Consider the following 62,184-nt stretch of genomic DNA (forward strand, 5'->3'; position numbering starts at 1 on the left):
AACCAAAAACAAGCAAAAAGAGTCATAAGGCCGGGCGTGGTGGGGCACGCCTTTAGTCCCAGCACTCAGGAGGCAGAGGCAGGTGGATCGCTGTGAGTTCAAGGCCACCCAGGTCTATAAAGCGAGACCAGGACAGCCAAGGTGAACACAGAGAGACCCTGTCTCAAAAAAGTAACAAAAAGAGTCCAAAAATTAGAATGTTTATGTTAGTTTTGCAGCACTCATAGTGAACTGAGCATGGCTTGTGATGGGGACCTATTTATAAAGAGGAAATCCGCTGTGAGTTCGAGGCCAGCCTGGTCTACAAAGTGAGTCCAGGACAGCCAGGGCTACACAGAGAAACCCTGTCTCAAAAAAAAAATATATATATATATATCTATATATATATAAAGAGGAAATCTGCTTACCGAGTAAAGTCACCCTCTGAACTGCAGGCACAACTAATCGGCAGGCCTTCGGTGCTTTCGCTGGCCCCACTGTCTCTCTCATCTGTAGGGTCTGCAGAGGGCCCTGTGCATCACCTCTCTCCTCTCTTAACCCTTCAAGTTCCTACAAAAAACACCTCTTCCTCCCTAAATGTAATAGCATTTGGTAAATGCATTAGTGACTCTGTCACAGCACCAGCCGGGGCCCATTAGAGTTAGTACTGAGGAAAGACAGGGAAGAGAAAAGTCATTCCTTAAAAAACAGGTTTAGCAGGTAAAAGTGCTTGACCCACATTCCTGATGATCTCACCATGATCCCTCGAATCCATGTAAGGTAAGTGGCGAGAACTGACTCCACAGAGTTGCCCTCTGACCTCCACAAGCACGCCACAGCATGTGCATGTCCCTGCCGCTATCAAAGTACACGTACACACACAGTAATAATTAAATATAAGTTTAAAAATGCCTGCTGGTAAAGCCAGGCATGGTGGTGGTGGTGCACACTTTTAATTCTAGCACTCGGGAGGCAGAGGCAGGCAGAACGCTATGAGATCCTGTCTCAAAAAACCAAATAAATAAATAAATAAATAAATAAATAAATAAATAAAAAGAAAGAAAGAAAAGAAAGCCTGCTGGTGCATACTTTTAATCTCAGCACTGGAGGAAAGGCCTCTGTAAATCCAAGGCCAGCATGAATAGCTAGTTTCAGGCCAGCACACTGAGATCCTGTCAAAAAAACAAAGAAACAAAGACACTGTAGGCCCAAAGCAACGAGCAGGATGAGCAAGTATCGTGGCCTTCAAACTCCTAAAAATCTCTGGGCTCATCAACAGGACCAGAAGCAGCATGATAAGCAATAATACAAGAAAGTCAATTGTGAAGCCGGGCCTGTTGACGCACACCAGGACTCCAGGAAGCAAAGGCAGGCAGATTTCTGTAAGTTCGAGGTCAGCCTGATCTACAAAGCCAGTCTAGGACAGCCAAGACTACACAGACACACACACACACACACACACACACACACACACACACACACACTCACACACACACTCGCCCCCCCCCACTGGTGCTTTGCATTGTTAATTATTTTGCTCCCTGAGGTCCGTTTACTATCTTTTACAGGCAGATTATCACGTACCCCAAGCAGTGCTGTGTAACCTTGCCTCCAAAATTATCCCTGATCGGCTAAATAAAAGCCCTCCACACCTGGCCAGGGCAGAGGTGAGAGGTGGAGCTAAGGCTCCAGGGCCTGGAGGGCAGAAAGGTCACAGGAGGGGGACCAGGAAGGAGGAGCAGGAGAGGAGAAGGAGAGAGCAGAGTCTCCGTGCGTTAGCATAAAGAAGAGCCACGTGGCCTGAGCACGGTGCTCTGAGGGTCAGGGATGGAGAGAAGCAGCCGATGAGAAGCTTTTATGGAATTATGGATGGGAAGCAGCCCCGACAGGAACGACTAAAGCAAATGGCCTGGGATGTGGGGCTGGGAGGTAACAAGCTGGCTTGGGAGGTTTACATCTGCCCAGCCCCAGGTGAAGTAAGGCTAATTAAAAATTCTAGCTTCAGGTGAAGAATTTAAAATTCTATCAGATATGTCTTTTATTGATATGTTTTTCAAGACAGAGTTTCTGTGTGTAGTCCTGGCCGGCCAGGTACTTGCTCTGTAGAGCAGCAGGCTGGCTTCATACTCAGAGATCCCCCTGCCTCTGCCTCCTGATGGCTGAGATTAAATGAGTGTGCCTCCACAGTCTGTCGTCACTCTCTCTTGTTCTTATTAACTGTAGCAAATTAGCAATTGTAAGATGACTTGCGTTTACAAAACGGAAGTAGGAATCTAACATCGCAGTAAGAGAGAAGCAAGTATATAATACAGAAATGATTAATGAGGGCCAATGGTCTAGTGTTGAGCTTTTACTGTAACATCCCCCAATGGCCATGAGCAGATAGTGCTCAGAGCCTCAGTGTTGAGATGATTATTTCCTGAGTGCAGAAGGCACAGAGGTCATTTTATCACAGTTAAGAGCCTGGACAACCTGGAATGTTTTTCCTTCTGGGGGAAGGAATGCAGCATCTGTTACCTGCCCAGAGGGGCTGGAGTGGGTGTGCTTCCTAGCCTGTTGACCTCTGCTCTATTTGTGTGGTCAGAGGTGTGCAGCATGGAACCCTCCCCAAAGCCCTTACTTTACCCTCAAGGAGTTGCTTTGAGTTTTTTTGTTTGTTTATGTTTTTCGAGACAGGGTTTCTCTGTGTAGCCTTGGCTGTCGTAGACTCACAATGTAGACCAGGCTGGCTTTTGCTTTTCTTTTTTCTTTTTCTTGTCTTTTTTTTTAATTTTTATTTTTCATTTATTTATTATTCGAACTCACAGCGATCCGCCTGCCACTGCCTCCAGAGTGCTGGGATTAAAGGCGTGCGCCACCAGCCTGGTCTACAAAGTGAGTCCAGGACAGCCAAGGCTACACAGAGAAACCCTGTCTCGAAAAACCAAAAACAAACAAACAAACAAAAAAAACCAAACTCACTCTGCAGACCCAGCTGGTCTGTGACTCACAGAGATAAGATCGCCTCTGCCTCCCAAGTGCTGGGATTAAAGGCGTGTGCCACCACAATAGATTTCTTCCTCAAGGACACAAGATTAAGTTAATTATCATGAGAATAGTTTTCACCAAATTGTGCTTTGCCTAAAACAAACAATTTGGAGTCAGACTCCAGGAAGTCTGAACACATGCAGGGTACTGAGTTGTGTTGAGGCTTCTCGCCTTTTCCCTCCTGTGGCTCACCACTTTGTTGGCCCGGTCTCAAAGACCCCGAACTTGAGGGCAGTGTCCTCGTGAGTGGATGGATGCCATTATTGCTGGAGTAGGTTTATGTTTGTGACTGTGGGTTTGCTAGAAAACCAAATTCAATACTTTATTGTCCTAACGGGCTTTTTAGTTTGGGTTTAGTTTTAGTGAGGCTTTTATTTTTGTTTTAACCATGTGATGCCTTCTGTCAAGGCGTGAGGCAGTTATTGTGTAAAAGTTTCCTGTAAAATTGAAACATTCCATCCTGCCATGAAGATCCTTAAACAGGGAGGTAAAAAGCTCAAACAGCAGGCGGGGTGGAGTGGGGGTAGGGGGGGGTGGTGCTCACCTGTATTGCCAACACTCAAGGAGGCAGAGACAGAGGCAGGCAGATCTCTGCGAGTTCCAGGCCAGCCTGCTCTGCAAAGAAAGTCCAGGATAGCGAAGACCAGCAAGAGAAACCCTGTCTCAAAAAAGCCAGGGGCGGTAGGTGGGGGTGGGGGAAAGGCAGGCGACAAGTGGGGACAGGACTCAAATCGCTTCAGGAAGTCTTCTTAAACGGACCAGATTCCTCCCTGCCAAAGTAAGCAATAAAAGCTGAGACGCTCTCAGGGGAGGTTAAGCTGAGCTGCCATGTAGACTCGGACTAGAGCTGCGTGGGAAAGGGTTAGCCCATCTGAGGCACCAGGAAAGGTCACGCTCCAAACTGTTGTGCAGTGTCCAGCTTTTCAGCTTCCTAACCTGTCACTCCTACTGGAGTGGGCTTTGATGATTACCTGTCTTTGAATAATTTCTGCTCCTGTAAATTGCCTCATATTCCTGTAAATAACTCCAATACAACTCATTGGTTCACCACGTTGGACTGTTGGGTTCAAGGTGGAAGCTGAGAAAACTCACTTCAGATACAGAAGGTTAAAATGAAAGCTTTATTTTCTGAGCTCAGGGAGGCCGCCAGTTGGGGATCTGAAAGGCATCCCTGAGGGAAAGTTGTATACTTAAACCTCAGCCATGTGGTGGTGGCTGATGTACAAAGTTAGTCCAGGACAGCCAAGGCTACACAGAGAAACCCTGTCTTGAAAAAACCAAAATAATAACAACAACAACAACAACAATAATAATAGTGGTGAAAACATCAATTAGTTCATACAGGGGCAGTTGGTGGAACAGGGTGGGCAGTCTGACTCAAGTTGTTTTGCTAACAAGAAGTTCTTAAAAAAAAAAAGTTCTAGCTAACTGTGAAAGTGTGCCTGGCAGTTGGGGGCAGCTGGGCTTGTGTTGGGGGAATTTTTGCTGATTAATAAGGCCGTAGGGTATGCTGATCATAAACATAGTTTATGGTCAGCCTGACCTCTATAGAGATTCCTTTACGTCAGCAATGAACTAAGATGAGGGGCTGGGGGCCTGAATTAGAAATATCTATAGCTATGCTACCCAAAAGGAGCAGGCCAGCCAGGCGTGGTGGCGCACGCCTTTAATCCCAGCACTTAGGCAGAGGCAGGTGGATCTCTGTGAGTTCTAAGCCAGCCTGGTCTACAAAGAGAGTCCAGGACAGCCAGGCTACACAGAGAAACCCTGTCTAAAAGAGAGAGCGAGTCTAGGACAGCCAAGGCTATTACACAGAGAAACCCTGTCTCAAAAACAAACAAACAGAGTAATAAAAAGAGGGCCTGGTAGTGTAGACTTTTATCTCCAGTACTCAGGAAGCTGAGGCAAGCAGATTTCTGTGAGTTCCAGGCTAACCTGATCAGCAGAGCAAGTTCAAAGCCAGGCAGAACAACAGGGTGACAGCATGTCAAACAAAACAAAGCAAAATCAAAAAAACAGCAACAAAAAGCAAAGTTTAGAAGCAATTATGACAAGAATACATTTTTCTTTTCTTTTTTTGAGACAGGGTTTCTCTGTGTAGCCTTGGCTGCTCTGGAATCACTTTGTAGACCAAGATAGCCTCAAACTGAGAGGCATCCACCTGCCTCTACCTCTTGAGTGCTGAGATTATAGGTGTGTGCCACCACACCTGCCACCTAATTTTTTTCTAGGCAGGGTATACATGAGACATACAGATGCTCCTTTGCTTACAGTATGGCTAGATCCCTGCCAGTCCACTGTAAATTGAAAATAAAAATGCATTCATTCTGCTGGCTGTGGTAGTATACACCTTTAACCCTAGCACTTGGGAGGCAGAGGCAGGCAGACATCTGTGAGTTTGAGTCCAGCCTGACCTACAAAGAAAGTCCAGGGCAGCTAGGACTACAAGAAAAACCCTGTCTCCAAAAACAAAAGCAGTATTTTGAGCATAGAACATGTGACAACACAGCTGCCAGAGCCATGAGAGACTGTCACTTGGGTAACACCAGCTTATGAATAAAATAAAATTGAGGTGCTAAAATTTCAGAGGTAAAGAGCACTGTCTGAGGAGCCAGGCGTGGTGGCGCACACCTTTCATCCCAGCACTCGGGAGGCAAAGGCAGGCGGATCGCTGTGAGTTCAAGGCCAGCCTAGTCTACAAAGCGAGTCCAGGACAGCCAAGGCTACACAGAGAGACCCTGTCTCGAAAAACCAAAAAAAAAAAAAAAAAAAAAAAAGAAGAAGAACACTGTCTGTTCTTCCAAAGGTCCTGAGTTCAATTCCCAGCAACCACATGGTGGCTCATAACCATCTATATATAAGGATATCTGGTGCCTTCTTCTGGCATGCAGGCACACATGTGGACAGGCTACTGTATAAATAATAAATAATTCTTTACAAAAAATTGAGCTGGGCATGGTGTCGCACGCCTGTAATCCCAGCACTGCAAGGTGACAGTATCAGGATTGAAACCCAGTTCTTTCCCCTAGCATTTTATGTTCATGTTCTCACGCAATAACCCTGTCCCTTTAAATTGCGTCCTCGCCGGGTGTTGTGGCGTGCACCTTCAATCCCAGCATGCCGGAGGCAGGTGGATCGCTGTGAGTCTGAGGCCAGCCTGGTCTACAGAGCAAGTCCAGAACAGCCAAGGTTAACACAGAGAGACCCTGTCTCAAGAAACCAAAAACAAAACAAAACAGAATTGAAGGCTAGGGAGGCAGCGTGATTGTTGGTGGAGTGTTTGCATGGCACCCACAAAGCTCAGGTTCCATTTCCAGCTTCAGAGAAACCAGGTAAGGCGGCTTAAGCCCACACGGCCAGCACTCGGCGGCAGGTAGTGCTGGGGAAAGCAAGAGTGAACACAAGAGAATCAGAAGCTAAGTTTCTAACTCAGCTGTCGTTTGAGTTCAAGACCAGCCTGGGATACATGAGATCTGCTCAAAAGCAACCGAACCCAGCAAAAACAACAACAAAAGAGACCAAACAACGCTAGGCGTGGTGGCACACACTTTTAATCCCAGCATTCGGGAGGCAGAGGCAGGTGGATCTCTGTGAGTTCAAGGCCAGCCTGGTCTACAAAGTGAGTCCAGCACAGCCAAGGTTACACAGAGAAACCCTGTCTTGAAAAATAAAACCCATTACACGCAAGTACACAACACCCAGAAACAACAAATAAGCAAACCGGCACAAACCCCAATAGGCTAGAGAGTCGGGCCCAGCCAGTGGTCAAGAGCATTTGCTTCTCTGCCAAAACCTGGGTCCTAAAGAAACCCTGAACAAGCCTCATCCATTACCCACGGCTCCTCGTAGAACTTCTCACTCAGGCTCCCGTCCCTAAACCTGGGGGCTTGGCTTTAATTCCCTTGGCTCCTGGCTTGCTCCTGTTCCCAGCACCTCTTGGCCTCATGGCTCCTGGCTGGCTCACTCTTGGCCTCCCTGCCCTCTCTCTTCTTTAGCCACCCCCCTCTTCTCTCATGGTCTGGTCTATTATTCTGCCAGCCATATCCAGTCTGAACTCTGCTCTTCCTCAGGAGTGGTCCTGTCCGCATTTTCATTCATAGAGGACATAAGTTCAAGGCCTAAGCACTGAGATCAGTTGGTTGCCTAAAGTTCTAGCTCCAGCAGATCTGATACCCTCTTCTGGATGCTGCACTTACACACACACACACACACACACACACACACACACACACACTTTGTTGTTGTTTTTTGAGACAGGGTCTCTCGATGTTAGCCTTGGCTCTCCTAGACTTACTTTGTAGACCAGGCTGACCTCAAACTCACGAGACTCACCTGCCTCTGCTTCCTGAGTGCTGGGATTAAAGGCGTGTGCTGCCATGCCTGGATTTTTTTTTTTTTCTCTCTCTAAAGGCCAAAATGGAAACTTCCAAGTCAGGCTTTCATATTACAATAGAGTTGAAAAATTATAAGTTCAACCACAAATCAGGGATCAGGATTGGGGAAGTAGGTCACTTGTGGAGCCCTTGCCTGGGTACATGGGAGGCACAGCACTGCAAGATAAGAACATAAACCATGGCCTCCCTCACTCTACCCCATAATTGTATCTCTGAGAAGATAGAAGAATTTTAAGCTCCAAGGCAGAGTGTGCACACAAAGTTCAAGGCCAGCTTTAGCTAAATAATAAGACCTTATCTCACAAAATGGAAAGCAAGGGCTAGGGATGCATTCCAATTGGTAGTGCCTCCCTAGCATGCAGGAGGCCCTGAGACTGATCCCAGCACCACATAAAGGGGGGATGTCTCAAAAGCCGGACGTGGAGCTGGCACGGTTGCGCATGCCTTTAGTCTCCAGCACTTGGGAGGCAGAGGAGAGTGGATCTCTGGGAGTCAAGGCCAGCCTGGTCCACAGAGCGAGTCCAGGACAGCCAGGACTCTTGTTACACAGAGAAACCCTGTGGGGGAAACATAGGGGTGTTAGTACACAGGGCTCTAATCCTGTCAAGAAGCAGGGGGCATCAGGAATTCAAGATCACCCTCAGCCTGAGTCAGTTGCTGGCCAACATGATACTTTAGTCTCAAAACAATAAAAAATTTAGAATAAAAAAATTACAAACACAGGCCGGCATGGTGGCACACGCCTTTAATCCCAGCACTTGGGAGGCAGAAGGAGGTGGATCTTTATGACCAGCCTGGTATACAGAGTGTGCCCAGGACAGCCAGGACTCTGTTACACAGAGAAACCCTGTCTTGAAAAGAAAACAAAAAAAAAAAACTAACAATACAAAATTAAAATTAAAAAAATGAAACACAACTGGGCTGTTGTCTTAAATCAAAATCCCAGTTTCTTCTATTTTATCAGTCAAGACTCAGAAGCCAGATGCTAAGGTGAACAACCTGCTGGCTCAGAGAAAGCACCCAGCTGGCCTTCCTACTCAACTCACCTCCTAATGGAAAAGGCACAAAAGGCTCACCAGCTCAGCTCACAGCCCAGGAGGAAAAGGCCCAAAAAGCCAAGGCCAGGCTTGCTAGCTCAAAGACCAAAAAGCCAAGGCCAAGTTACTGAGGAGCTAGAGAGCTAAAGTCCAAAAAGTGCTAAAGTACCTTCCTCTTCTCCAGCTGTCTTTCTTTTGGTTTTTCGAGACAGGGTTTCTCTGTGTAGCCTTGGCTGTCCTAGACTCACTTTGTATACCAGGCTGGCCTGGAACTGACAGCAATCCGCCTGCTTCTGCCTCCCGAGTGCTGAGATTAAAGGTGTGTGCCGCCGCCACCACCACCACCACCGGCCACAGACACATTGTTTTTTTGTTTGTTTGTTTGCTTTGTTTTTTTTGGTTTTTTGAGACAGGGTTTCTCTTGTAGTCCTTGCTGTCCTGGGCTCATTTTGTAGACCAGGCTGGCCTTGAACTCACAGCGATCCACCTGCCTCTGCCTCCCAAGTGCTGGGATTAAAGGTGTGCGCCACCAGGCCCAGCTCACACAGACAGTTTTTCACAGTTCCCAATCTAAGGGGTCACACTGGGATCAAATATCCTGCAACACTGGGCGGTGGTGGTTGTGATTTTAATTCCCTGCACTCAGGTGGCAAAGACAGGCAGATCTCTTGAGTTCGAGGCCAGCCTGGTCTTCAGAGCAAGTTTCAGGACAGCCAGGGCTACATAGAGAAACTTTCTCTCAAAAACAAACAAACAAAAAACCCCCAAAAAAACTCCTGGCAAAATAATGTAAGTCATAGGCCATCTCTATACAGAATAAATGTTTTTATTTACTGCTTACTATGAGGCAAAATAATTGTCACCCTTAGGTTGTTTCTAGGGCTCTTGATCTTTGAGGTATATTCCAGAAAGCACAATTCATTCAACGAATAGTAGCATTACCTTCAAAGTATAAAATGATAATAGCCAAACATTGAAGATTGGTTGGGCTGCAGACCCTGTCACAGTTGTAGTTTAACATTTCTCTCTGAGAATCTTGCTGAAATTGTGGGTCTTCCACTGTAACACCCTGGATCTGTGCCATTCAGGAAAACATATGGGCTGTTGAATACCTGCTGTAACTGTGTGTGTGTGTGTGTGTGTGTGTCTGTGTGTGTGTGTGTGCGCGCGCATGCGTGTGCACGTGAAGTGTTTCAGATACTATCATTACTGTTTATGACTTCTATATGGCTAGAAAGTTTCATAAATACCACTTCACTTCAGTTTCAAAATTAAACATAAGCCGGGCGGTGGTGGCGCACGCCTTTAATCCAGCACTCGGGAGGCAGAGGCAAGCAGATCACTGTGAGTTCGAGGCCAGCCTCGTCTACAAAGTGAGTCCAGGACAGCCAAGGCTACACAGAGAAACCCTGTCTCGAAAAACAAAACAAAAAAAAAAAAAAAAAAACCACATAAAAATTATTTGTGCCGCAGGTTGTTTTTTTTTTTTTGTTTCTGTTTTTGTATTTTGAGCCAGGGTTTCTCTGTGTAGCCTTGGCTGTCCTGCACTCACTTTGTAGACCAGGCTGGCCTCGAACTCACAGCGATCCACCTGCCTCTGCCTCTCAAGTGCTGGGATTAAAGGCGTGTGCTACCACCGCTCGGCTGTGCCGCAGTTTTAAAAAATGAACATGACGGCTGTTTCCAAACCTAGGTCTCTCAAAATCCAAGTCTAGATAGTTCCAATTTGCCTCAGGTGGTTTGCTTTCCCTCGGGTAATTAGTGTCAAGTTCCTTCTCGTCCCAGGGGCTCTGCCTATGGCTTACCACCCTCCTTATTATGTCTAGTTAACTCCATATACGCATACAAACATCCAGCAGTGGGTTATTATGAAAACCTCATAATACGCAGCAAGCACTCCATGGTTCTCATGTTTTTCTTTCCTAGACAAAGGAAACAAAAGTGACTCAATGTTTGGTCGTAAGTTTCAAATAAGATGAATGAAACTATTCCTTCACACCACTGTCTATTAAGCAGGTTGTGGCTGGTTTTATCTTGGGGGGCATTTTTTGTTTCTGTTGTTTTAAAGCGGAATTTTTATTTCTCTCAAAATTACCATAAAACATAACTAGTTTACTGAGAGTGGGACAAATATTCTTGACACAGTTTGTAGGCTTATTTTAGTAATTTCAGCCTTTGCTTTAAAGTGATAAGGGTAGATGGAAAATAGACATTGTACACACTTAAAATAAAAACAGATTTGATATCTTGGTTAACTTTTAGAAAATGCACAGACACTTATGACTGACTTATGTCTCAGCGGCAATGTTCCCTACCTTTCTTAACCTAATACTGATAAGCACAGCATTTTCTCTGCAAGACACTGTCATTTCATCGTGTGATGCTCAGGAGCCAGGCTTCTGGGGATGGACTGTCTGGATCACATCTCAGCCCCAGGGATGCTTAGATGGCTCAACAGGTGGTGGGGCTTATTGGCAAACCCAAAAACCTGAGCTGGATTCTCAGGAGCTATGGAGTAGTGCACAACCACGTCTTGAAAGTTGTTTTTGACAGTGCACACCCACAACCTCACACAATTACACAGATGTAATTTAAAAAATCATCTCTGCTCCACTACTGGCCATGTATAAGTTTCATTATTTTTCCCTCATCAGTGAAGTGGAGACAATAACACTATCATGAATTGATGGTGGTGTTAGTGCTCACCTTTAATCCCAGCACTCGGGAGGCACAGACATGAGGATCACTGAGTCCAAGGCCAGCCTGGTCAATAGATCAAACTCCAGGACAGCCAGGGCTCCACAGAGGACCCCTGTCTTGAAAAACAACAACAACAAAACCCAAAACAGACGGGCTCGTGGTGGTGCACACCTTTAATCCCAGCACTCGGGAGGCAGAGGTGGGTGGATCGCTGTGATTTCGAGGCCAACCTGGTCTACAAAGTGAGTCCAGGACAGCCAAGGCTAACACAGAGAGACCCTGTCTCGAAAAACCAAAAAAAACAAACAAACAAACAAACAAAAAACCGCGGGCTGGAGAGATGGCTCAGTGGTTAAGAGCACTGCTTGCTCTTCCAAAGGCCCCGGGTTCAATTCCCAGCACCCACATGGCAGCTTACAACTGTCTGTAACACCAAGATCTGACACTCTCACACCAATGCACATAAGTTAAAATTAAATAAAATATTAAAAAAAAAAACACCAAAAACCTCAACCAACCAAAAAACCCTCTACTATTTTAGTTTATCAATGGGAAGATGGAATGAGCTAGAATGTTAAAAACTTAATATATTGCTTGATACATAGCAAGCACTCACTTGTTATAATTTACAGTGTGAGCTGGTGACCATCCTTAGTGTCATTGTCATTTCTGAATTGGCCTTTATATATGCTAGACCCTGTGATAAACAACAGCCTTGTCCAAGGGTTTCTTGCAGAACAGAAAAGATTTGCTAGCTGCACATGGTAGCTTGGATCTGGAACCCCCAAAGGCATAGGAGGTTGGGCCAGCCTGAGCTACAGAGTAAAGCCTTTCTGCTGTACCGCAGAGGTGTTCACTTTGTTCTGACGCTGGAAATTGAACTCAGGGCCTTGGGCTTGCTATGAACATGCTCTAGCACGGGGCTAGCTTCTCCCCAGTGCATCCTTAACATTGAAAAGGATTCAATTTGTGTATTTGGATGGGGGGGGGGGGAAAGAGTCTCTAAGTGAAATTTAGTATTTCCTTAAATTATTAACATGGGGGGGGGGCAATAAACCCTAGTGCTGTTAGCCATGCTTGGTGGCTTTGTTACCAAGATAATTATTTCTGTATGGCATTATAGTTTCCTCAGGGTTTTTTTTTGTTTTTGTTTTTGTTTTTCGAGACAAGGTTTCTCTGTGTAACAGCTCTGGCTGTCCTGAACTGACTGTGTAGACCAGGCTGGCCTTGAAATCAGAGATCCTCCTGCCTCTGCCTCCGGAATGCTGGGATTAAATGCGTGTGCCACCACGCCCAGCGAGAAAGCTTTCTAAAGTTTTGTCTGAATATACAATACAGGCTGCGGGTGGACATAGGGCTCTGCAATTGAGAGTACGGGCTGCTCTTTCCGAAGACCTGGATTCGATTGCCAGCACCCAACTGGGAGGCTCACAACTGTGACTCCGGTTCCAGGGTATCCAACGTCCTCTTTTGGCCTGCAAGGACAGCACACTCATACACAGAATTTAAAGATAAATAAGATATAGGCTGCTTACTTTGTCCAACTTGAAATTGAAATCGCTCAGAGTATTAGCTCAACTGTAAACAAATTTGTACCGAAAGCTTTAGTCGGGTCTGTTCATCTTTATTTTCAAGCAAGACAATCATAACACGGGAGTCCCTCAACAAGCTTTTGAGAGTACAAATGAACAGAGTCTCAAAGAGTCCCCACTTCCAATCAAGCATTCGTGTTGGAGGAAAAAAAAAGTATCTACTTTGCTCGAGGTACGTTGAGAAAGCCACAACCTTAATCTTATTCCAGAAGGATCTTGAAGTCTCACGGCTCTTAAAAAAAAAAAAGAAAGAAAAAAAAGTCTCCTTATTTACTTGAGACACGCCCACCTCAAAATAGCTGCCTTTCTTGGAGCCCGCGAAGACGACCCTGTGGCTGCGCTAGAGCATTTTCAGCCACGGGTGGCTTGGGGCACGTGGCGGCGAGCGGGCAGGGTCCCCCCCCCCCCCCGATCTCCTCCCGCCTCCTCCTCCGAGGCGAGACGGTGAGCACACACATCAAGCCCCGGGGGCAGGTCACTTCCTGAGACCACACAGTCTCGGGATCCCGCAGCGGATCTCCGGTTCTTTGAAAGAAACCCTCGCCCTCAGTTTCCCAGGCACCCGCCTCTCTTCGGGGGGTCCTCTACCCCCGCTGGGCGCGGCGACTGACGAAGCCCTCCAGGCGAGAAACGGCTTCTCGTAATCGGCTCCCTGGTCCCCCTCTGCCCACAATGCACCGGGACCAGCAGGAAGGCCGCTCCGACCCCTAATTTTCCCGCGAATTCAGTTCAAAGAGGCGGCCGGGCCCGCGATCGGCAGCGCGCACGGGCCAACCAAGCCGCGCCTCCGCGAGAAGCGCCTCCGCGTGACTGACGGGGGACTCCGCGGACCAACCGGCTGGGCGGCCGGGCGGCGCGCGCTCCCGCCAGCCAATCAGAGCGCCGGGCGGGGAAGTGGGCGGAGCGAGGCCAGGGTAGGGTGAGCGGCCTCCGAAGCGGAGAGGGGGCTCGGAGGAGACACTTTTTTTTTTTCTCTCCTCCCTCCTTCCCTCCTCTCCTCCTCCCTTCCCTTCCCCTCTCCTCCCCTCTCTCCTCCTTCCCCCCTCGGTCCGCCGGAGCCTGCTGGGGCGAGCGGTTGGTGTCGGCAGGCGCTCCACTCTCCGGGGCCGCCCGGCGGGTAGCTGGCGGGGGGAGGAGGCAGGAACCGCGATGGCGCCTCAGAAGCACGGCGGTGGGGGAGGGGGCGGCTCGGGGCCCAGCGCGGGGTCCGGGGGAGGCGGCTTCGGGGGTTCGGCGGCGGCGGTGGCGGCGGCGACGGCTTCGGGCGGCAAATCCGGCGGCGGGGGTTGTGGAGGCGGCGGCGGCAGTGGCGGCGGTTACTCGGCCTCCTCCTCCTCCGCGGCGGCGGCGGCGGCGGCTGCGGGGGCCGCGGTGTTACCGGTGAAGAAGCCGAAAATGGAGCACGTCCAGGCTGACCACGAGCTTTTCCTTCAGGCCTTTGAGAGTGAGTGTGAGAGGCTTCGAGGGCTGGAATGCCTCCCCCTCCCCTCCCCGGTTGAGCGTTCGGGGTTCGGGGCGCTCCGCTGGGTTCTCCGGGAGTCCGCTTGGTTTGGGAGTTGAGAAGGGTTGAGAAATCGAGGGCGAGCGTCCCGGGGCCCCCACGGTCAGAGCAGCCTTTTTTTTTTTTTTTTTAAAAGGTGATGGTTAGATTCCGAGACGAGCTCACGCTTTCCTTGATGCCCTCCCTACTCTTCAAGTACCGGGGTTCCCAGTTGTAGGTTTCGGGGTGGGGGGGACAAGGTGCATCCTGTGCGGAGCTGAGTGTAGTGTAGTAAAGCTGAGGAAATTGTCATTGGTCCGAAACGCCTTCGCACCCTCATGGGCTGCGAGTTAGCACGCACCATTTGAAGTCCTTCAGACCTGTCCGCCCATTTTATGGACACGCAGACTGAGACCGGAGTGGGCGAGCGTCCGCTCCGCGGGCAGCCTCCGAGCTGTGTCAGTCTTCTAGAATATTTTTCTTAAGTTTCTGTTAGAAGAACGTGTGTCGCGGGAGAAACTATGGCTTAGTTGGAAAGGGGAGTAGTGTCTGGTAACAAACAATAGAATTTATAAACAACATTATGACTATAAATAAAACTGGCTTAATGGATTTTATATCCCGATTGTCGTGCTCCGCTTTTGTGTAGATACTGTAATTTGGCAGCCTCGCAGCTAAGCATTTTAGGGCAACTTGAATAAACTCAGCTTTACCGTCGAATATCTTTATTTACAGTATTGCCGTGGCATATGTTACGGGCATGGTATCAGCTGTGCTTGGAAAGACGTTTTACATTGTTTTAATACTCTTCATTCTCATTAGTGCTTCATGAAATTCTGATTGGAATATAACACAAATAATTCTGATTTTTAAATATTGAAACAGACATTGAACCTGCTTCAGATATCGTTATCCTTTTGCTTAATAAATATACTTGTATAAAAATCTGAAAAGCTTTTAAGTGGAAGTGACTGAAGGACAGTAATAAGAATAAACACTCCTGTTTGTACCTCTTTTGAAATATCTCATCTCCTTTTACTTTAATTTGAAACTAAAAAACTAAACTGAAGATTAAGTGGAAATTTAAAACTTTGTGAATGTTATGAGAAAACAGATCCTCTAGGAAGGTTTTTAACTCCTAGACATCAGATGAGTCCACCTGCGAGAAAGCAGTTACCATAAGAGATGAGTCCACCTGCGAGAGAGCAGTTACCATCAAGAGTTAGATGAATCTACCTGCGAGAAAGCAGCTACCATTAAGAGATTTCCCCCCCTAATAATGATTTCAGTTTCTGGACTTTTAAGTTTAGTGTAGGTTTTAGTAATAAGATTACTACTCCTTTAATGTGATTCTGGTAGTTAAAAATCCTGGAATGGGCAGGTATGTAGACTATATTTTCAACTTTATCCTAAATCCTTTATAAAAGTTAAAATTCTAAGCATTAAAAACGATTGTTTTTCAAGCCTATCAGTTATGAATTTATAGAGACTTTTGTGCTGATCTTGGTCATACATTTATCAGAATGTTTGGAAACAGTTTTCTTTTTCTTTTTTGTGGGATTAAAGGTGTGCATCACTACGCCTGGCTGGAAAGTTTTCTTATTTTGGCTAGTTACTGAAGGTTTGCTTGGTTGGTTTTTTGAGGGGTGGGCAGGCACTTTCAAGACAGGGTTTCTCTGTGTAGCCTTTGCTGCCCTAACTCACTTTGTAGAACAGGCTGACCAGAGCACTGTGATTACAGTTGTGTGCCACTGCGCCTGGCTACTACAAGGTTTTTGTTTTTTGTTTTTCAAAACACGGTTTCTCTGTCAGCCTTGGCTGTCCTGGACTCCCTCTGTAGACTAGGCTGGCCTCAAACTCGCAGTGATCCACCTGCCTCTGCCTCCTGGGTACTGGGATTAAAGGTGGGCGCCACCACCCCAGCTCTTGTTTTTGTTTTTAATGGCCAATTCAAATGAAACTTTCATCTTATTTGGCATTAGTAAGTGTGGAATAAATCTACCTCAGGGTACTTGAACTGCTCTTTGCTTCTGCATAGTAGTGGTGGCTCCCTTACGGTTTACATCCAGGGAGAGAGGGTGAGGTGAGGAAGAGGATTTTGTGAATATGTAACATAGACTGAATGACCTTTAGTGCCTACTGATTTTCTGGATATATTTCCATAATCGAGATTGTTTTATATTGGGTAGGGTGTGAGTTGGCAAGGACTGGGTTGATAGTTTACTCATGAGTTCATTTAAAAGTATATTTAGAGGGAGAGAGGAATGGGAGGATACACGGAATGGGGTAACAATTGAGATGTTATAAATAAATGAATATATAGTTTTTAAAAGTACATTTAGATAATGTTTGAATTTTGTTTTCTGTTACCTAGAACCAACACAGATCTATAGATTTCTTCGAACTCGAAATCTTATAGCAGTAAGTAGTCAATGAAATTCACCAATATTATTTCACTCTTATAATTTCATCTGTAATTTTAATATTTTTACTTTTTTATAGCCAATATTTTTGCACAGAACTCTCACTTACATGTCTCATCGAAACTCCAGAACAAACATCAAAAGGTACATTTTATGAATCTTATTTCAAGCTGGTCGAAGTATTAGAAAAATTTGTCTAGAGTGGGTGAAAGCATCTCAAGAGAAAGTCTTAGGTTTTTTAAAGTTGTAATTAAGCCGGGTGTGGTGGCACATGCCTTTAATCCCAGCACTTGGGAGGCAGAGGCAGGTGGATCGATATGAGTTTGAGGCCAGCCTGGTCTACAAAGTTAGTCCAGGACAGCCAAGGCTACACAGAGAAACCCTGTCTCATTAAAAACAAACAAACAAAAAAAACCAAATAAAGTTCTAACTAAATATTATGAAAATTCCAAAAGCAGCTAGTTGAATTTTTTTTATAAAGTATCATTTTTCTAATACTAGTTTTTTTCTCTTAAAATTAAGTGATTTTTACATGTATATTTGTTTTGTTTTTGTTTTTCGAGACAGTTTCTCTGTGTACTCCTGGCTGTCCTGGAACTCACTTTGTAGACCAGGCTGGCCTCAAACTCACAGTGATCCACCTGCCTCTGCTTCCTGAGGGCTGGGATTAAAGGCGTGCACCACCACTGCCTGGTTTCAGTATTTCAAAATGCACCTTATCCTTACCACTGCTGTTTGTTTCTCTGTGTAGCCCTGGTTGTCCTGGTTGCTTGCGCTGTAGACCAGGCCTCAAACTCACAGAGATCTAACTGCCTCTGCCTCCCAAGTGCTGGGATTAAAGGCAAGGGGAGCACATGCCTGGTGGCCATCTGATCTTAAAGCAGGACCTGAAGGTGTTCTACAGAATGTTTTTACTGAATGAGTGTTTCTTATATGATGTTTAGTACTTAATCAAAGGTAATAACAGAAGACAAGTTTCTTGATTTATGTGCAAGATTTACTTAGCATATCAAAATGAACAACTTTCATTTGAAAAAAAAGAGGCCTTCCACTAAACTTTTTATATCCATATAGTCTTATGCTTGTCCACCGAATCTTGTTGGGTGGACTTCAAAGACCTGATAACTCACTACATAACTTAGGCCCCAAACTGTGACTGTTCTGCCTCAGCCTTCCCCCCAGTACTGGGATTATAGGTGGGAGCTAATGTACCTGTTTACTTTAATAGTCTTGACTTAGTACAACCACTGAGCTGTTTCAATACATTTTGAAACTAAACTGCTTAGGAGAATCTTTGTTGTTATATAGGAGTCACATTTCTAGGGTTAAGACAGTTTTGTAAATACATCATAGTTTACTGTGAAGATTTGAAGTGAAGACTCTTTGGCAGTTGGAAGCTGGGAGAAAGAAATTAATTGATTTAATAGGTAAAAGCTGTTAAGTACTCAAATAACTAGGAAGTAGATGACAAAGTATACAACAGAATTAGATTGTCTTTTTGTCTGTCTACTGCATTATTTGATCTGTGCCAAGGTTCACCAAACTTTCTGTTAAAGGAATAGTAAACAGCTTAGAATATTGTGGCCAGAAGACAAAAATCAAGAACATTGTCTATAAATGTTTTATTAACAAAATTAAACGTACAAGGGCACAAAGTACACTACTTCGTAATATAAGCCTACTAGAGAGATAGAGAATCCTTCTTGCTTTGGGGGGAGTCGAGAACAGCTAATGAGGATTCACTGTTTCCGTCCCTGTCATCAGATCAGCTGTTCACCTTTATCTTCAAAGGCAGTTCTTGGCTTGTGGGTTATACAAACACAGTAAGCCAGATTTGACTTGAGGTCTGTAGTTTACTCATGATTCACTCTGAATTTAATTTAATAAAGTTTTTTTAACATAATTATTCTAAGATATGACATTTTAAAAATGATAAATTTAGCCAGGGGTGGTGGCGCACGCCTTTAATCCCAGCACTTGGGAGGCAGAAGCAGGCGGATTGCTGTGAGTTCGAGGCCAGCCTGGTGTACAAAGCGAGTCTAGGACAGCCAGGGCTACACAGAGAAACCCTGTTTATGATATAGTAAGATTAAAGAACAAGAACACTTTTAATGGTTTTGTTTTGTTTTTGGACAGGGTTTTTTGGTGCAGCCTTGGCTATCTGTCCTGGAACTCACGCTGTAGACCAGGCTGGCCTAGAACTCATAGAGATCACCTGCCTTTGCTTCCTGAGTGCTGGGGTGCACCTCCACTGCTTTCAGCCTAAGGAAGATCTTTATTGAATTTTATTTGTTCTAAGTTATTCGGAACCCTCCCAGTCCACTCATCCCTCAAACTTCCTGTAATTTTAATCATTCTACTTTTTGGTGACTTTATGGTTACTATTTATTTGTTAATCTCAGCTGTGGTATGGTGTTGCTTTTCTTGGGCTGGAGAGATGGTTCAGAGGTTAAGAGCACTGTCTGTCCTAACAAAGTTCCCGAGTTCAATTCCCAGCAACCACATGGTGGCTTACCAGCCATCTATAATGAGATGAGGTGCCCTCTTCTGGAATGTAAGTGTCCGTGCAGGCACAACACTGTAGAAATAATAAATATATCTTAAAAAAAAAAAAAGAGAAAGAAACTCAACATTGGAAGAAATGCTTGAGTTTTTGAGTCTTGGGATTGTAGAGTCTTGGTTAAGAGCACTGACATCTCTTCCAGAGGACATGGGTTCTATTCCCAGCATTTACATGGTTGTTCACCCCTGTCAGTGACTTCAGTTGCCGGGCTTCCGACATATGTATATTTTAAAAAGTTTTTGAGTCTTACCTATCTTTGTTTTTTGAGAAAGGGTCTCTCTGTCTAGCCTTGGCTGTCCTAGACTCACTTTGTAGACCATGCTGGCCTTGAACTCACAATAATCCAAGCTTCTGTCTCCCAAGTGCTGGGATTAAATGCGTGCGCCACCACGCCTGGTTGAGCAGTCAGTGCTCTTGATCTTTGAGCCATCTCTGGCCCTATGAAATAATGTTTTACTCCATAGCCTAAGATAAACTTGGATTGAGGACAATTTGCTTACCTTAGCTGTTCCTATGCTGGGATTACAGGATGAGCCATCACAACTGACTATAAAATAACAGATAATCATAAAACATTCTCAGAAGTTACTGCCATATTTTCAGTTAAATGATATTTTATACCAAAAAGGTTAAAATACAAACACCTTTAAAAGCCAAGCCAATAAACCATAATAATAAAGTGAGGACACATACTAATCAATCGTAAAATTATGTAATGATCTTTAACTTGACAATTTGATTTTTCTTTTTAAAGATTTATTACCTATACAGTGCTCTGCCTGCCTATACACCTGCAGGCCAGAAGAGGCCATCATATTACATTATACATGGTTGTGAGCAACCATGTGGCTGCTGGGAATTGAGCTCAGGACCCCTGGAAGAGCAGTTAATGCTCTTTTGTTTTTTGTTTTTCAAGACAGGGTCTCTCTGTGCAGCCTTGGCTGTCCTTGACTCGCTTTGTAGACCACACTGGCCTGGAACGCACAGCGATCTGCCTGCCTCTGCCTCCCAAATGCTGGGATTAAAGGTGTGTGCCACCACATCTGGCTGGAGAATTAGTCTTGACTGGGAGACAATTATAGGTTTCATGAAAAATAACATTTACAATTGAGCTTGAAGGCGTGTTTGCTTTATTATAACATTTTGTTTCAATAGTGTGTATTGTTATGGCTAGCCATCTAATTTATCTTCAAATAATCAAAATCAAATTTCTACTTTGATATTACAGTATAAATTTGTGGTTTTCCCATTTGATTATTTTGTTTATGTTTCTTCCAGGAAAACATTTAAAGTTGATGATATATTATCAAAAGTAGAGAAAATGAAAGGAGAGCAAGAATCTCATAGGTAAGATACTGTTATTGTACATCAAGTAATATACTTGAGGAAAGAGGGACTTTTTTTGATTTTTTCCAGACAAGGTCTCCCTGTGTAGCCTTGGCTGTCTGGACTCCCCTGGCTGGTCTGGTGTTTTGAGGCAGAGTTTCTCTGTGTAGCCGTGACTGTCTTGGACTTGTTGTGTAGGCTAGGCTGACCTCAAACTCACATTGATCCCCTGCCTCTTGAGTGCTGGGATTAAAGGCGTGCGCCCCCATGCCTGGCTCAGAATTCAATTCTGTAGCATCTCTGACAGATTTCTCAAGATTGTTTGACCATCTTTAATGTTGGAAACTTTTTCTAGGATATATGCCATCATTGTTTATCTCTTACCAATTTCTGGCATTTTAAAATCAAATTCTTTCACATACACACCCTGTCTCAAAAAAAAAAAGTATGTAGAACAAAGTAAGTATACTAGATAAGACTGGAATTTATGGTATACTTTGTTCTAGATTTTTTTTTTTTTTTTTTTTTTTTTTTTGAGACAGGGTCTCTCTGTTCCCCTTGGCTGTCCTAGTCTCACTTTATAGACCAGGGTGGCCTCGAACTCACAGCGATCCACCTGCCTCTGCTTCCCGAGTGCTGGGACTAAATGTGTGCGCCACCACACCCGGCCTACATGTTTTTATAGTATCATATTTCTTCTATGGCAGTGGTGCTCAATCTTTGTAAAGCAATCCTTTAATACACTTCCTCATGCTGTGGTGATGGCAACTGTGCTGATATTTGTGTTACTACTTCATAACTGTAATTTTGCTTTTTTTTTTTTTTTTTTTTTTTTTTTTTTTTGGCTTTTCGAGGCAGGGTCTCTCTGTGTAGCCTTGACTGTCCTGGACTCACTTTGTAGACCAGGCTGACCTTGAACTCACAGCAATCCGCCTGCCTCTGCATCCCGAGTGCTGGGATTAAAGGCGTGCGCCACCACGCCTGGCCTTTTAATTTTGCTGTTCTTAAAAATTGTAAACATCTGTGCTTTCCTATGGTCTTAGTGATGCCTGCGAAAGGGTCCTTTGGCTCCCAAAGGAGATGCAACCTACAGGTTGAGAACCATTGCTCTAAGCAAATTTTTAAATTACTTTTATTTATTCATTTATTTTAAGCAAATATTTTTAAATATGGGAAAGGGATCCTCCTTTTCTTTTTCCTTATTTCTGTGTAACAGCTCTAGCTGTCCTGGAACTTGTGCTGTAAACTAAGCTGGCCTCTCACAGTGATCTGCCTGCCTCTGCCTCCCAAGTGCTGGGATTAAAGACATGTGCCACCATGGCCGGCTTTATTCTCACATTGTTTTGTTTTGTTTTTTTAAAGATGTTTATACACACACACACACACACACGCGCGCGCGCGCGTGCAAGCCTGCACACCTGCAAGCCAGTAGAGGGCACCAGATCACATAGATGGTTGTGAGCCGCCATGTAGTTGCTGGGAATTGAACTCAGGACCTCTGGAGCCTGCACCCTGGCATCCCACTCTTACTGTCTTTCTGTTAGCTATTTTTTTCAGATTAAAAGTTACCAGTAGTTCATGTTTCCTTTTTTTTCCTTCTTGTTGTTTTGCTCTTTTTTTTCTTTTCTTTTTTTTTCTTTTTCCTTTTTCGAGACAGGATCTCTCTGTGTAGCCTTGGCTGTTCTAGACCCACTTTGTAGACCAGCAGGCCTCGAACTCACAGCAATCCACCTGCCTGTGCCTCCTGAGTGTAAGCTTCCTCATTTTTGTATTTTTGTATTTTTTTTTTTTTAAGACAGGGTTTCTCTGTGTAGCCTTGGCTGTCCTGGACTCGCTTTGTAGACCAGGGTGGCCTCAAACTCACAGCGATCCGCCTGCCTCTGCCTCTTCCTCCCGAGTGCTGGGATTAAAGGCATGTGACACCACGCCCGGCTTTCCTTCCTTATTATAGAGCTTCTATCTTTTAACATGAAAATGCATGTTAAAATAGTAAATTAAACCAGGAATGGTAGGGCACGCCTTTGTTCCCAGCACTGAGGAGGCAGAAGCAGGTGGATCTCTGAGTTTGGGGCCAGACTGGTCTGCATAGAGATTTCCAGTATAACCAAGGCTACACAGAGAAATCCTGTCTCAATAAAAATAAAATATAGAAATTAAACATCTTTAGTAGTTTATGATTGTGTATTTAATTGTCAAATAAGGTAATAGGTTCCATGTTATCTGTTAGGAAACATGAATTTACATTGCTTTAATATATTTAAAGGGCTGGGGAAGTAGCTCAGAGGTGGAACGCTTGCCTAATATGGTACATCCTAGCAGCATGGGAAAATACCAGATATTCTAGGTTGGTCTAGCTTTCGTTGTCAACTTTTCCCTTGTAATGTGGAATGATAGGAAATAGGCACACTATTTTGATTGTTACACTTAAGAAGAGAGAACTTTGGGCTCTGAGTTTTAGTAGTTTAGAGAGAAATCAATCATTTTAAAATGACCTTTCTTTGTTCTCGGTATTTTAAGGTCTGTACTGTGTTTATTACAGGGTGATAAAGTAACAACTTTTTGCTTTATTTAGCTTGTCTGCTCATTTGCAACTTACATTTACCGGCTTCTTCCATAAAAATGGTACGTATTAAGACAGAAAGGATGTTAATCCTGGGTTTTTTTGTGTTTGTTTTAAATTGTTTTTTGTTTTGTTTTGTTTGCCAGGTTTTTTTTTGGTTTTTCGAGACAGGGTCTCTCTGTGTAGCCTTGGCTGTCCTGGACTCACTTTGTAGACCAGGCTGGCCTCGAACTCACAGAGATCCGCCTGCCTCTGCCTCCCGAGTGCTGGGATTAAAGGCGTGCGCCACCATGCCCGGCTGTTTGCCAGTTTTCATTTGTTGTAAGTTCCTTCTTTATCTTGTTTGTGTATATTGGATATTAAACCCAGCGTCCCTCTAAAAGCAACTGTGTTACCACTGAGCTACACCCATTGCCCTCTGATGCTTTTCCAATTTAAGTTTAAAAATATAATCCTGAAAATTTTAAATACCTCCTCTAAGTTCAAGAGGCCAAGGATTTTGTTGTTGTTGTTTGGTTTTTTCAGAGTCTCTCTGTGTTAGTCTTGGCTGTCCTCGACTTGCTTTTCTAGACCAGGCTGGCCTCTGCCTTCTGAGTACTGGGATAAAGGCATGCGCTCCATTCATGACTGAGGCCAAGGATTTTGCTATGAACTATTTTCCATGTTTCAATTTGTTGAGTTGGTGCTCCATTCCTTCATCAGTGTTGCTTTGGCTTTGTGTTTTGTGTTTTGTGTGTATGTGTGTGTGTGTGTGTGTGTGTAACAGTCCTGGCTGACCTGGAGAGAGAGAGAGAGAGTGAGTGTGTGTGTGTGTGTGAGTGTGTGTGTGTGTGTGTAACAGTCCTGGCTGACCTGGACACTATTGTAGACAAGGCTGGCTTCAAACTCACAGAAATCCAGCTGCCTCTGCCTACTGAATGCTGGGATTAAAGGCGCATATAACCAAACCCAGCTTGTTTTGATATTTTCTTTTTCTTCTTCTTCTTTTTTTTTTTCTTTCGTTTTTGAGACAGGGTTTCTATGTGTAGCCGTGGCTGCTCTGGACTTGCTTTGTAGATCAGAATGGCATTGAACTCACAGCAATCCGCCTGCCTCTGCCTCCCGAGTGCTGGGATTAAAGGCGTGGGCCACTGTGCTTGCTGTTTTGATGTTTTCAAATAGAGCAGTAAGTAGCTGAAATAGCCAGTATTACTAGTTTTATAGTCCCTGAATTTCAGTTAGTACCAAGATAATATATAGTATTTTATGATTGTTTTAGTGAAAGCTAAAGCATGTTGGAAAACTCAAGCATTTAAGAAAAATGGATGAGGGCCAGGCAGGTAGGAGGCAGAGGCAGGTGGCTCTCAGTTAAAAACCAGTTCTGGTCTACATAGTGAATTCTGCGTCAGCCATGGATACATAGTAAGACATTGACTCAAAAAAAAGGGGATCCAAATGGTGAATAGAGAAGCATTGAGATGGATTAGCAGAGGAACAGGTGACCAGCCCTGATGGCCTGCGTTTGATCTCCAGAACCCACACGGTTGAGGAGAGAACAGACTCCACAGTTGTCCTCTACCTCTGTAGTCACACACGCCTATGAGCAAACACACACATTCAGAATAAATAATAGATAAATGTAAAAAGAACAGATAGAGCCTGTTGGCTTGTCCGTTTTAAGATTATGTGTCTTATGCAGTGGAATAAAGTATTTTATCAGAAAAAAGCTAAGCTTTCCTTGAATTGTTCAGTAAAAAACAAAGTGTAAGGGGCAGAGGAGTAGAGAATAGTGGTGTGATTGCTTAGCATAACCTACATTCTCTCTACAGCCCTGCAACAACAGATGCATAGGATGATAAAGAAAACAGTTGTTTTTATATTAGAAACTAAATATCTGAGCTGGGCGTGGTGGCTTACACCTTTAATCCCAGCACTTGGGGAGGCAGAGGTAGGCTAATTGATGTGAGTTTGAAGACAGCCTGGTTTACAAGCCAAAAACAACGTTTTTTCCTTGCCAAATGTCCAAAGCTTTGGTCCCAGCACTTGTGAGAAAGGTTTTTGGCTTTCTTAAGAAAGTATTAGGCTAGCTAGAAAGACATAAGACACTGTCTCAAAGTAAAATCAATGGAAGTTTGAGGGAATTAAGAACATTTTCTGAGGTGCACGTGATGGTGCATGCCTTTAATCCCAGCACTCGGGAGGCAGAGGCAGGTGGATTGAGGCCAACTTAGTCTACAAAGTCAGTCCAGGACAGCTAAGGCTACACAGAAAAACCCTGTCTTGAAACCCACCCTCCACCCCACCCCACCCTGCCAAAAAAATAAAGAAGCCAGAATACAAAACTAGCATCAGGCTGGAGAGATGGCTCAGCAATTAAGAGCACTAACTGTTCTTCCAGAGGTCCTGGGTTTAATTCCTGGCAACCACATGGTGGTTCACAACCATCTATAATGTGATCTGTGCCCTTTACTGGCCTGCAGGTGTACATGCAGATGGAGCGCTCATACAATAAATAGATAAATCTTTTTGGTTTTTTTGAGACAGGGTTTCTCTGTGTAGCCTTGATGGTCCTGGACTCACTTTGTAGACGAGGTTGGCCTCGAACTCACAGCAATCCGCCTGTCTCTGCCTCTAGAATTCTGGGATTAAAGGCGTGCACCACTACGCCCGGCCCTAAATAGATAAATCTTAAAAAAGAAAGAAGAAAAGAAAAATAACATCAAGGTTTCAAACATTGTTACATGTAGTGGCACATGCCTGTGTATGTAAGTCGAGCACCTGGAAGGCCTGTGCCTGAGGACCAGAAGCTTTGCAAGTTCCAGGACAACCTGTTTTACACAGACCTGTTTAAAACAAACAAAATGCCTAAAATAGTAATTACTAATGCTAGTTCTGAGAATAAATTCATATACATTGTTAGGGCTCCATTCTCATGGTAAGCATTGTCTGCATGATATTTTTGTTTTGGACATTATTTTTGCCATCTTAAAGTATTTTTATTGGATTATAATTTTCAAATAGACTGATTTCAGCCATTTTTCTCAATATACCGAGCGTTAACAAATGAAGTGGATTTGTTTTGTTTTAGTGCTTTTTGGTTTTTGGGTTTTTTTTTGGTTTGTTGTTTTGCTCACAAACGTTTATTGAGGGAGGGGGCGTCAGTCCTTGGCTGCTGCCTTCCTCATGGCTGCCTGCACATTACTAAGCTCCTCTCGCTTCCTCTTGGCCCGGATGTGCGTGCCCACCCTCTTCTTGATGAACTTGAGCGCACACTTGTCCTTGGAAACCTTGAGCAGCTCATGTCCCCCCCCCCACGAACTTGGTGTGCTTGGTGAGGCGTCCGCGGTGCAGGCTATGCCTCCGCTTGCTGACATTCTTTGTCACCTTGTGGCTCTTGTTGAGGCCCATGGCCATGGGGTAGTAGTGCAGGGCCATGGCTGCTGCCTTAGTGCTTTTTGTTACTGGCTTTGTTTTTATTGGGTGCTAGATACCTAACCCAGAACCTTAAGCATGCTAAGGAAACAGTCTACCCCTGAGCAACACCCACGGCTCAAGATTGTATTTATGTAGGAAAGAAGAAAAAAGTTGAAAGTTGTTTTCAGCATATATAGGTATCGTAATGATGTAGTAATAGTTACATATATTACTGAAGATAACTGTTTTATCTAGTTAGGTATGAACTATTAATAGAGTAGTATTCTGGAGTCTTGGCTTGCAAAGGTTTTGTTACTTAAATAGAAAGACTCTGAACCTCAAAACAACAATTTCTAAGTTTTGTAAGCCAAATCATCCCCAAGTAATAAATAGTAGCTAAAGTTTTCCTATTGCCATTTAGATAAATTCTTTTCTTTTTGCTTTCCTCCTTTAATTTTTTGACAGGTGTGGGAGTTTGCAGACAGGTTTTCTCTATCCTTGGCTGTCCTTGAACTCACAGATCTGCCTGCCTCTGCTTCCCTAGTGTTGGTATTACAGGCCTGTACTACTGTGCCCAATTAGGAAAAATTTTTTATTTTTGGTGTTGTTATGGATATATTTTTAGAAAGATTAAGACATTGGTTTTTCTATTTAGATAAGCCATCACAAAACTCAGAAAATGAACAAAATTCTGTTACTCTGGAAGTCCTGCTTGTGAAAGTGTGCCACAAAAAAAGAAAGGTAATGTATAAACTACTAATAGATGAAGTAGAATAAACTTTAATTGAACATATTTGTGCATATCTACTATATTTTTGAGCCTCATAAAGGGGAATTATGTTAGTGCTTGGCATGGTGACATATACCTTTAGTCCCAGCAAGTGTGGGAGGCAGAGGCAAACCAGTTCTATGTATTGAGTTCCAGGCCTGCCAGAGCCACATAGTGAGACCATGTCTCAGGGGCTGGGAGAGAACTGCAATGGTGGACCCTTGGTCAGTCACAGGGAGAAGCTGTGGTCGTAGGACAGACGCTGATGCTCCTACCGTTTAGTCTCACAGGTTCTTGCTTAGCTACTAGTATGGATGTAGTCTTTATAGTTCTTAAACAAGAGCTAAGAGAGTTTCCCTCCAATTTTGGGAATTAGCCAAATTAAGCAAATGCTTTAATGTCTGAACCATCTTTCCAGTTCTAAAAGATTGCCTTTAAAAAAAAAAAAAAGATTTATTTATTTATTATCATGTATACAGTGTTTTGCTTGCATGTATACCTGCACACCAGAAGAGGGCATGAGATCTCACCATAGATGGTTGTGAGTCACCATGTGATTGCTGGGAATTGAACCCAGGGTCTCTGGAAGAACAGTCAGCGCTCTCAACCTCTGAGCCATCTCTTCAGCCCCAGATTGCTTTTTTAAAATAGCACAATGAGAGAACATTTTTTACTGTTAGCATTATTAGCCATTAAATTTACTAATGCATTGCTTCAGGTTTTTTTTTTGTTTTTTTTTTGTTTTTTTTTTTTTTGAGACAGGGTTTCTCTGTATAAGGCTTGGCTGTCCTGGACTCACTTTGTAGACCAGGCTGGCCTCGAACTCACAGCGATCCGCCTGCCTCTGCCTCCCGAGTGCTGGGATTAAAGGCGTGCGCCACCACCGCCCGGCTTTTTTTTTTTTTTTAAACATATTTATTTATTTTTATGTATATGAGTGCTCTATCTGCATAGATAGCCTCATGCCAGAAGGCGGCATTAGATCACATTACAGATGGTTGTGAGCCACCATGTGGTTGCTGGGAATTGAACTCAGGACCTCTGGAAGAGCAGCCAGTGCTATTAACCACTGAGCCATCTCTCCAGCCCCTACTTCAGGTTTTATTTAGAAGATGAAATCATTTCATCATAGAAACAGCTGTCATAGTGGCTAAGTTTCCTGAGTAACACACCAAAACCAACAGGTTGTAGACTTAAGTCCTTGAATCTCAGTCAGGGTCTGTCAGTCTGTCTGTCTGTCTGTCTCTTTCTCTCTTGTTTTGTTTTGTTTCTTGGTTTTTTGAGACAGGGTCTCTGTGTATGTTTCCTTGGCTGTCCTGGACTCACTTTGTCGACCAGGCTGGCCTCGAACTCACAGTGATCCACCTGCCTCTGCCTCCTGAGTGCTGGGATGAAAGGTGTGCACCACCACACCCGGATGTCTCTCAAGTTTTTTTGAGACGGGGTTTCTTTTGTAGTTAGTCCTGGCTGTCTTGGACTGGCTTTGTAGACCAGGCTTGCCTGGAACTAAGAGAGGCCTGCCTCTTGCCTCCTGAGTGCTGGCATTAAAGGTGTGCGCCACCACGCACAACTTGAGACTCTTTTATTAAAGCAACAGAATTAATAATGGCTCTGAAGAGACTAAGTATTTCTTTCCAAAGAGGATAAAGATGAGGATTTATAACACATACATACATACATACAAACATACAAACAAACATATCCAGTAAGCACATGAGTGATTGAGGGTTTTTGTTGATTGCTATTAATATTTTTTAAAAGATTTATTATTATGTATATAGTGCTGCCTGCTTGTACACCTGCAGGCCAGATGACCGCACCAGATCTCATTATAGGTGAGTGTGACTACCATGTAGTTGCTGGGAATTGAATTCAGGACCTCTGCTAGCAAGCAGCTAGTGCTCTTAACCACTAAGCTATCTCTCCAGCCCAGGTTTTAAAGTAACTTTGTTTTCTGTTTTTGTTGTTGTTTTGCTTTGTTTTTGAGACAGAGTTTCCCTGTATAGCCCTGGCAGTCCTGGAGTTCACTTTGTAGACCGGGCTAGCCTTGAACTCAGAGATCTACCTGCTTCTGCCTCCCAGTGCTTGGATTAAAGGCATGTGGCACCACCACCCGGCCCAGTTTTAAAGTAATGAGACTCGAAATAGGGAGCAGGCTGGTGGATAGGTGGCAGCTGTGTAATATAAAGTATATATAAAGTTTTGAAGTACCACTAGTTACTCCTACTTAACCCCCATAATATTTATGATAAGTGAAATTTTAAGATACATTATTTATGAGCAAAAAAATCTATAGTTATGAGTGTGTTTGAAGGGAAAAAACTAATTGTAAACATCTTCAAAGGATATACACACCCAACTAATTTTTAAAAATTTTGTTTAATCATTTGTGAAATGTAAGGTTTAGGGTATGAGGAGGCTTTCCCCCCCCCCTTTTCCTTTTAAGGTTTTTCGAGACGAGATTTCCTCTGTGTAACAGTCTTGGCTGTCCTGGACTTGCTTTTTTGTAGACTAGGCTGCCTTCGAACTCACAGCGATCCTCCTGCCTCTGCCTCCTGAGTGCAGGATTAAAAGCATATGCCACCACACCTGAGTCTTGTTTTTGTTTTTTGAGCCAAGGATTCTCTGTGTAGCCTTGGCTGTCCTGGACTTACTTTCTAGACCAGGCTGGCCTCGAACTCACAGTAATCTGCCCTGCTTTTGCCTCACAAAATGCTTGGATTAAATGCGTGGGCCACTCTGGCTGGACAGTTTTCTTTTTAAATTAGTTTATTATGTATACAGTGGTCTGCCTCCATGTACACCTTCATGCCAGAAGAGGGTATTAGATCACATTATATTTATGCTTGTGAGCCGCCTGTTGATGGGAATTGAACTCAGGACCTCTGGAAGAGCAGCCAGTGCTCTTAATCTCTGAGCCACCTCTGCAGCCTGTTTTCTTTGGCTATGGAGGCACATACCTTTGTTCAGAACACAAGGACAATAGGTCAGGAGTATCACAGCTTTGAGGGCACTTCATGGACTGTTCTGTTTGAATTACTGCCAGGCATGGTTGCACAACCCTGTATACCCTACCACTCAAGGAGGCAGAGGCAGATAGATCTCTGAGTTTGAGGTCAGCATGATCTACAACATGAGTACAGGACAGCCAAGGCTATACAGAGAAACCCTATCTAGAAACAAACAAAAATAATAGTTGCCCTGTAAGATGTGTTTTTCTCAACTATACTCAAAGTGTAATTACTTAGGCAGTGACAGTGTTTTTTAACATGATTACTGACTTTTCTATCAAAGAACATAGAGAATCTATATGAATTTACTGTTTTGTAGTAGTGTTTATAGGTGTTTTTTTTCTTTCTGAAGGTCCCGTTTGTTATGTCAAAATAGGAAATTACGGGAAATGTTAGAGTTAGGGGAGTTTGGTATGTTATTCAGGCTTTCTATCTAATTTCTGTTTTCTTTCTCTTGTTTTTTTTTCCCCCTTGTTTTATTTTATTTATTTATTTTTTCAGGACAGCGTTTTTCTTTGTAGCCTTGCCTATCCTGGAACTCAACTGTGGAGACCAGGCTAGCCTTGAACGCACAGAGATTGGCCTGCCTCAGCTTCCTTTAGTGCTGAGATTGCAGGCATGTGCCAGGCTGAAGTTCTTTTTCTTTTTTATAAGAGTACTTGAAATTGAACCCAGGAACTCAAGCAAATTCTACCACTGATCTTTATTACCAGCCCCTTAATTGCTTCTTTCTTTTTTTTTTATTCCTACTTATTTTGTTAATATTTTAGGTTTTATCTTACTTATTTTGATTAAGATTCTTAAAATAGTTTGTGCTGCTCCAATTCAGTATACAGTGCAGGATCGATTGAAGTTTCTGATCCTGCACTTGTACCACCACGCCTGTTAACAGGATTGAGCACAGCACTCATGGCTTTGTGCATTACATGGGAAATTCTACCAGCTACACTGTATTTCTACTCTTGTGTTATTTACTCTCTAATTTTTTTTCCCTATTGCTCGTGGTTGAATCCAAAGCCTTGTATGTAGTAGGCAAGTGCTCTACTATTCTGTATGTGCTTCCCGGCTCCATATCTTTATTCCAGCTGATTTATTCCATGTTGGTAATATAAAACTTTGAAAAATTATCAGCTCAATACTGGATATACTGTATCATTGTTTTCATTATATTATAGTATTCATCAGTTGCTTAAAATTGGGAATGTAATTGTTAGTTTTAATTTTTGCTTCATAATTTTCAGCAGTACATTATTTTAACATGCCTTTTGGACTCATGGCTTATACCATGTTTCTATAGCTGTGATTTTAAGTTTTAAGTATGATTTATTATTGCATAACTATAAATATAATTCATGAATCTTTACTTTGCAGGATGTAAGTTGTCCAATAAGGCAAGTTCCTACTGGTAAAAAGCAGGTGCCTTTGAATCCTGACCTCAATCAAACAAAACCAGGAAATTTCCCATCCCTGGCAGTTTCCAGTAATGAATTTGAACCTAGTAACAGCCATATGGTGAAGTCTTACTCATTACTGTTTAGAGTAACTCGTCCAGGAAGAAGAGAATTTAATGGAATGATTAATGGAGAAACCAATGAAAATATTGGTAATTTTATTTCTGTAATAATTTCACTATATTTTATTATTGGAGATTAAAGTGCTCAGTAAAAATACATGAATTAGTATTTGTTCATCTCAGAATTGTGTTTAAGGTTTGTTTTTGTTTGGTTGGTTTTGTTTCTTTGTTTGGTGGTTTTGTTTTTCTTCAAGACAGGGTTTCTCTTGTAGTCCTGGCTATCCGGCACTTGCTTTGTAGACCAGGCTGGGCTGGAACGCAGAGATCCTCCTGCCTCTGCTTCCCAAGAGCCGAGATTAAAGGTGCGCATCACCATGCCCGGCTTGTTTTTGTTTTAATTTATGTTTTTTTAAGCCTTGGCTTTCTGCTGGGATGGTAGTTTGTTCCTGTAATCCAGTGCTCAGAAGCCCAGGTCAGTAGAACATGAATTTGAAGCTAGCCTGGCCTACATGATGTAAGAAGACCCTTTCTCAAAGAAAAGAAAGAAAATAAGTAAAAACAACCCGTAAGACCATGCTCCTTTCCAAACAGTCTTTCCATACTGTTATTCTGTTGTTTCATTGTGCTGGAGATTGACCTAAGGCCTTCCTCATGCTGGGTGTCTGTTCACAACATTGGTTAAACATGACCCTTTTGCCTTCCTATCTATCTGCCTGTCTTCATTTCTTCCTTCCCCTCCTTACTTCCCAACCTGCCTTTCCCTTCTTATTGCTCTCTTTATCTTACTGTCTTACTTTGCTTTTTTGTTGTTGTTATTGTTGTTGGTTTTGGTTTTGGTTTCTCTTGGCTGTCCTGGACTCTCTGACTTTCTTACTTAATTCCGTTCTGATTTGATACATGATCTCACCATGGCTGGTCTCAAACTAGACTGATAGGATCCTTTTAGCTCAGCTTTCAAAGTGCTAGGACTACAGGTGCATGCCATTGTACTATCTTGAATGTGAGCAGTATAATATATATCACATAGCAATACCTGAATCCATTCCTTTATTCTTCCAGCAGACATGAATTCATCCTCAAGGTAATCATTCCATTGCTATATAGGTGCTGGCAACACAAAGATAATTAAACAAGCAAGGCTATTCTCAGGCTTACAACTTAATTTAGAAGAGAGATAAGAAATAAATAACTGCATTGAAATGAGCAGTTGTGTAGCCGGGCGTGGTGGCGCATGCCTTTAATCCCAGCACTCGGGAGGCAGAGGCGGGCGGATCACTGTGAGTTCGAGGCCAGCCTGGTCGACAAAGTGAGTCCAGGACAGCCAAGGCTACAGAGAGACCCTGTCTCGAAAAACAAAAACAAAACAAAAACAAAAACAAAACAAAAAAAAGAAATGAGCAGTTGTATAATAGAGGTGCATGTGAGGTGTTGGTTGAAAGTTTTTTACAAGGAGCTAGAGAGATGGCTCTGGTTACATGTTACTCATCTGGGCGTGGTGGCGACCACCTTTAATCCCAGCACTTGGTGGCAGAGGCAGGCAGATTGTTGTGAGTTTGAGGCCAGCCTGGTCTAAAACAGAAAGTCCAGGACAGCCAAGCCTAACAGACACTTTTGAAAAAAGACTTAGTACTCTTTGGTTCCTATCATCCTTATGACAGTTAATTGTTGTCTGTAATTCCAGTTCTAAAGGATCTTATGGGTGTTGTGGGTGGTCTGTGCACATGGTGTACAAAGATAAATGCAGGCGAAAACATTCATGCCTATAAAGTGGAAAACAAATCTCTTTAAAAGATAAATCCTTGGCCAGGCATGGAGACACATACCTGTAACCCTAGCACTCAGGAGATGGGAGCAGGGAGATGTTTGAGTTCTAGGCTAGCCTGGTGTACAGCCATGGTTATACACAGAGAAACACTGGAAAAACCAAAAGAAACGAAAACAAATAATCCAAAGTTGAAACAAGGTGTAAATATTAAGGTGTTATTGTAAAGCCAGACAGTGGCAGTACCTGCCTTTAATCCCAGCACTCAGGAGGCAGAGGCAGATTGATTTCTGAGTTTGAGGCCAGTCTGGTCTGGAGAGTGAGTTCCAGGGCCATACAGAGAAACCACATCTGGAAAATCAAGACAAAAATAATCCAGTAAAACAAAATTATGGTAATTTATACCTTTTTGGGATAAATGTAGCACATTTTACCTTACAACATTAAAAGGGACCTTGTTTTACAGATGACTTTTTTAAAGTAATTGTTTTTCAAAAAAATGTATTTAATTCAGATGTCAGTGAAGAACTTCCAGCCAGAAGAAAACGAAATCGTGAAGATGGGGAAAAGACATTTGTTGCACAAATGACAGTGTTTGACAAAAACAGGTAATATTGATGGGAAAATCAGTAGTGTGCTACAAATGCTTACGTTTTGAAGCAGTCATGGTGATATTGCTTGTGTTTGTTTTCTTCTAATGAATAGAAAAATAAATTTGCAAATACTGAATTTTTCTCTTTATCATATAGAGAGCAGTAAGCACAGATGACGAACTTGGAGTGGCTCAGTTAAAATTGTTTATTTGAGAAGTATTTTCTGAGTGTCTGCTCATTGACAAACACTTCTAAAAGAGTGGGGAGGCACAAAAGCCCTGTCTTCCTGCTGCTTAACCTTCATGGAGGCTAAACTAAACTCTAAACAAATCATTGTAAGTGCTGGGGGGAAATTAGGCAATAGTGGTTTAACCGAGGCCTGAATAAATTAGTCCTAGACAAATCTCGGGATAGTAACTAAAGCTAAGGAAGCCAGTTGAGGCCAGCCTGGTCTACAAAGCTAGCCCAGCGCTGCTATGCAGAGAAACCCTTTCTCTAAAAACAAAACAAAACAAACAGCGATGAGGTTTAGTGGTGGGTGAAATGGGCTGAGGTGTCTGTAGTGGGCTTCACAGATACTGACACGTGTTCAGTGCAGCTAGGAGCGTATTGTGTTTTCCTCTTTGTACCGTACATGTTAGTGTACATGTATCTTTTAGTTTCAAGATGGTTTTTTTGTGTGCTCCTGGCTGTGTTGGAGCTCTGTTTAGGACCAGGCTGGTCTAGAATTCAGAGATCTGCTTGTCTCTGCTGGGATTAAAGGTGTGCGCCCAGCTAATTTTTATTTTAAGTCATCTTTTGTTTTTCTTTGTTAATATATTCTTTTTATGAAATAGACTGCTGTTTTTGTTTTAGTGAAGAAAAATGCTAAGTAGGTGAATTCTTGAACTTTGAAAAATTCTAAATTAGTCGAGAAGACCAAAGAATAATACTTGTGGGGGCTGGAGAGATGGCTCAGAGGTTAAGAGCACTGGCTGCTCTTCCAGAGGTCCTGAGTTCAATTCCCAGCAACCACATGGTGGCTCACAACCATCTGTGAGATCTGGTATCGTCTGGCCTGCAGGTGTACATGAGGCAGAACACTGTATACATAATAAATAAACCTTAAAAAAAAAAAAGTAATACTTGTGCAATAGCCACACACCCGTTACCTTGACTTGTAGCATTTTACTTTGTTTGCTTATTGGTGTGTTTCATTTTAAGATTTATTTAGTATGTATACAGTGTTCTGCCTGCAGGCCAGAAGAGGGCACCAGATCTCATTCTAGATGGTTAGGAGCCACCATGTGTTATCTGGGAGTCGAATTCAGGACCTCTGGAAGAGCAGACAGTGCCATGTCTGAGCCATCTCTCCAGACCCCCTTTTTTCTTTTTCTTTTATGGATTATGAACTAGCAGATTATTTCTAGTGAGTTTGTTTTCATCTGCTCATGTTACTTACTTTACTGCTGAAATTAAATATCTTAAGTATGGCTATAAGGAGCCTTTTAAACCAGATTTCAGGATGTCCTTTTTTTTTTTTCTCTGTTTTCTTTATTCAAGCTTTAAAATATCCTTTTCCTAACTTTTCTGATTCTGAGATTGCCTATTCTTTGAGGAGTCTTGGTTTGCTTTTAGTAAAGAAATCATACTTTTAAAAAAAAAAGGTGTGTATATTTATTTTACATATTAGTGTTCTAGCTGCATGTATTACCTGAATGCCACAAGAGGGCATCAGATCACATTATAGATGATTGTGAGCCCCTGCATGGTTGCTGGGAATTGAATTCAGGTCCTCTAGAAGAGTAGACAGTGCTTGTAACTGCTAAGCCATCACTCCAGTCCCCAAGAAATCATACTCTTGGCTGTCCTGGAGTCGCTCTGTAGACCATGCTGACCTCAAACTCACAGCAGTCCACCTGCCATTGTCTCCTGAGTGCTGGAATTAAGTGTGTGCCACTATGCCTGGCCCAGAAATCATACTATTGAGCTGGGATTAAAGGTGTGTGCCATCACTGCCCGGCTTACATTTTTTCTTTTCTTTTTTTTTTCTTTTTTCTTTTTTCTTTTCTTTTCTTTTCTTTTTTTTTTCCGAGACAGGGTCTCTCTGTGTAGCCTTGGCTGGCCTAGACTCACTTTGTAGACCAGGCTGGCTTCGAACTCACAGCGATCCGCCTGCCTCTGCCTCCCAAGTGCTGGGATTAAAGGCGTGCGCCACCACCGCTCAGCCACTTTTTTTCTTAAAAGATGTACTTATTATGTATACAGTATTCTACCCACACGTGGGTCTGCATCACAGAAGAGGGCATAAGATCTCATTAGAGATGGTTGTGAGCCACCATGTGGTTGCTGGGAATTGAACTCAGGACCCCTCTTAGAACAGGCAGTGACCTTAACCTCTGAGCCATCTCTCCAGCCCCCATCAGCTAGTCTTCTTGACAGCTGAGCCTTCGCTCCAGACTCTTTTCCTCCTAATGTTGACTTATTTTGTGTGTACAGGGTGGGAGTTGAGGTGGGGGTTAGAGCAGACAGTGCTCTTAACCAATGAGCCATCTCTCCAGCCTCTTTGAACCACAATTTTTAGTTTAGATGTAGCAAATGTTTTCTTGTAATCTCACATTGAGGTCTTCTGAAAGAATAACCCAAATGTGAAAATCATGTAGAGGAAATACTGAGCTAAGGTAAAAACGTTCAGAGAATAAAGGTGCCATAACCAGAATTAAACTATGATGCACAGATGTGGTATCACATGCCTGTAATCTCAATTGTAAAAGCTAAAACAGGAGGGTTGCTGAAACCTAACTATAATGCAGCTCTATGGACTACAGCCTCAGGAACATGAAATAGGCCTCAGGTTAGTCCCAGCCTGTGCTTATTATAATGACAGCATAAAATCTGATTGTTTGCTAGAACAACAAAGGCTATAATAAATTTTAAAGAAAATTTATATATAGCTTTGTTTTTTAGTTCTGCAGTGACCTTTTCAGATATTAGTGTTTCTTCTAACAAAGAATAGATAGGAATTTCTGTTTTGTTATCATGTTTCTAGGTGTTTTCCCTTTCTGATGGTCCCTAATGTTGAAGTTAGGGGAGTTTAGTATTTTATGCAGACCTTCAACTAACTTACTTTCTCTTCTTTTTTTCTTTTGGTTTTTCAAGAAAGGGTTTCAATGTGTATCCTTAACTGTCCTGGACTCATTTTGTAGACCAGGACAGCCTCAAACTCATGGAGGTCCACCTGCCTCTGCCTCCTTGAGTGCTGGGATCAAAGGCCAGGCCAGATAATTCATTCTTCACTGAGCACCTGTATGTGCCAGGTTCCTTTATCTATCTAATTCACAGGTTTGTCATTTAGTCGGGCGTGGTGGTACACTCCTTTAATCCCAGCACTCGGGAGGCAGAGGCAGGTGGATCACTGTGAGTTCAAGGCCAGCCTGGTCTACAAAGCAAGTCCAGGACAGCCAAGGCTACACAGAGAAACCCTGTCTCAAAGGAAAACAAAAAACAAAAAAACAAACAGAAAGTAAAGATTGTGTGGTTCAAGCACTAATGTGCATATTTTGTAATGATTCCCTAAGGAAAGAGCTGTAACACTGTTTTCTCCTAATTACAAAAGTATGAAATCTGCTCAGCCAGTTATGCTTAATGTATAAAATAAACTTGGTTTTGAGAGAGGCCTATTAACATTTCAAAAGTTTGAAGTTATGTCTATATAGCTACATTTATAAAATTCTGTATATATGGCTTGTTTCATTTTGTCTTGGAATGTAGATAATTTAAAATCCTCCTGTAAGCTTAGTATACCAATTTAATTCTTAGTAGTGTAAGTCTGGGATGTAGACTTTGTATCCTTATAATACACAGGTGACTTTATAAAGTCTATGTTTGTCTAACAGGCGCTTACAGCTCTTAGATGGTGAATATGAAGTAGCCATGCAGGAAATGGAAGACTGTCCAATAAGTAAGAAAAGAGCAACCTGGGAGACTATTCTTGATGGGAAGGTATGAATGGCTTAGAGGTTGACGATATTATAGTTGTCAACTGTTGTTGTTGTTGTTGGTTTTTGGAGACAGGGTTTCTTGCCTGTCCTGAGTTTAATTTTGTAAACCAGGGTGGCCTGGAAGTCACAGCGACCCACCTGCCTCTGCCGGGATTAAAGGCGTGCCTCAGAACCTCAGGATGTCAACTCTTATTTTGATTGATGTTTTCTTCCCCATATGCATTTGTCTTTGAATTAAGGATTCTTTTTTGGTTTGTTTTATTTTAACATTAAATAATTTAACTTGTGGGGCTGGAGAGATGGCTCTTCCAAAGGTCCTGAATTCAATTCCTAGCAACCACACGGTGGGCCACAACCATCTGTACTGAGATTTGGTGCCCTCTTCTGGGGCACAGGCACACATGTGGGCAGAATACTGTATAAATAATAAATAAACAAATCTTTTAACTTGTGAGATAGGGTGTTATTATAAAGCTCTGGCACAAAGATCCCTCTGCTTCCCAAATGTTGAGATTAAAGTCATGGACCACTACATTTAACACATATTTTTTGTTTTTTTTGTTTCTCTGTGTAGCCTTGGCTGTCCTGGACTCACTTTGAAGACCAGGCTGGCCTCGAACTCACAGTGATCTGCCTGCTTCTGCCTCCCGAGTGCTGGGATTAAAGACGTGTGCCACCATGCCCGGCTTGGGTCCTTTGATTTTAATATTAGGAAAAAGTATCACCATGTCAGAAAATGTAATAGATGACAGCACCTGGCTGTCTGATTTACGTTTCTGCTGTTAGCTTTGTGGCATTTGACAATTTAACTCATTTGCCTTGTTTCTTCTGTAAAATGAGACCTGGAATTGAAAGGTTATGAAATATCTTTCAATAATTAAATATGCTTATTTGCCTGCTGTTCAGTACTTAGAAAATACCATGTACTATTTTAAATTACATTCATAATAACAGCAAGTAATATGTAATGACTAATAACATTTTTATTAAGAGCCTGCAAAAATCAGATAAATCATATCTAAGTAACTTGATAACAGTGTCATCTCGTCCTAAATAGATCATAACAAGCAATGTCTCAAGGATCGTTTTTTATTTTTTGGTTTTTTGAAAAATTTTTTAGTATGTAAATGTACTAAAGAAAGAATTAGAACTTTCTAGACAATATCATAAGTTTAAAAATAGAAGTCGGGCGTGGTGGCACACGCCTATAATCCCAGCACTCGGGAGGCAAAGGCAGGCAGAGCACAGTGAGTTCGGGGCCATCCTGGTCTACAAAGTGAGTCCAGGACAGCCAAGGCTAACAAAGAGAGACCCTGTCTCGAAAAACAAAACAAAACAAAAAAAGCAGTGTCATCTCGTCCTAAATAGATCATAACAAGCACAACAGGCAATGTCTCAAGGATTGTTTTTTTATTTTTTGTTTTTTTGAAAAAATTTTTGGAGCCGGGCGTGGTGGCGCACGCCTTTAATCCCAGCACTCGGGAGGCAGAGGTGGGCAGATCGCTGTGAGTTCGAGGCCAGCCCGGTCTACAAAGTGAGTCCAGGACAGCCAAGGCTACACAGAGAGACCCTGTCTGGAAAAACCAAAAGAAAAAAGAAAGAAAGAAAGAAAAAATTTTTGGTATGTAAATGTACTAAAGAAAGAATTAGAACTTTCTAGACAATATCATAAGTTTAAAAATAGAAGCCAGGTGTGGTGTTGCATGCCTTTAATCACAGCACTAGGGAGGCAGAAGCAGGGGGATCACAGTGAGTTCGAGGGCAGCCTGGTCTATAAAGTGAATCCAGGACAGCCAGGGTGACACAGAGAGACCTTGTCTCCAAAAACCAAAGGTATTGCAGACCTTTAATCCTAGCACAATGGAAAACAGAAGGATTATATGTTCAAGGGTAGCCTGAAAGCACATGCTACAGTCCACCACCACAAATCTTCCTCATGAAGGCACAATCCTGGATATTTGGAATTGAGCTTATAGTGACTGTGATAGGACAGATCTATATGAGGAAGAGTACTTCATTAAGGGCAGCCCATGGTGGTGCACACTTTTAATCCCAGCACTCGGGAGGCAGAGGCAGGCGGATCGCTGTGAGTTCGAGGCCAGCCTGGTCTACAAAGGGAGTCCAGGACAGCCAAGGCAACACAGAGACACCCTGTTTCAGGAAAAAAAAAGGAAGAAGAAGAACCATTGGAAGAGCAGTCAGTGCTCTTAACCTCTGAGCAGTCCCCCCAGCCCATTAAAAAACAACCCAAGTCTCTAAGAACAACAATCAGGGGAAGCAGCTATGATACTGTAGCAGAAGGAACTGTTCTTTTCCTTGGAGAGGAAAGGAGGAAGGACAAAGCAATGGAAGAAAGTATAAAGTAAAATAAAATAAATTGTAGGTGTAAAAGTAACCATACTTCAGGATTAGAAGGGGCTTTGGTTTGGTGTGTGTGTTTTTGTTTTGGTTTGTTTGGTTTCCTTTCTGTGAATTTAGCAGTCCTAGAACTCTGTAGATCAGGCTAGGCTTGAACTTGGGGATATCCCCTGCTTGCCTCTGCTTCCCAAGTGCTGGGATTAAAGGCATGATGAACAACAGCCCTGCATTAATATAATTTTATGAAAAACTTAATAGGTTTCTTTTTAAACTTATTATGCATCAAGTTACATAAATACCGTCATTGGCAATATGTAAAACAATCAAAGTGACACAGAGGTGACATTCATTCACATTGTATCAAGGTATATCTTTGTATAGTTGATTGGTTTGTTTCTCTGTGTAGCCTTCCTATCCTGGACTCACTTTATAGACCAGGCTGGCCGTGAACAGAGACACACCTATCGGTGCCTCCTTGAGTGCTGGGGTTACCCTACACTGGGGTGCCCTTGCGCCAGCAGTATATTCGATTGTTAATTGTTGAATGGGCAGTGAGCTGACTCCCTGCAGGTTTCTGGTGTTGTCATTGCTGATGAGCAATCTCCTGTTTCAATGTTATGTTAAATTTACTCCCCAATTATTTGTGGTTGGTTAATAAATTGAAGAGCCTATGAAGGGACAGAAGAGCTGGAACATAGGAGGGACTTCTTTGTTCCCAGTGAGAGGTCCCAGGTGTAAGGGGCGCAGGAAAGGGAGAAGTGTAGAGGAGAAGGTTGCCAGGCTGTGTAGAAGGACAAGGATGGAGCAGAGGTATCCAGGGCGAGACTAGAGGACTGCTACCAGGGCATGTGACTGGAAGAGCGGCCATGCTAGCTTATACGGGTTAAATAGATCAATATCTGCCAGTGTAGTATAGGGTACTTAAAGCTTATATCTCTGTCTTATTTGGGATCTAGAGGGGGCGTAGAAAAGTTTAATACAACAAAATGAGATTAGAGTTAATCTATATAAATATGAGATAATCACTCTAACTGATAAATTATTGAAGGATGATAGGTGTGAGATTGAAGCAAATGGCTAAATGTGAATGAAGGCCCATGAAGAGGCACAATAGAGTTGTCTGACCTGAGCTAATTTAATGTCTCCAAACCAAAGATGCGCACACAAGCAAGCATGTCAGGGTAGCTGAGTGTAGTCAAGGAAAAAAATGGCTACTTGTTAATTTGCTGTGCTGGTAGAATTGGTCGCTTTAGATAATAGTTGCTGGCTGGATACTTTGTATTGCCAGTTTTGCTTTGTTGTAGTTTTTTCCCCCTTAATTTTCTTTTTATTTATTTTATTTATTTATTTTTTTCTGAGATAGGGTTTCTCTGTGTAGCCTTGGCTGTCCTAAATTTGCTTTGTAGAACAGGCTGGCCTATGCCTCCCATGCAATGGGATTAAAGGCGTGTGCCCCCATCCTAACCCCCCACCCCCACCCCCCCAACCCGCTGCCCTTTTTGTTGGGTTTTTTGTAGTTGTTGTTGGTTTTTTGGTATTGGGGTTTTTGAGTTTTTTGTTTTGTTTGGGCGGAGCTTCAAGACAGGTCTTCTGTAAAATCTCTGGCTGTCCTGGAACCCTCTTTGTAGACCAGGCTAGGCCTGCCCCTTCCTCCTGAGTACGGGGATTAAAGGTGTGCACCACCACGCCTGGCTTAATTTCCTTTTTATTTATTATTTATACAGTATTTGGGCTGCATGTGAAACATCAGGCCAGAGAAGGTACTAGAGTTCATTATAGATGGTTATGAACCACCATGTGGTTGCTGGGAATTGAACTCAGGACCTTTGGAAGAACAGACAGTGCTCTTACCCTCTGAGCCATCTCTCCAGCCCTTTTTATTAATTTTCTGAGACAGTAGAGACATTGTCTCACTGTCTAGTTCTGGCTGTCCTAGAACTGGTTCTATGGATGAGCTGGCCTCAAACTCCGATCTGTGGTCTCTATGTCCCAACCTCTGGGAAAAGATGTGCCTATTACTACACCAGGCCTTGCAAAATTGTAATTTGAGCGACTTTTCTTGAAATTTTGGTTACTACATCTTGAAAAATCCAAGCCTAGTTCCAGTATTCGTAATCTCAGAAGGATGATGAGTTGGCTGTCAGCCTGAACTGATAGCACAACCATATTATGAAGAAAAGAAAAAAATCGCTGGACGTGGTGGTGCACACCTGTAATGCCAGCTCCACAAAGCGAGTCTAGGGAGGCAGAGGCAGGAGGATCACTGAGTTGGAGCTAGCCCAGGACACCAAGGCTATGCAGAGAAACCCACTTTTGAAAAACCAAATAAATAAATAAATAAAATTGGCTATGGTGATGCAAGCTTTTGAGTGACCCTCTTTCCCCCTCCTCCCTTTTTCAAAATAGACTTTATTTTATTTATATGAGTGCTCTAGCTGCATGTTCATGTGCATGCCAGAAGAGGGCATCAGATCCCAGTGTACATGCTTGTGAGCCACCTTGTTGCTGGGATTGAACTCAGGACCTCTGGAGCAGACAGTGCTCTTAACTACTGAGCCATCTCCCCAACCCCTCTTTGCCATTAATCCAGGTACTAGGTAGGCAGAGACAGCTGTATCTCAGAGTTCAAGGATAGCATGGTCTATAGAATAAGTCCAAGGACAGCCAGGACTCTACAGGGGCGGGGGGAATACAAAAGAAAAAAACCCTGAAATTCTGGCTGTATGTATCAATTGTTTCTACATAGGACAATTCAGCTTTATTGTAAATAGCCACCACTTTATAATGCCTAAGCTTTCCATTTCTCTAGTGATGACTTATTCCATATATTATTTGGCTATGCTTGTTAGATTTTTTACTTTAATGGCCGAAAGGTTAACATGTCTTTTAGAGGATCTGATTTCCATTACCAGCACCAATGTTGGGCATCTCATGCCCTCCTCTGGCTTTCTTTGGCATTGCATTGAAGTACTGTGTACATGTGCATTTATGTAATTTAAAACCAACAGGTTATAAAGTATTGGTTTTAAATAAATTCACATTTGACATATCATAATAAATTTATTTCCTATTCCTGCATTATCTTGAGCCCTAACTTTGCTATTATTTATTTTTTATTGTTTATAGAGGCTGCCTCCATTTGAAACATTTTCTCAGGGACCTACATTGCAATTCACTCTTCGCTGGACAGGAGAAACCAACGATAAGTCTACAGCTCCTGTTGCCAAGCCTCTTGCCACTAGAAATTCAGAGAGCCTGCACCAGGAAAATAAGCCTGGTTCTGTTAAACCTGCACAAACTATTGGTAAAACTCCATTGTTATCAAAATAGAGGCTTCAATGTTTGAGGCGCTAGGGTGACTCAGTTGTTATTTTTGTTGCACATAATTATTTAAGAAATACTATGTGGCTTATCAAGTACCCATATTTTTAGTTGTGGTTTGAGTTTGCTTATTAAATGTAAAGTTCTGTGATAAAGTACTAATAGTCCCTTTTTTAGAACCTTTGTGCAGATGTTTCTGGGAATTTCACTTTGTATTTAACATTTCAGAAGTAATGATTTGTAGTATGTTTACCATATTAGGTGGGTCTTTAAATATCCCTGTGTTAATTTAGAACACAATTTCCCACTAATTTGCCACAGATAAAGTAAATAGTTTTTAATGCATTTTAAAGAAGTAAAGCATTAGGTTGCACAGAATATTAGCCTAGTATGTCCAAGGCCCTGCTGGGTTCAATCCCCAGTACTACAACTAGAGAACGGGTAAGAGTTCTGTAGTCTTGAGCCCTAACTTAAGATATTTTAAATCTGTCTCATAATAACACTGCTTTTTACTTTAGAGCATTTAAGTATCTGTTGGAAGAGGGAAGATTTGTCTCTGACAGGTTACATGAGAGATAGAAGTGACCTGCTATAGATGGCTTTAATCTTAGGACTTGGGACAGAGGCAGGCTTGAGGCCTCACAGGGCTTATAGTGAGACCTTGTCTGCTTCCTATGCAAGCCTGAGAACATGAATCGATTCTCAAATCACACATTGTGGCAAGATAGAACGGAATCCTGAAAGTTGTCCAGCCTGGTCCAGGACAGCCAACGCTACATAGAGAAGCCAAAAAATAAAAAAGCAAAAACCAAAAAAGGGGGACAGGGTTAGGGAATGACCAGATTTCAAAATAATCTCCCCACCCCACCCCCACCACCACCACCACCACCACCACCAGGACAGGGTTTCTCTGTGTAGCCTTGGCTATCCTGGACTTGCTCTGTAGACCAGGCTGGCCTGGAACTCAACAGAGATCTGCCTGCCTCTTCCTCCCAAGTGCTGGGATTAAAGGCATGCACCAACCATGCTTGGCTCTCAAAATACTAATGTAACAGATGAATTATTACACAGAAACTAAAACAAAGCATTATGACAGAATATTACATGTAGAGTCACTAGTTTTGTCACACAGTAAATGAATACATTGATTAAATATTTTTCATTAAGCCTAAAGAAATACACTGAAATCCTGGCAGAGGCAGAGTTCGAGGATAGCCTAGTCTACAAAGCAAATCTAGGATAGCCAAGACAACACAAATAAACTGTGTGTGTGTGTGTGTGTTTGTGTGTGTGTGTGTGTGTGTGAGAGAGAGAGAGAGAGGGAGAGAGATCGGTCTCAGCATTTGGGAGGCAAAGGCAGGCAGATCTTTGTGAGTTTGAGGCCAGCCTCATCTACAGAAGAGTTCAGGACTGTCAAGGCTACACAGAGGAAACCCTATCTCAAAACAAAAGAAAACAAGACAAAAAAGTCAAAGACAAAAACAAGACAAAGTCTTTTACTTTCTAAGTCAGCTATTAGGAAATGACTGCTTGCTTTTGTGCACCAAAAATCAATCAATGCAGTCAGGCCTAGGTTTACAGCACAGAGACAGAGCAGGTGGCTGCCATGTGGGAGGGCCAAGGCTCAACCATAGCACTGCCAAAACCAAAAACACTAGTGACCTTGAAGCACTTAAACTTCGTGGTGACTTGCATTTGGGGTTAATTAAGTAGAGGGGAGTTCTGGATGAGTGGTGGTGGTGGTGAATGCCTTTAATTCCAGCAGAGGCAGAAGCAGGTGGATCTCCAAATGCAAAGCCAGCCTTGTTGGTCTACAGAGCTACCCAGAGAAACCCTGTCCTGGAAGAAAAAAATGAGTCCTCAACATACACTGGTATCTGGTTATTATTGATCAAGTATTAATACACATATTTCCTAATACACTTTTCATTATGAGTGGAAAAAATGTCAAATAACGCAAGTGTAAATCTTTAACAATTTTGATAAGATACTTTATAGAAGGGAGTTTTTTCATCAAATAAGAAGGTATGTATTTTCAGCTGTTAAGGAGACACTGACTACAGAGCTGCAAACAAGAAAAGAAAAAGATACTTCAAATGAAAATCGCCAGAAGTTAAGAATATTTTATCAGGTAAACAAACGGATTGGTCCCTAAATACTCAAATAGTTTTTTTGTGTGTTGTATCCGAATATTTTTCATGTTAAATTATTTATAGAGGTATTAACGAAACAATGCTTAGAAATGTGCAAGTTGTGAGCATGACACTTTGTTTTTTAGTTCCTTTATAACAATAATACAAGACAACAGACTGAAGCCAGAGATGACCTGCACTGCCCTTGGTGCACTCTGAACTGCCGTAAGCTGTATAGTTTGCTCAAGCATCTAAAACTCTGCCACAGCAGATTTATCTTCAATTATGTAGTAAGTAATTTTTGCTTACCAATAATACATGTCACATTTTGCATGTAAATAGTAGAAATTCTGCCGAGGTTAAAGTGAGTAATTCAGTTCATTGTATTTTAAATAAAATTAGCGCATATCATATATACACTGAAGATAATTAAGAAGAATTTTCCTCTTGATTAAGAAATAGTTTACAGGGCTGGAGAGATGGCTCAGAGGTTAAGCACACTGACTGCTCTTCCTGGAGTCCTGAGTTCAATTCCCAGCAACCACATGGTGGCTCACAACCATCTATAATGTGATCTGATGCCCTCTTCTGGCAGCAGCAGTACATGAAGACAGCACCGTATACATAATAAATAAATAAATAAATCTTTAAAAGGAAAAAAAAAAAGAAATAGTTTATAGAAAATCACTAAGCCAAGTCAGGCAGTGGTTGTGCACGCCTTTAATCCCTGCACTTGGGAGGCAGAGGCAGGTGGATCTCTGGGTTCTAGGCCAGCCTGGTCTACAAACCAAGTCCAAGACAGTTAGGGCTACACAGAGAAATTCTGTCTCAAGAAAATCACCAGACCAGCCAGGCCTGGTGATGCACACCTTTAATCCTAGCAGACTGGAGGCAGAGGTGGGCCTGGTATACAGCGTGAGTTCCAAGACAGCCAGGGTGGTTATATGGAGAAAACCCGTCTCATTAAACTTCCCTAACCCCCACCTCCCAAAATCAGCAAACCAATAAATTAGACTATTAGGAAAGTCGCTTTTTGTAGGGGTTTTTGTTTTTTTGAGGCCAGGTCTTATTTGCAGTTATTTTGCACTTTGACATTTTAAGTCCTCAAGCATGCCTTTCCATCAGCCTGATAAGACTTGGCTTATTTTTAGTTCTTAAAACATTAAGAACTCATAACTGTTTCTTAATTCAATTGAGAGAGTAGAGGTATTAATATTTTCTTTTCTAAACACCCTATTCTTTTATTTTTTATAGTATCATCCAAAAGGTGCTAGGATAGATGTTTCTATCAATGAGTGTTATGATGGCTCGTATGCAGGAAATCCTCAGGATATTCATCGCCAACCTGGATTTGCTTTTAGTCGAAATGGACCAGTAAAGAGAACACCTATCACACACATTCTTGTATGCAGGTAGGCAGAAAGCTTATCTCGTGTGTGTGTGTGTGTGTGTGTGTGTGTGTGTGTGTGTGAGAGAGAGAGAGAGAGAGAGAGAGAGAGAGAGAGAGAGAGAGAGAGAGAGAGAGAGAGAGAGAGAGAGGGTTGGGGGGGGTAACGTTCTCCCACAATGTTGGTTCCAGGGATTGAATTTCGGCAGTTAGGCTTGGCATTGTGTGGCCTACTTTTTATTGATGATGGAATAACAAAGGGGAGGCCTTGATAGTGGTGTCGCACACCTTTAATCCTAGTGCTTGGGAGGCAAAGGCAGGTGGATCTATAGGACAGCCAAGGCTACACAGAGAAACTTTGTCCCAAGAAACCATGTAGGGGCTGGATGGTTAAAATTCCTTTCTCTTCCAGAGGACCCAGATCTGTGTGCATGTATACATAGGAACCTGCAAAAGTTCATCTACATAATAAATATTGGGCTGGAGAGATGAGTCAGCCATTAAAGGCTCAACTCACAACCAAAATAATAATAAATATTGTGAGCCAGGTACGGTGGCGCAGGCCTTTAATCCCAGCACTCAGGAGGCAGAGGCAGGCGGATGATTCTGAGTTTGAGGCCAGCCTGGTCTACAAAGTTAGTCCAGTATAGCCAAGGCTACACAGAGAAACCCTGTCACCAAAAAAAAAGAAAAAAAAATTGTGTCCAATAGTAAACAGTTCTCATGTAGAAAATTAATTATCTTTGAAACAGTTTTGCTATGTAGTACAACTGGCATTTTGTATAAGTGCATACTGTATACGTGTCCAGGATGCCAGAGAGGATGTCAGATCCTCTAAGCCAGAAATAGGGGCGGTGTTGATTTACTCCATGTAACACTGGCGACTGATCTCAGATCCTCTGCAAGCACACTTAACCACTGAACCATTTCTACGGCTTCTTCAAGATGTTTCATTTTGTTATATTCTTTTGTTGCTGTTGTTGTGGTATTTCTGTTTGTTTTTTGTTTTGTGTTTGTCTGTTTCCCTTTCTGGTTTTTCAAGACGGTTTCTCTGTATCCTTAGGTGTCCTGGACTCACTTTGTAGACCAGGCTGGCCTTGAACTCACAGCGATCTGCCTGCCTCTGCCTCCTAACTGCGTAGCCCTGGCTGTCCTGGAATTGCATAGACCAGGCTAACCTAAAAGTCACAGAGATCCACCTGTCTCTAAAGAGTGCTGGGTTACTGTGTGTCCTACCATGCCTGGCCATCTTGAGCATTTCTTAGTGTGTCCTACTTAGCAGTTTTTGTTTTTGTTTTTTGTTTACTTGTTCTTTGAGACAGGATTGCTCTATGTAGCCTTGCCTGTCTCAGAACTTACTGTATAAGCCATACTGGCCTGGAGCCTGGAGATCACCTTACCTACCGTTGTATACATTTCTATGTCCTTCCTCCCTCTGCCCCGCTCCCTCCAACCCCCCAGAAAGTTTTTATCTTAGAAACTGTGTTTAATATGTGGGGCTTAGGCTCAGGCTTTGATTTTAGATTCTTTGGGGTCCAAATTGTGTCCGTATTTCATGATATGTTTGGGGGAGGGCGGGAACAAGACGGGTACTGTTGCACACATCTTTAATCCCAGCACTCTGGGAGGCAGAGGCAGGAAGTTCTCTTGAGTTCCAGGACAGCCAGGGCTACACAGGGAAACCCTGTCTGGAAGAAAACCAAAACAGTATAAGGGGTGCTGCCTCAGGTACTACTGTGATCTTTGCTTTACAAATTAGTGATGATATAGATCTTGGCTCATGTTCAGCATCCTGTATGTATTCAAGTTGTCATGTTTCAGCATTGATTTCCTTTCATTAGGCCAAAACGAACAAAAGCAAGCATGTCGGAGTTTCTTGAATCTGAAGATGGAGAAGTAGAACAGCAAAGAACATACAGCAGTGGCCACAATCGTCTTTATTTCCACAGTGACACCTGCTTACCTCTCCGACCACAAGAAATGGAAGTAGATAGTGAAGATGAAAAAGATCCAGAATGGCTGAGAGAAAAGACCATTACTGTAATTACCACTATTTCCTCCTCTCTGGCAGTGTTCATAAAGGTTTTATAACTCATTTAAAAAGTCATTTAAGAAGCTCTGCATGGTGGAGCACGCCTTTAATCCCACCTAGTATAGGTTGGACACCAAACATGGGTTCTTTGGAACAGCAACAAGTGCTTTTAACTGTTGAGCCATCTCAGCCTTTGTGATAGCGCACACCTTTAATCCCAGCACTAGTGAGGCAGAGGCAAGTGGGTCACTGTGAGTTCGAGGCCAGCCTGGTCTACTAAAATGAATGCAGGACAGCCAAGGCTACACAAGAGAGACCCTGTCTCAAAAAAACAAAACAAAACAAAAAAGCATTTAAATAAGGAAAATTTTACTTTCTATATCTCTATTTGTATTGGATACTTTATTTCTGTTTTTGTTTTCTAACTTAGCACTTCCCTTCTAACATAACTGCTTAAGTAAAAGTTGGTTTTATTAAATGCTGCCGCATGTGGTGATAAATGCCTCTAGTTTTCAGTATTCTAGCCTAGTTTACAAAAGCAATTCCAAGACAGCGAGGACTATGTAGAGAGACCCTCTCTTTAACAAAGAAAAAGAAATGTTGTGTGTTTGCTATTATTCGGTTCCAAGAATCTACTTTGATAGTCTGTTCTTCTTAGAAATGTAATAGGCATTTTTCTTTCTCTTTCAGCAAATTGAAGAGTTTTCTGATGTGAATGAAGGAGAGAAGGAAGTGATGAAGCTGTGGAATCTCCATGTCATGAAGCATGGGTAGAGTGTTTGTTCCATTACTTCTTTCTTCTTGCTGCTTCCCGTTCTATGAGTCTGTAAATTTTTAGTTGTTTTATGTGTATGGTGTTTTGGCTGCATGTATGTCTGTGTGCCTTCTGTGTGCCTAATTCCTCCAGAGGACAAAAGACGGTGTCTTATTTCTGGTACTGGGGTTAGGTGGTCTAAGGCTCCTTTGTGGATCCTGGAGATGGAAGCTGGGTCTTCTGCAAGAACAGAAAGTCCTATCAGCTACCGAGACTTCTCTCTGGTACCTGCCTGCCTTTTGTTTTGAGGTAGTCCCTCCTGAAGCTTTGGTTACCTTTCAACTGCTAGATAGCTAAGAATGACCTTTAATCCTTACATTTCTGTCCCCATGCTAGATTATACGTGTGCAATGCTATGTGTGGCTCAACTATTATTATTACTATTATGATGATGTGGGTGTTTGGTGTGCACATGCAGCACAGTTCATGTGGAAATCATTTGGAAATTGGTTGTCATCTTCTATTCAAAGATTCAAAGTGCTTTTCCACTGAGCCATCTTGTCACATGTGCCGGACCCCGCCCCCTTCTTTTTAAAGACAAAGGTCTCTCTACATATCCCTGCCTATCCTCAAACTCACAAGATTTTTCTGCCTCAGCTTCCTGTGTACTGGGGTTAAAGATGTGTGGCACCAAACCATCACAAAGATTTTTTAATATAGTGCTCTGCAAAATTCTGGGGTGGGGGGGCTATGGTGTGGTTGATAATGATCACCTGCCTGAATCTTACTTAAACTATCATTTAAGATATGTGTTCTAAGGGCTAGGCATGGTCATGCGTGCCATTAATCCCAGCATTTGGGAGGCAGAGGCAGGCACATCTCTGAGTTTGGGGACAGCTAGGACTATGAGAGAAACCGTCCCTTGAGACAAAAACAAAAAACAAAGATATAAGTTTTAAACATTCCCCTCATCTGAAAGTAGATAAGTGTTTTAATTAGCTAATGGGTTTAAAGGGCCTAATTCTTTTAAGTATTTACATACTTAGGGTTGGTTTTTTTGCTTGTTTGTTTGTTTTTTCCTTTATATATTTCTGGTATGTATCTGTCTGTATGTGGATATGTAGTGTTTTTTTGCCTCTAGAAGGCAAAAGACTTAGCCACAGCCATCTCTCTGGCCCCTCGACCCATGCTGTTGACTATGCATTCCCAGTAGCTAAAGCTATGGGGATGTACCGTACCGCCATCCTTGACTCCATTTCTTTTTTTCTTTCTTTCTTTCTTTTCTTTTCTTTTCTTTTTTTTTTTTTTTTTTTTTTTGGTTTTTCGGGACAGGGTTTCTTTGTGTAGCCTGGCTGTTCTAGACTCCCTTTGTAGACCAGGCTGGCCTCAAACACCCAGTGAGCCAATTGCCTCTGCCTCCCAAGTGCTGGGATTAAAGGCGTGTACCACCACACCTTTTATTGCCAGTGAATACAAAATGTGCTTACAAATTATGAATGTGCTGGGCGGTAGTGGCACACTCCTTTAATCCCAGCACTCAGGAGGCAGAGGCAGGTAGATTGTTGTGAGTTTGAGGCCAGCCCGGACTATAAAGTGAATCTAGGACAGCCAAGGCTACACAGGAGAACTTTGTTGTCGTCGCCTGTCACTTCCACCCCCCCCTCCCCAATTTATGAGCATTAGGTGGGGGCTGCTTGCCACATAATCTTGACCCACATATGCATTTAACAATACTGAAAATAATATTTTAAAAAGAAACGGACTGGAAAAATGGCTTAGTAGTTAAAAGCAATATCCGGGTTCAATTCCTACCAGGCACACATGTGGTGCACTGACATACATGCAGGCAAAGTGTCTATATGCATTAAAGAAGATTGAATTAAATCTTATTAACCCCCCTCTTACTTGATATGTCCATTTTTTAGAGTGCAAATGTAAATGTTTTAAGCGGATTGCTTACCTAGCATGTACAAGGCATCTTCCCACACATCACAGAAGTCATGATTTTAGTGAATTTTTATTTATGTTTCATTTCCTGATCCAAACCTGTGTGACAGCTATTGAGGTTTTGTTTTGTTTTTTTTTTTTTTAAATTGAGGATCCTCGTTAATGTCTATTTAGATGAAGTCTCTCTAACCTCGCTTGTAGTTGAAATGTCATGTCCCCTGTGTTACTACTATTTGCTAAACTTGGGTGTGTTGTGTTACACATTGTTTATCTTACTTTCACAAAGAAGCTGTGTCATTAATGCTTTGTTTTTCTTGAATAGATTTATTGCTGACAATCAAATGAATCATGCCTGTATGCTGTTTGTAGAAAATTATGGACAGAAAATAATTAAGAAGAATTTATGTCGAAACTTCATGCTTCATCTAGTCAGCATGCATGACTTTAATCTTATTAGCATAATGTCAATAGATAAAGCTGTCACCAAGCTCCGGGAAATGCAACAAAAACTAGAAAAAGGAGAATCTGCGACCCCTGCAAATGAAGAAATGACTGAGGAACAAAATGGGACAGCAAATGGATTCAGTGAAACTAACTCAAAAGAGAAAGCTCTGGAAACAGATGGTGTCTCAGGGGTTCCAAAACAGAACAAGAAACAAAAACTCTGATCTTATATTGCAAACAAACACTGAAATTGCTTCTGGGGAATTCAGCCGCTAGGAAGAGTTTTGGTTTTAGGTTGTTTGGTTTTTAATCATGGATTCGTAACAGGCGGTGTTAGATGAAGGGATTGATTTCTATGTAGAGGTTCTGTGTGTCTGCTTCAACTTCCTTCTCTGTTTATCAGCCTTAGTGATGTCATCACAATGTGATTAGAACTTGAAAAGCAGTAATTTTAAGAATTTTCTTTTTAGCTGCAAGTCATCTTTTAAATATATTGGGTTAATTTAGAAATTTCACACCTAAATTTTAATGCTTTGTGTATTTGTGAATGGCTGTTTTTCTGCTTTGTAATTATGAGACATTTTCTGGGATGGGAAGGTTGGGATGTTAATACCCTCTTAGAGATGGAGGGTTTTTGTGAAATTGTTACACTGCCACTTTCCCCCAAACTTTGACCCTTGATTCAGAAATCGTTAATATATTTAGGATGAAAAGTTACAATGCGAGTTCTCCATCAGTTCATGCTGCAAGGTTAAAGTAGCGCCGACTCATCTCCTGCCTGTTGGCTCTGATCTGTGTGACCCTGCAGTGTCACATGCATTGATGAGCTTACCATTTGTTGTTGAACAGATCATTTTAATGCTTGTTTACCCAATATATTTTATTTTTACTTGAACATGTTTTTAGTTTTTGTTTTTCAACTAGTTAATCCCATAGAAAATTAATCTGTGCACATCTTTGCATTAGGATTGATAAAGCAAGAGAAACCGTTAGAGATTTTATTAGATGCCACTTTGGGGTGGAGGGTATCCTTGAGAGAGAACTGGAAGATGTTTCACCTTGTTTCTTTGTTTTCTTTTACTTTCTTTCTTTTTTTCTTTTCCCTTTTTTTTTTTTCTTTTCCCTTTTTTTTTTTTTGGTTTTTCGAAACAGGGTTTCTCTGTGTAGCCTTGGCTGTCCTGGACTCGCTTTGTAGACCAGGCTGGCCTCGAACTCACAGCGATCCACCTGCCTCTGCCTCCCGAGTGCTGGGATTAAAGGCCTGCGCCACCACACCCGGCTCACCTTGTTTCTTTGTGACGTATTTTCATGATTAGACTATTCATGCAGATAAGCTGACTTGAATTGTTTTGGGCAATTTTCCCTGTGTTGTGTGTTTTACGCACATATTTGCGGTTGGGTTTTCTCCAACAGAAAGTGGGTTCACTACTGGCGTATTAATAAGCACCAATAGGTTTTTATTCCAACTCCAAGCACTGTGGTTTAATAACATCACCTCAATTTTTTGTTATCCTTTAAAGATAGTGCATTTTCATATTCTTTATTTATAAAGGATCAATGCTGCTGTATATACTGGTATTTTTAATGTTTTAATTTCATTCCACCACCATCAGATGCAGTTCCCTATTTTGTTTAGTGAAGGGGGACATGTGGTTTCTCATGGTGTCTTCAGAGGTTTATAAATGTAAATACTGAATTGGCTGGTCTTTATGATGTGTTTAACTGTGAGGCTATTTAAATGGTGTGGATGTGATTTGTCATCCAGTATTACTTTCTTAGTTACTGGTTTTTGTGTTTAAAAAAAAAAATAGGAAAGCGGGAAATTGCAGTTTTCATTGCAGACTCCCTGACTGGTAAACTCTCCTCATGAGTTCGCTGAGCTCTCATTTTGCCTCTGGGTAGTGGGTTCTGAGCATTTCTCTTGGGCTTTAATTTGCTAAAGCTGTGCACATATGTAAAGATTTCTAAAATAGATTATTTTAGGGAAAATGTAGGTGTAGAACTATTGCTTATATCATTTCTTAAGCGGTTATGCTCTTAATGCTTAAAAGAAGGCTAGCATTGTTTGCACAAAAATTGGTGATTTCCCTCCCCCAAATAGTAATGAAATTACTTCTGTTGAGTAAACTTTTTACATCATCTTATAATAAAAACTGAAAATGCCCTTTGTTTCTATTTATAAAAAAAAGCTTTTCTATATGTACCCTTGATAAAAGATTTTGAAGAAATCATGTAAGATGATAAAGCATTTGAATGGTACAGTAGATGTAAAAAAAATTCAGTTTAAAAGAAACGTTTGTTTTTACATTAAATGTTTATTTGAAATCAAATGATTTTGTACATAAAGTTCAATAATATAAAGCTGTATTCTGCTTTTCTTCATTCATGGTCTGCATTGTTAATATGTGCGTTTAGGGTTTTGCTTAGATGGCTTAGGAAGGAACTTGAAAAGTGTACTAAGTTAATCAAAGAGCTAATAGGAAACCAAGAAAAAGTGAAGCGCTGTGTTCAACACTCAGGATGATACACTGTCCTTCACAGTGATTCTGCACGCTCTGTCCATGGCCCTGAACTGCAGCCTTGCCTGTGCTGGGCTGCACTGTGGAGATATGGTGTGCTTTGAATTCATACAGGAAATTGTTAGTCCCAAATTGTTAAGAACATAGCTGAAGCCTGGGCATGGTGGTACATGCCTTTAATCCCAGCAGATCTGACTTCAAGGCCAGCCTGGTCTATAGGTTGATTACAGGACAGCCAAACCTACACAGAGAAACCCTGTCTCAATCCCACAAAAAAAATAAAAATAAAAAATAAAACCATAGTTCAGAACAAAGCCAGTAAATCAAACTGGTATTTTTTTTTAACTTAAGATTTATTATGTATGTAGTGCTCTGCTTGCTTGTACAGCTGCACACCAGAAAAGGGCACCACATCTCACTGTAGATTGTTGTGAACCACTATGTGGCTGCTGGGAATGGAACTCAGGCAGCACCTTTGGAAGCACAGCCCTTGGTCTCAACCCTCTAGGTCATCTCTCCAGCCCAAAGCTGAAATCTTTAGTTGTGTGTGTGTTTCCATTGTTTATTTTTAATGCTCTCAGACTGGTTTACTCTGTGTAGTTCTGACTATCATGGAACTACCTGTATAGACCAGGGTAGCCTCCCTTGCCTCCTAGTACTGGGATTAAAGGTGTGCACCAAGGCTGGGCGTGGTGGCCCACACTTTTAATCTCAGCACTCAGGAGGCAGGGGCAGGTGGGTTGCTGTGAATTGGAGGTCAGCCTGGTCTGCAAAGAGTCCAGGACAGCCAAAAAACCAAAACAAACAAAAAAAAGCGTATACCATCACACCTTGCTTTATTCAATATTCCAAATAAAAGTGAATTTGTCTTGGTCTTCCAAAAAGTTACAAAGTAGGAATTCAAGTAAACATTAACAAAAAGGTGGGTTTACAGTTGTTCCGCTTTATTATGGTATAAAGTTGATAGGCTGAAGTCAACAGACACCAGCCCTTTCCTGGGCTATCATTTATATATGCCCTTTTAAGAGGTCAGTAAGGGGCTGGGAGACACCCCAACAGTTAAAGAGCAATTGCTGTTTTGCAGACGACTTGCATTCAGTTCCCAGCACCCATGTCAAACAAATCACAGCCAGTTTTAAATTCCTGCTCCAGAAAAGCCAGTAACCTTGCTTCCCTATGACATGCCCTAAGTCTCAAATGTAGTTTGGCTCTTAACTCTTCTAGAGATGCCTGAGTCCCATTCCCACCACATACTTGGTGGCTCAAAACTATCTGGTGGCCTCAGGCACCTGATTTGCACAAATAAGCATGCAAAGCACCTGCATACACTTTTCAAAAAATAGGTATACAGTGCACATTAGCTCACATTATAGATGGTTGTCAGCCATCATGTGGTTGCTGGGAATTGAACTCAGGACCTCTGGAAGAGCAGACAGTGCTCTTACAGCTGAGCCATCTCTCCAGCCCCCGCCAGCTTTCTCTTGACCAGAGTGTTAGAAGTACAAGTATGTATGTATGTACACATGCAGCACAAAGTTTCCCTTTCAGGCTGGGAGGTAAATCTCTGAGTTGAGGCTAGCCTGGCCTACAGAGTGAAAGGAAAAACTACAGAAAGAATGCTTCATGGTTTTTTGTTGTTGTTTGTTGTTTTGTTTTGGGTTTTGGATACAGGGTTTCTCTGTGTACTCCTGGCTGCCCTAGACTCACTTTGTAGACCAAACTGGCCTCTGCCTCCCAGAGTGCTAGGATTACAGACCTGTGCCATCACACTTGGCCATAAGTTTCTTAAGAATAGGAACTAAGGGGCTGGAGAGATGGCTCAGAGGTTAAGAGCACTGACTGCTCTTCCAGAGGTCATAAGTTCAATTCCCAGCAACCACATGGTGGTTCAAGACCATCTCTTCTGGCCTGCAGGCAGAATGCTGTATACATAATAAATAAAATTTTAAAAAAATAGGAACTACACTATTCATACTTAAAGGGAAACTATCTGATACACTAAAATCGCAATACAGTTCTTGCCACAAATGAATCCTGCAGAGATGTATTCCAAATTCAGCTTCACAATACTATACCCACTCTGAGGAAGACATGGCTATTGGAGGTGTAATATCCATTAACACTACAAGATATGTTGATTACCAGTCTCACCTAAGACAGCACATAGAGTTCAGGAAGCTGCTGAAGTCCTTGAGAAGACTACTTCAAATACAAACAGTGAGCAAGTAAAACACTGTCATTGAGAGTTTGTAGAGTGCTTGCCTAGACTAGCATGCATGATGCTTAGTACATCATACATAGCAAGTGATGCAAATCTGTAATCTGAGCATTTAGGAGGTGGGAGCCAGAGGATCAGGAATTCAAAACCATCATTGGCTGCGTAGTGAATTCAAGATCAGCCTGGACTACATGACAAGATGAGACAAAAAACCCAAAAGAACCTAAAACATCTTAGGAATGCTAGATGCGCACACGTCAACAGATGTATGTCCCATACCTTTCATCAACCAACAAAGTCTATTTCATTTTGAGCTGCTGCAGTGCACATGTGAGGGTCAGAGGACAACTTTTAAGACTACCCCCTACCATATGGGCTCGGAAATCAGATCAAACTCAGGCCATCAGAATTTGAAGCAAGTATATTTACCTCCTGAGCCACTATGACTCTATGTATATAATTTAAAATACATAAAATTTGCCTTTGCTTTATTAAAGTAATAAAACGACGTACCACCACATTAGTTTATGAAAGAACTCTACAAAAAAAAAAAAAAAGCAAGGCCAGGTGTGGTGGCGCACGCCTTTAATCCCAGCACTTGGGAGGAAGAGGCAGGTGGATCGCTGTGAGTTTGAAGCCAGCCTGGTCTACAAAGCGAGTCCAGGACAGCAAAGACTACACAGAGAAACCCTGTCTCGGAAAAACAAAACAAAACAAAACAAAACAAAAAACCAGGAAACCTCACTGTTCTTTCTTGTATCTAGTTGTATATATATATATAATATTCTTCAAGACAGGGTTTCTCTGTCTAGACTTAGCTTTGTAGATCAGGCTGGCGTTGAACCCAGAGATCCCCCTGCCTCTGTCTCCCAAGTGCTGGGAATACAGGAGTGTGCAACATGCCCAGCCTCTACTCATATTTAACAGAAATGCTTATCTATCTATCTCATACTACGCAGCAAAACCCTTAGGAGATCTGTATTTTCAGTGTCCACATTATTATTAATTTTTATATTAAAAGCAGGGTGGGAGTGATGGCTCAGCAGTTAAGAACACTTGCTGCTCTTACAGAGGGCTGAACCACAGCTGGCTCACAACTGCCTGTACTGCTCCAGGGGATCTGATGCTGCCTTCCGGCCTCTGTGGGCACTACACTCACCCACTCATACACAAATACATACATTAAAAAAGTTTTTTTAGGCTCACAACCATCTGTAATGGAATCTCAATTCCTCTTCTGGTGTGCATGAAAAACAGAGCACTCATATGCATAAAATAAGTCTAAAAAATTTTTTTTAATAAAGCTGATTGTCTAGGGACATCAGAACACAAAAGCAACACACCAGGGTATTCCTTCTATCTTCTTTATTCCAAACAAGACTAAAGAAAACAAAACAAAACAGAAATTCTAACAAAGTCTGGCTAAATCATCAAGAAAGAGGCAGCCCTAGCTACTACTCCACTCTAGCCATAAACCAAGGTTCTACAACAAATCGCCACAATTAAGACATACACAATGGGGCTGGAGAGATGGCTCAGAGCTTAAGTCTGTTCTTCTAAAGGTCCTGAGTTCAATTCCCAGCAACCACATGGTGGCTCACAACCATCTATAATGAGATCTGGCGCCCTCTGTCTCAAGGGGTGGGGGGGAGGGGGGGGGGCGGGGTGAGGCACACACAGTGTTGGGCTCTGAAAAATCAAGTCACCCAAACCCAGACAGTCACAAGAGTCCAGTTTCAGGATCCCATCCTAGATTTCTGGCCCAGATTTCAGGATGATAAGGGAACAAAGGCAATACGTTTTTCACTTGTGTGCTTCAGTTTAGATAATCGGCAACTTCTCTCTTTTTTTTTTCTTCAAGATTTTAAAATTAATTTATTCATATTACATCTCAATGGTTATCCCATCCCTTGTATCCTCCCATTCCTCCGTCCCTCCCCTTTTCCCCTTACTCCCCTCTCCTATAACTGTGACTGAGGGGGGCCTCCTCCCCCTATATATGTTCTTAGGGTATCAAGTCTCTTCTTGGTAGCCTGCTATCCTTCCTCTGAGTGCCACCGGGCCTCCCCATTCAGGGCAACTTCTCTTTACATCCCTTAGTGGTTAACAGCAAACATGGAACACCTGACGAAGCAGGAGAGGCGTGGGTTCCAGGCCCTGGAAACATGAACTCAGTTTTGAGCCTGCTGCAATGCAGAGGTTTTTCCTAAGATGGCTGGAAACAGACAACTGTCTCCTAACCCACTGGCTGAAAAATCAGATAGTGTCCATACTTTGGGAAAGAGTCATTGAAATACAAACAAGGAGTGAAAAGAAAATACAATATACGTAAGGAGTTAGAGATGCTGTCGTTGTGGATTTTCTAGGTATGGATTATCTACGAAGGAGATAGAAGGAGCGTTTGAGGTGGCTCAGTGGGTTCAGTCCCCAGGACCCACTTCTTCCAAGACCTCTGGCCTCCACACATGGTACACATATTGTATAGACAGGAAAACACACACACACACACACACACACACACACACACACACACACACACACACACACACACAGATTTAATGTGGTATGGTCTCATAACTAAAAAAAAGTCCCTGTATTTACTTTTTGCTTGTTTGTATCCATGTAAAAAATGTGTGTATAGATGTGTACATGCATGTGGGAATTGGTGGACAATCGGGTGTCTTCCTCCACTACCCTCTACTGTATTTATTTACAGCTATGACCTCTAGCTGAACCAAGCTTCTTGACTTGGTTTGAGTGGCTGGCCAGTGAGCTCTAGGAATCCTTTCTGTCCTTTTAGTGCTGTAATACCAGGTAGCACCAACTTGCCCTGTAGACCAGGCTGGCCTTGAACTGAGAGGTATTGCCTGTCTCTGCCTCCTTGAATGCTGGGATTAAAAGTGCACAGCACCACATCTGGTTGGGGCCTAGAAATCTTAAATCAGGTCATAACTCAGTAAGTGCTTTTCTTCACCAGGACATCTGTGTCCTAGTGAGTCAGTGAACCTAAGGGAGCCTGCTTTTTACTTTTTATTAATTGTGTGTGTATGCGTAACAGCACATTTGGGAATGCAGGTACCCACAAAGGTCAGAACTGCTGACTTGCCTGCTGGGAACTGAACTCATGTCTGCTCAGAACTGAACTGAACTTCAAATGGTTAAGAACTTTAAAGGTGTTCCTTTTGTTTGCTTGCTTTTTGTTTTGTTTGTTTTTCAAGACAGGGTTTCTCTGTGTAGCCTTGACTGTCCTGGATTCACTTTGTAGACCAGGCTGGCCTCAACTCACAGCGATCCACCTGCCTCTTTAAGGTGTCTTAACCAGAGCCACCTCTCTAGCCTTTATTTTGTGACAAGGCCTCACTATCTAGCCTGTGTTGGGCAGAGGTTCCAGATTCCCTTGTCCTGACTGCATTCACTCACTGGGGCCCTTGTGCTCACCTGGCACTGACGGGAAATCCCCGGAATTTTCCAAACTACTCCATGGTGTTTTCCAGGGAGCATCTACTGATGGTTTGGGGTTTCTCCAACTCTCAGGTCTGCTCAATTCTCCGACCTCCTCTTCCTATAGAGATACTAAGATTACACAGGTCTTGCAGCATTTGTGGTTTCTGCCAACTTTTAAGATTTGTGACTCATGGCAGTTCCCTGCCAAGGTCTTCCACCGTTACTAACTTTGTGTATATACATGTGCATGTGTTGAGGTCAGAGGACAGCTCTGAGGAATAAACTCTCTCCCCCTGCATGCAGTGAGGGTCGTAAGGACAGAGCTCAGGGTGGCAGCTTCAGGGCATGGATCTTCACCTGCTCAATCACACTGCTGGCCACACGTCTCCCGGATATGGTTCTGTTCCAGCCTTGCTACTCATTGCTTCCAGACTGTTTCTTCTGCATCTCTCCTTCCTGGGTCCTGAGATTAGAGGCTTATGCTGGCGTACTGCTTTATGAAATACTGGGAACAAAATGCAGAGCTTCATGGATGCCAGGCAAGCACTCGACCAACTGAGCTCCATCCATGCCTTAGTTACCCTACTTTCTTTTCTTTTCTTTTTTTTTTTATTTTTATTTTTTTTTTTCTTTTCTTTTCTAACAGTGTCGAACTCACGGAGATCCAACTGCTTGGATGCTGGGATTAAAGGCATATGCACCATCACCCGGCTCCTCTCCGTTTTCTTGGTTGAGACAGAGCCTCAAACTGTAGCCCACGTTGGTTTTAAACTCCTAGAAATCCTCTTGCCTCAACCTCCAAAATTACAATTACTTTCAAATACCAGGTAATTTTTCATTGTAAATTAGTTTTGTATACTTTTTTTTTTCTGAGACTGGGTTTCTCTGTGCAGCCTTGGCTGTCCTGGACTTGCTTTGTAGACCAGGCTGGCCTCAAACTCCAGTGCGAATAGTGGGGCAGAGCCATGGCCGATTCCCGGCTCAGTGCAGGGAGAATGGAACAGGGGGGAGGAGCAAGCTGCACACATCTTCCTGTACCAGGAGGAGGAGTGTGTGGATTGGCTCTCCAACAGAACCCGCCCATTTGACTCAGAGGGCTGCACATCTTTGGGTTGAGTATGGAGTGCACCTTAAAGGGACAGTGCAGGCTGGCCCCAGCTGTCTGCCAGCATTTAATAAAGCACCTGGCTGGCTGTGCCCTACCTGAGTCTGCTGCACAGTATGTACGTTGGAAGAGTCTTTTTAATTTTTTTCTTGGTATTTTGAGACAGGGTTTCTCTGTGTAGCCTTGGACTTTGTGTAGCCTCTGTGTAGCTGTTCTGGACTCACTTTTTAGACCAGGCTGGCCTCGAACCCACAGCGATCCACCTGCCTCTGCCTCCTAAGTGCTGGGATTAAAGGCGTGTGCCACCACACCCGGCTGAAGAAGGGTAGTCTTATACAGCAAGTATATTCCAAACTCTATATTTTACCTGGAAACATTGGGGGTCATTTTATACACCTAGTTGGCTTACACACCGGAAAGT

General features: G+C 42.5%; 1 protein-coding gene, 1 long non-coding RNA gene and 1 pseudogene across 3 annotated transcripts; 1 reads left to right on the forward strand and 2 right to left on the reverse strand.

The window, feature by feature from the left end:
* Positions 1-13,626: 13,626 nt before the first annotated feature.
* SUZ12 (SUZ12 polycomb repressive complex 2 subunit) lies at positions 13,627-54,842 on the forward strand. Its single transcript, XM_084750420.1, has 16 exons — positions 13,627-14,173; positions 16,584-16,630; positions 16,712-16,776; positions 20,474-20,542; positions 23,094-23,143; positions 27,130-27,215; positions 31,626-31,857; positions 34,044-34,137; positions 37,998-38,103; positions 43,587-43,764; positions 45,821-45,912; positions 46,060-46,203; positions 47,168-47,325; positions 49,142-49,340; positions 50,023-50,102; positions 52,356-54,842. Exons 1-16 carry the CDS (start codon positions 13,879-13,881, stop codon positions 52,699-52,701), a joined length of 2,241 nt encoding a protein of 746 aa, XP_084606546.1. The 5' UTR covers positions 13,627-13,878; the 3' UTR covers positions 52,702-54,842.
* On the reverse strand, positions 23,153-27,082 carry LOC311579684 (large ribosomal subunit protein eL36-like; annotated as a pseudogene). Its single transcript has one exon. The product of its transcript is annotated as a large ribosomal subunit protein eL36-like (transcript).
* On the reverse strand, positions 52,874-57,742 carry LOC311579689. The gene is made up of 2 exons (XR_014773222.1): positions 53,762-57,742; positions 52,874-53,535 (listed from the first exon to the last, which is right to left on the reverse strand). It is a non-coding gene; the product is annotated as an uncharacterized lncRNA (long non-coding RNA).
* Between the last annotated feature and the right edge of the window lie 4,442 nt (positions 57,743-62,184).

This window comes from Acomys minous, assembly GCF_964271855.1.
Source record: "Acomys minous genome assembly, chromosome: 12".
NCBI classification, from domain to species: domain Eukaryota; kingdom Metazoa; phylum Chordata; class Mammalia; order Rodentia; family Muridae; genus Acomys; species Acomys minous.

What these genes read in the sequence shown, in the direction of transcription:
- SUZ12 (XM_084750420.1), top strand. Translation starts at nt 13,879, where the DNA reads ATGGCGCCTCAGAAGCACGGCGGTGGGGGAGGGGGCGGCTCGGGGCCC. An exon ending in TCCAGAACAAACATCAAAAG is followed by an intron (nt 16,777 to 20,473) that starts GTACATTTTATG and finishes TGTTTCTTCCAG; the next exon opens with GAAAACATTTAAAGTTGATG. An exon ending in AGTTAAGAATATTTTATCAG is followed by an intron (nt 45,913 to 46,059) that starts GTAAACAAACGG and finishes TTTGTTTTTTAG; the next exon opens with TTCCTTTATAACAATAATAC.